This window comes from Sinohyriopsis cumingii, unplaced genomic scaffold (genome assembly GCF_028554795.1).
Source record: "Sinohyriopsis cumingii isolate HCF-2022 unplaced genomic scaffold, ASM2855479v2 utg000198l, whole genome shotgun sequence".
NCBI lineage: Eukaryota > Metazoa > Mollusca > Bivalvia > Unionida > Unionidae > Sinohyriopsis > Sinohyriopsis cumingii.
The window spans coordinates 75,059-147,147 of NW_028315875.1; the positions used below are offsets into that span (position 1 = coordinate 75,059).

General features: G+C 38.3%; 1 protein-coding gene and 1 long non-coding RNA gene across 2 annotated transcripts; one reads left to right on the plus strand and one right to left on the minus strand.

Annotated features, from left to right (window-relative positions):
- The first annotated feature begins 20,159 nt into the window (after window positions 1-20,159).
- LOC149774546 (kappa-type opioid receptor-like) lies at window positions 20,160-26,357 on the plus strand. The gene has a single exon (XM_089945058.1). The coding sequence runs from the start codon at window positions 20,487-20,489 to the stop codon at window positions 21,498-21,500; it is 1,014 nt and encodes a 337-aa protein (XP_089801184.1). The 5' UTR covers window positions 20,160-20,486; the 3' UTR covers window positions 21,501-26,357.
- Window positions 26,358-27,470: 1,113 nt separating this feature from the next.
- Window positions 27,471-56,354, minus strand: LOC149774547 (uncharacterized). Its single transcript, XR_016416786.1, has 3 exons — window positions 56,189-56,354; window positions 29,425-29,550; window positions 27,471-28,447 (listed from the first exon to the last, which is right to left on the minus strand). It is a non-coding gene; the product is annotated as an uncharacterized LOC149774547 (long non-coding RNA).
- Between the last annotated feature and the right edge of the window lie 15,735 nt (window positions 56,355-72,089).

Here is a 72,089-nt window from a genome sequence, read left to right on the forward strand (position 1 = left end):
ATTCCTTCACAATATGACTGCAAATTTCAATTTTAACTAGACACGCCATTTTCTTTCGAAAGTTATGTCGACCGCGCGACTAAGTTCAAATTTATCTGGGCGGAGCTATGTGCGCATTAATAATGATGTCATTTTGTAATGTCAAATCTGCGCTTGTGTATTTAGTTTGGAATACGGCATTCATTAATTTACGTTGTCTCTTGTAGTGTAATATATAATTAAACCTTAGGTAGAATAAAAAATATAAGCATATAATAAAAAGGTTACTGCATTTGTATGTGAAAATATGAACTCGTTTTGTCGGAAGGAGAAACTGCACTCACAAGTTCGTGCAGTATTCATTCCGAAAACTCGTTCATATTTTCCTATACAAATGCAGTAACCTATAAATACCACTCGTTGTATACCTCGTTTCCTTTAAATAACAAATTTAGACATGTCCTGGCATATCACTGATACAGCGTGTGTGTGTGTGTGTGTGTGTGTGTATATATATATATATATATTCATTCCGACACACACCACCTATACTGTGTCTGCATATTTTCAAGATCATAATTTTGCGATTGGACTAATTATTTCGGGAAAAAAAAGGCAATACAAATGGTAAATAACTAAGATAAAAGATTACAAAAAAAAAAAAAAAAAAAGAAATTTGAAAGAGTTAAGCAAAAGTGAATATTAATTGACTAAGTATTAAACATATAAACGCCATGTCGACCAATTCTGCGCGTCGGGTAATTCAGCGCGACGATACGACATTCCTGTAAACATTAGAACACGTGTAGGTTTGGTCGAAAATTCAATTTGTATCAAGTAAAAACGGTCTTTCTTTAATTAAGGAAAGTGATATTCATAAAGTGTGCAAAAATGTACCACATTTCCACCCTAACTGCTCATGAAAATGTGATTTCTAAATGTCAAGATGAAGACCCACTCAATGACCTTCTTGAGCATTAAACCCAGAAAATCCTATTTACTATGTATCTTTTAGAATAATACAAATAAATACATTATATAAAAGATGGAAATGAAAACCTTTAAAAAATGCTGAATTGTAATCCAAGTTTCCAATTTTGCAAGAAGCTTTCCCATACGTACAAAATCGTCTGCTGTCCAAAACGTGAACTTGTCGCAAGAACGGGATTCTCAAAAAATTATCCGGCGTATATATCGCTTGTCACAAAAACACATGGATGGTGTCTGGTGTGTCCAGAATTAATATTATTTTGAACAAGATATTCTGGTGACAATTGCCTCTTTCAAATGGTAAGCATTACAATATTTTCTTTTCGTCAATCGGTTGAATTCGGTATGCGTTTTGCTTTAATATTGGTGACGGAAACCTCAGGTGCGCAAAAATGCCTGAGCATTGTATTTGTGGCTTTTTCTTTCTTTCCAGCAGCAGAGAGGGTGAACAGACCACTTAAGGGAATGGTCACCCTTGTGTTTAGACCCAAAAAAATAGTGACCCTTCATAGAGGTCAATACCACGTCTACGATTATTGTTTGCCCCAAACAGAATTGTAGACGAACCCTCTCTGCTGCTATCAATCTTGGGAATCATCATCTGAATCATGGGAATCATCATCTGAATCATGGGAATCTTTTGTTTTGTTCTTCAAGTAATATTCAAGTTCTGATGGTGGTTTTTCTATTTTTGGATTTATGTTCTTTCTTTTTCTGTAATAGTTCATCAAACTTCTGTATCGATCTCCACCGCAATTTTTACAAATTTGATATAATCCTCTAACGCCGTTGTTACATCCAACACATCTTCGTGAACCAGCATGAGGATTTTTCTTTAAAATATAATTATGTTTCTTACAATATTCTCCACGACACCTTTTGTTGCATTTATTTGTTGTTCCTTGAATTAACCACGCACAGTTGTTCATTATATTAATGAGATCTGTTTAATTAAATTTATTAATTTATCCAAATATTTTATCAAGACCCACACGATATCTTGTTCTAGGATCATGTAAATTTATTGTTATAAATCCATGCGGAGTAGCTTGCGCTCGTGAAAAGAAATTTTTGAATTTAATTATATCCATGTCACCGCTGCACCAAGTTTGATGAATATTTCGCAGCGTGTGTGTGTCTACGCCATTAAACACAACTAAAATATTACAATTGTCGCTGATCACTTTTGGTATTTGTGTATATCGCTGAGTAACATAGATCACATCTGTATTTTTATGTCTGCCGCGAGAAAATATTCTGGCTGGATTTGATTGTTTATCTAGCATCACATCATCATACACAACTAAATTATTAATAAATCCGTCTAAAAAATCAACGGACGGTGCTTCATCAATATCTGTTATAAACTCTAAAACATCATTATCTTCGTCCAGTAATCTTGCATTTTCGTTAAAATCTTTTAATACTTCATAACATCGTTGATCATCAGCGGATGGTGCTACCAAATATAATTTATCCCATTTCAACCATCTCATTATCAGATTAAGTAATAACTGCGTCTTACCCGATCCAGATGGTCCTATGATAATCATTCTGATGGAATTAGGTAGCGCAGGATGATGCTTAACAGGTTCTAGCTGCCGAGCTGCTGAGAAAGCAATTATATCCATATATATTATAACATGAATTTATATTGTTTACGCTGTAGAGTTAAAACTCCGACTACTGATTTAGCTACAGTTATAACAAAAAATAAAAAAAAAAAGCGTATGGTGGAAAATGTTCTGTGTGCGGTAGAAAGAAATTTTCGCTTTTACCTAATAAGCGCGGTGGTGATATTGCTGATTTGATGTCAAAGTTTCCGGGTACTCCATGGGCTAAATACCCAGGAGAAAAACATCTACCAGGATATAGTTAATGCGGTCCTGGTACTTGACTCGATATCAGGCTCGATAATCAGGATCAACCAAAACCAGGCGAGGAACCAGTAAACGCTACTGATCGAGCTTGTCATGAGCATGATGTGGCTTATAAAAATAAAGATCTACAAGACAGACATATTGCAGATGTGAAATTAATTCACGCGTTAAATTCCATAAAAAATAAAAATATCAGAGAATCATTAGCTAATTGGTTAGTAAGATCTGCGATGAAAAGTAAATTAGCGTTTGGGGCTGGTAATTAATAATGGAATTAATTTCTTATTCACCAAGAGGATATTGGAGAGGCAAAGCAGCAATTGGTAAACTTGCTCATGCAGCAGCGGTTAAACATTCTACTGCTAGCGTGTGGTTATCCAAACAGGCAATATGGCAAATTTATCTACCACCACCGAAACGAATGCAGTATGCGTATTTCGATGTTGATGTTCCTAATGAAGTTCATCAAGCTGATATTATGTTTTTACCACATGATACTGTGCGTGGAAAAACGTACAAGTACGCGTTAACTGTAGTTGATGTTGCAAGTAGATATAAAGAGGCAGAGCCGCTATCAACGAAAACATCATCTGAAGTAGCCGATGCGTTTGAACGAATTTATCAACGAGGTGGTGGACCATAAAGTGGTCTGCGATGGCCACAATTATTACAGGTTGATCCTGGTAAGGAATTTCTTGGTCCAGTATCATCGTTGATGAAACGACATAATACCAAAATACGACGAGGTCATACTGCAATTCACCGTGATCAGGCAATTGTTGGGCGATTTAATCGCACACTTGCTGAGCGGTTATTTGGATATCAATACGCTAAGGAATTTATTCAAGATAAAAGATCTCGCGAATGGGTTGCAAGATTACCAAGCGTGATAGCTGCATTAAATAGCGAGATTACACGAACAACCAACATCAAACCCATTAGCGCAGTCACAAAAAAAAAATATACCAATACAACGAAAAGGTACTGAAAAACAAAAAATATTGGGTGATGTTACAGTTAGATATTTATATGAACCGGGTGAACTTGAAGGTGGTAGCGCGAGAGCGACTGATCCTGTTTGGAGTGTTACCACACACAAAATATCCACCGTGACAAGATCGCCAGGTAGACCTGCAATCTACAGATTAGATTCGGCTGCTCCTCAACGTGGATTTGTACGTGAGCAACTACAAATAATTCCCACCGATACACAACTACCACCGCGATCACTTAACTAGCACTAGCGCCAAGGGTGCCTGCACCCCGACGTCGATTACACTCAAGACAGGTCAACATGGTATTTTCTCGTGTATGACCGCGACTATTATCTTTTCTGTCTATGGTAAATTGTCTTGAATCATTACTCGAATACCTCCACAGCATTATACAATTGCAACTTGCGCAATGATTATTCTGCTGATGTTTTAACTCAATAATAAATTCAGCATCAAGATCAAAGTTCCGTTTATTCTTTTTTATCAGATTGTTTGCATCCGATCAATTTTTTTTCTTATTATATCATCATCAATGACGTTGAATTTATTAACGATTTCAGGAATCATAATTCTACGTAATTGAGATATTTTTCTCACCCTCGATACCGCTAAATAGACTAAATTTGACCACTCGATGTGATCGTCTACAATCCAGACTCGTGTGTCAGAAATAGTTAATCCCTGAGACGAGTGGATCGTCATAGCGTATCCCAACACCCATGGAGATGTGTCAGCGCGTAATGCATCTTCGACCACACTGATATCAACGGCGACAATATCATTTAATACGAGATTTTGATTCTCAGTCTGTCCTGGAATATCAACATTAATATTCTGTTTTCGTGTATCTGATGGTCTGTAACGTAACGGTACGGGTAATTCTGAATATTTTTCTTTATGCAGCTGAAATAACTGCTGTTGTAAATCGTCTCTGATTATTTTTCTGCTTGCTACGATCAAATCGTTGGGTCTCCATAAATTCAAAAAATCACTCATTGAGGTCTCTGAGATTACTCCGCGTATTATTTCACACTGAATTTTGTTTGATTGTAATCTGATTAATTTTTTAAATTCCTTTAAATTTGCATCAAGAGCTCTATGATCATCGTCTATTTCTTCGTAATAATCAACGAAATTTTTTAACCAATCATGTGGAGATGGTCCAACAAAAGGCGGCGGTTGACCATGATCGCCACACACCACCACAGCGGTATTTTTCGTCAGCAACCAATCAAGAAACATTTTTAATGTATTCAATGACACAGTGCATATCTCGTCCCAAATAATTATTTTAGGTATATACTTTTCTCCCATTCGTTCAGGAGTCCATGTATCCCCGCGCCACCGAAAGAAACTATGATACGTGCACGATTGTACTTGCCGTTGTTTCTCCCGTGCAAGTCTATGTGTGGGTGTCAGCACGATCATATCTGAATTTCTAAAAACATTAATCGCTCGAGTCGTTTTGCCGCATCCACCAGGTCCATTGAGATATACTGTCTTATATCTAGTTATTGGATCACTCAACGATGGTGCTTTCGACATTTCTGATATTTTATTACACTTACGATAAAAATGTCTCATCGGAACATCTGCTGATTCTGTATAATTGTGTAATATTTCCTTTTTTATTCTCCACGAACTCCATCGTTCATCATTACTTGTAAATTTCATAACAGGCTCTAAATATTTACTCGAAATATAAAACGAATCTGTTGCGACTCTGACTGCGGTCTCAGGAAATCTATTAATCATCGATAATAAATTTATAGAAACATAAGCCAACATGGAAGATCTTAGATGTGTATACTGTGGGGAGATATCATTTATGTAACTAACGATCGTACCCAATTTTGTTCCGTCGGATAAATAAACACTTTCTCGATTTACAAATATATTTCTCGCTGTTGTATCAGCACTTATAAAATCGTACTCGGCATCATCTAAAATTAATCGTGTGTGATGTCTTTTATGATCATATGCACCACCCTGAGTAAATTTACCTATAATTTTTCTACCGAGATCTTTTGCTGTTTGAAGTTTCATCTCGAGAATTTTAGGAGCTTCTTTGATAATATCATCTTCGGAAACATCAGGACATTTTTCCTTAAACTCGCTAATAACTTCATCAACACTGATAGAATCTGGCATGGGCAACCAAACTTCGGTCTGCGCGTGGTATGATATAATTGCCTCACTAACCACCAACGATGTCAGTGCCGCACAATCTAGCATATATCGTAATAAAACTATAGGCGCCGAACTTTTTTCACAAAAATGTCTGCCAAGCCAAACGTAACAAATCTTGTGAAGATTTTCCTTAAGCTCGAATGATTCAACACAAGCGAATCCAGTCAGATCAAAGTCAGGTAATGGTCCATTAATTGCCACTCGCGTCATCTCGTTTGTAGGGTGACCGAATCTTTTAAAGTATACAGAGCAATCTCCTTATCCGAGAAAACTTCTTGGATAACATGCAACCATATCAACCGAAATAACATCGTTGTAATTATACTTGGTATTCCACAATCCGCCCTGTCCGTATTCGACGCAACTTGCGTGTACATCTTCAAGTAAATCAAATCGTGTTGGTTTCCATGAATTTCTTTCTCTAGCGAAATGAGCCGCAACAGATGGAACGGTGAAGCAATTAGTTAGTAATTTGTCAGTATTTTCCGCGGAGTGCTTGCACTCTAAAAACTTCTCCGCAAGATTTTTCATCTCGTCGTGGAGATATTCTGTGCGATATATTTCACCGTTTGATCTAACAAACTGATCAAATTCACCTTCCTCATTACTTTTAAATAACCATACTGATACAGGATCGTTTTTACTTATTTCGTTGATAAAATCAAACATATCTGCCCCCATATCTGGGGGGTAAAATCTAATAGTTCGATCACGTGGAAATAGTGTTACTGCGCTGGTCCATGCGTGCGCGTTATGATCAATAATATTTATTGGAGCTCCTTTTGATTTATATTTTGATTCGTACAGTACTTCTCCCGTTATTGTCGCTACGGTTATTGGAAATTTTAATATTTTTCCTAACTCAGCAACACCTTTTATTGTAGCACCGGTATCCTTAACTGAATCAGCCCACGAGTTTATTTTTTTACGTCTTAAATCAGTCAATCCATTTCCACGCATCGCGTTTGTAAAGTGTTCTATTACTCGCTCGGCTACACAATTTAACCTTGAAAATTTCATGGGTGTCAGTTTATCAACGTTGGGTTTTTTATTTATCTCATAGATTCCATAAATAACCGCTGTTACAGGATACGCTCGCTCATAATACGGTTTGTCAATACCCGTCAATAGACCCGGTCTGGAATTTTTACTTAATATGGCAATTTTATTATTGCCAAGGACAGGATCATATTTGTCACGGATAATCCAACTACCTGTTTCTGTTAATACAATAAATTTTACTCTGAAGAAATATTTTTGATTGCCCTCATACTCAGCGATGTAGTTAATGATAGTTGCCGCTCGCTTGTCATTCATTGTGGCGTCCTTGACAGTATTGCGTATAATCTTGAACGTTGACCATGTATGAGATGCACCATCTGTGTAAAATTCTTTCTTGGCGTCGTGAATTTTATTGATCAAACTTTTATTTTTCGGATCAATCAGATCTCGTACTGGCAAGTCTGGAGATAATCTGTCGAGGTTGAATTTATATTTAACAGGCCTAGTTTGGGATAATCTCTCAAACTCATTCATATAATTAAAACAAATATTTAAATAAAGAAAATTATATATAAATACAATGTCTCAATGCAGATGGTTGATGATCGGCTCAGTAAATCGATGCAACAAATCCTGCAGAAAGGAATTTTGTTGGATGCACTTACAAAGTATACGACGAGGAAGTCTAGGACCAATACCGTGTCTGCGATGTGGTATTGGAGTGCGAGGAAAAACAGGATTATGTGGAAAGTGCGGTAGAAAACGGTTCAGAGAACTTAAAAGATATTATGACAAAAAAATTAAAAATTGTGAAAACGCTATAAAATCCGTGGAGGATTATATATCAAGATTTCAGACAAACAATGATTTAAACAAATGATATTATTATAATGGAGCAAAATATATTTGTCCCACATCCCACAATAACAAACTACGAATCAGATAGCAATGGCATGATCAGACACTGCAGGTTGAAGAGACAGGTTGGCGTTGTTTCTAATACTGGCTATCTTAGATTTACAGTTGGGAAGAAAAGATATCTGTGTCATCGATTCACGTATGAGTGTTTCTTCGGAGTGATCAATGATGATCTTGTTATTGATCATGTTGACGGGGATCCTCAGAACAACTCCTTATCCAACCTTCGTGTTGTCACACAAGGCGTGAACTCTGCATGTGGTAATACTGGAAGATGTAAAACAATCGGAAAGAGGGCGGTAAATTCCACAAACACAGAAACTGGCGAAGTAATTATATTTCGTTCGATATGTTCTGCTGCGAAATACTTTGATATTCACTCATATTCAGTGCAAAAAGTAGCAGAAAATATAACCAGATCTGCTTTCTCCAAAAAATATAAGCAGAAAATCACCTTTCAGTACTGTTAACTATCATCACCACCTCGAATTATATTTATTTTTGGGGGGTCAGAAATTGTCATTATTATACTACTTATTTTTTGACTCACGAAAGGGAGGTAATTTATGGTCATAATCATACACAACATCCAAGGTCTGTGATGTCTCGTGGATACAGTATGCATTACAGATTTCTAACTCACAGTTCGTGTATTTTTCTGCCCTATTAGAACAGCGCAACACATAGACACAGACAGGTTATTCTCCCTACTGACCATAATGGTTTGTTTTGTTTTGTTGGTTTTGACAGCATCTTTAACACATAACTGGCTATATTATGCTGAGGAAATGGAAGCTATCTGCCTTTCTCAAGGTCATCATTACATCTAACCTACAGAAAACTGACATGTATAGTCTGTATCGTGTGGCAATGTACTGACACATAGGTCCACGATAGTATTTAGAGTTAAAAATCAGTGCATTTTCCTTGTTCAGTGCAGAAATATAATGCGAGATTGTGTATGTAAGTGTGATTATTTATTTATCGAGTAAACTCCCTTTGACCAGTCTAGCAATTAGATGATCTAGACCGGATGTTCTATCATACATGGCGTGGTATAGTAAATAGGAAATTCCTTAATTTAGCTTTGTTTGGTGAAAATATATCATATAAACGTATTTCTTGAATTCAGAATTGTATTATTCGAAGTTAGTTCCTTTTCAATGATTATTAGCTATTTATTAACTTCCGAAGCATATGTTTGTAACAAGATTTGATAGCTCAATCGGTATCGTATTGGACTGTGACGCTCGCGGTCCAGGATCGAATCCCCATGGCTGACATGTCGGTGGTTTGCGCATAATTGCGATTTTTATAATAATTGGGGGCTCCGCCAGATCCCCCCGCTCAGCAAAACTCAACCACGTATCAACCGGTGGTTGATACATATTTTCGTATCACCCACGGGCTTGATTATTGTGGGTGGGTTTTTTCTGAGCGTATATGTTTGTGTCGTCCTTATTCAATTATTCATTGTATATATTTCATTTCATACTTAATGAACTTGCTAAAAAAACTCGTTTCATAATATATATTTGTAATGTCCTTCATTCATTGTACATACCCATTTCATTGTACATACCCATTTCATTGATACTTAATGAACTTTAAAAAACTCTTCATAATATATGTTTGTGCCGTCATTCATTCATTGTATATACACATTTCATTGTACATACCCATTTCATTGTATATATCCATTTCATTGTACATATCCATTTCATTGTACATACCCATTTCATTGTATATCTTCACCAAACACACCCTCTTGGGCCTCTAGACCGTTGTTTGACGGGTTAGGGGCTCTCATAGCGGGGGTAGTGTTTCGTGTACCTGTACCTTGAACTCGCTAAAGACTCGATATCAGGTATATTTTTTTTATTTTAAAGATTTACATATTATATAATGAACCATGAAAATATCAAAGACATTATTTCTGCTATTAAAAAACTAGAAGAAAACGGAATTAATATATCTGATGAACTAAATCCTGAAAAAATAATATCTGATTTTGAAACGTTAAAAGAACTTAAAAATGAAAATAAGTATGTTCTATCATCTCAATATAAGTTCATAAAGCGGATTCAGGCAGCTATGTTTCAGTCACTGGCTATGGTGAACGATGATCAAGTAAATGAATTTATTCCTCTTTCTGTTGCAATAGAAAAGATCAGGTCGGAATTATCCAGCGAATATGAAACAAAAAAAACAAACAATCAGTACCCGCATAAGATACTTAAGAAAAATTATGTCAGCGGGTAACGACTGAGTAGTAATATAATTTCCCTCACTGTATATCACATCAGAATTAATTTACAATTATTTTTTGGAAAACTGATTAATTTGCATACTTTTCAGGACCAATTACCCCATCAGATTGATTCACAAAAAAATAAAATATTTCAGAATAATAATAAAAATATTTCAGAATAATAATACAATATTTTTTTTGTAGTATTTTTTGGAAAACTGATTGATTTGTGTAATTTTCAGTACCAACCACCCCATCAGAATTAGCAAACTGATTGACATGTGTAATTTTCAGTACCATCCACCCCATCAGATTGTACAAAATTGATTAATTTATCCCATCAGTGATTATATTTATTTATTTTTTTAAGTTGATAGACTTTAATACAGGAGTGTGTATAATTTAGAATCTGATCTCTCTACAGATGATCTCGGCGGAGCTCATCTAACTGTTCTCGCTTCCGTATTCATCAATAACTAAATTAACGCTAAATTGCTCTGTGTTTTGAAAACACTGTTCTGATGGCGTTTTTCAAGTGTATAAAAAACAATCACGTGCTGGTACATTATATAACATTTACTGGATTAATTAAGATTTCACATACAGATTTATCACAAGCTCTTCTCCACGCATGTCAATTAAGCGATTAAGGTGGTCTGTGAGCTTAAAATTTATTCGTGTTAACATATTATTGTGACACCGCAGATACACAGGATTAGTTGGTTCTTGCATGATTAAACTTCCTGGGGGAACTTGTGGTGTAAAGGTATATAGGATGTATATCCCATCAGTGATTATTGTTGAGCCTGATTTGATTTTCCGAGGTCTATTTGATAGCTGCCATCGACTACATCACAAACCAGATTGACCACAATCGTGCTGGTTATATTAACGATTCCCAGAGAAACGTGCCTGCCGCCGCCATGTGGATCATTATTATGTCTTTGAACAGTTGGAGGTGGGGTTAGTTTTCTCCATGCATCGAGTATTTTAGGAAAATGTTCATCGATAACATCATTGACAGATTTTCTTAATCTATCTGGATTATAATCAGGGAACTTAAATATTGCAATATCAGCTTCGGATATTTTGTACTTGGTTGCGAAGGATTTTTTATGATCACTTGATGACTTAAGAACTACATCTATAATTCTATTATAAATAATTTCAGAAGAATCAACTATAAAATTTAAAACCTCTATGTACCTGATGATATTATCACGCGCAGATGTCAAATCAGATAAATACTCCCGAAAACTATCACGTAAACTATTTAACTGTATTGTATGGTCTGAGTTTATTGAAGAAAATATAGAATCAATATTCGAAGCAATAATACGTCTATTAAGATTATAAGAAATAAGTACAGGATCAAAATAAAATCCCCCCCCCCCATCACCTCTGGTTTCAATTATATATAATCTAACCAATTTGAATTCATTTCAATATCGTGACGAGATCTATTTGTTGACGTAAAATCAGCTCGTTTTGGTTCTGGTGGTCCTTCATACACCGGGGGAATTTCAGGCCAACCTAGTACGGATCTTATCGTGGATTGATAAATATCAACGGCATAATCAGGAGAATGTATCTCAACCGTCGAGGACAGCGTCGGTTCATGAACGTTAATTGATATTTTTGCTTCTTTTCCGGTTATTGATTTTATTCTACGTTGAAATTCTTCATTGATTTGTTCGATCTCATAACTACCAGTGGGTATTCCAACATCTATCCAGTCAGGAGTACCATCTGGTTTGTTCTTGTTAGCAAATACAAGCAAATTATTTGCTGGTGTACCATTAAATGATTTTGATCTGATATTTGGCCAGCTGTAATATACTCGTAATTGAGCTAATGCTATTTCTTTTACTGGAATTGCAGTAGGAAAGTTAATACTAAATTCAGGATTAGTTGAACTTACCGAGATCATCGTTATCTTTGGCGGAGTTGTGTTAGTCACGATCTGCTGGAGTAATTCTGTCATTATTAGTACTTGTATCTTTAATACCGATACCTTCGTGATATATTTTAGTCATCATTGAAAATTCGACATCAGATATAATACTATCACTGAGACTCGCTGATAACAACGAAGATAACTTCGAGTATGCGACCGTCGCTATATGCAATCTTATCATGTAATCGGATAATTTTTCATTCATGCAGGTGCATATTTTTTTTTGTGATGATATTAAGCACACCTGCAATCGTTGTTGCTGCTGAAATACAAATAGTTACAGCTGCTGGTGCCATCATTGTCACCAGTGATAATAAAACACCGGTTCCAGCAACAACAGCGGATACTGAATAAACAATCACATCAACGATAACTAATCGTCGTCGATATTTTTGTGCTTTTACTGTATATTGTTCGACTCGATCTTTTAGCGCCGCCTGCCATTCACGCGCTTGATTGTATCTGTATTGTGCACCATCCATATATTTTTATGCAGTAAACAATTGAGGTGTTTCAGCTACAAATTCCAAACACCACCAGTAAGATGTTGAGTCTAATGTCTTATCATCTGCTTCCAGAATAAATATTTCTTCGGTTCAGCTATTTAATATAACAGATACAACTCCGGAAACCCTATCCGTTGAATGACGCCATAGATACGTTGTAAATATTTCAAATTTTGCACCACTGAACACAGACAACTTGTATACGCCAGTGACTGTTGCGGTACATTTGATGGTTTTATTTTGCTGCGACCATGTTGCGAATCCCGATGATACAGTGCATACGATGTTTGTGATATGCCCAGGAGTTATTCCGGCTGGAATTTTAATCAAATTGGTTTTATTAACGATATCAGGAATCCCCGCTACGACGTTTTGCTGTGTTTGTTTGATCGTGTGGATCTTCGTCTTGATATCAGAAAGTTTCATGTCAATGGAGTGCGGAATGCCGAAGAATTCTTCTGCGGTTCTTTGATGGTTTCTGCGAAATCTTCCAAAAGCGCCCACGTGAACGTCATACTCGACCCGCAACGTGGATAATTTACTATCTACGTTGTCGACGTATTTTTTGTTGCTGCATCTTCGTCGGATGTTGGATCTCTTAAAACTACTATTTTATTTCTGCTCATGCTGAGTTCACCCGTCATTGTGTCACCGGTATTTTTCACGCGATTAGCGACGCTTCTTGTTATTTCATCTCTGATGGTTGTAAATGATACACTTGAATCTCTGATTCTACCACCGTCAGTAAACACAGGAATATTATTTGTAGCTGCACCAAGTACTCGTCGAACTATATCATACCATCTGATGTTGCTCGTTTTTAGTTTACCATATCGATCTTGAAAAATAACGACCTCATCTGGGTCAACTCCAGCCAGGCTCATGATATCAGCGAGTTCATCTTTAGTCGCATACTTCGACAGATCAACATCGTCGGATTTTCTCTTAACGCGGGAAGATCTTCCGTAAATATCAACCATTATATATGACCCAGGATCTATTTAAAACGCTTTACGCGCAACGAATCGGTTGCTTGTATAATCATGCACAACTTTATGTGTCGGTTTGGATGATTTTGATATAGCGTCGAGTACATTAATTACTTCACGGCCGCATATTGGCGGATCTGTCATTGTTTGTGTGGGTAGCGTTGAATACCAAACTTCGGAACCTCTGGTTCTTGCGTGGAGTGGTGCGACATACTTGATAAATTCAGCAGGTGGAGCTAACCCGTATGAATCAAAATAAACGATTCCACGTGGATCAACCGCGTATGACACCCAATGAGTACCGGGTCCTGAAGTCGAGTCTAGATTAATAATACCCTATTCGAGTTTGTTTGGTTGTTTTGGTAATTGATCTCGCATAAGAACACCTCTAAAGGCTTTTATTTTTAATCGTTTAGCAGCATCAAGTAAATCAAAATTTGATGCTGGAACATCTAACGTGGGAGCCTCAGACCGCTTCCCAAGCGAGATCCCGGTAATCTTAGACCGCGTCCCTTTTTTTTGCTATATCGTCCACCAGTTGCTTTCTTTAGAGCCATTTCAGCAGCTGTTCCAACAGCACCTAACGCGGCTGCTTTTGCTACGGCTGGAGCGGCAGCAGCTATTAACGCTGTAATAGCCGCAAGAAGTGAAAATATACCACCCGTTTTAACCACGTCTTTGATGGCGCTCGGAGAAAGACGTAATTGAACTCCAGTTTTTGATTCTAGGGCTTTATTGAAATGTTTAATCTGATTATTTGTCAACGATAATTTGTTTGGACCACCACCCATCTGATCTCGTTTTAGTGATATTTTAGTTCCGCATTTGCTGGGGGTTTTTGTTTGAAGCTTTTAAACCTGACCGGGAGTCAGAGTAACATTAACATGACTATACGACATTTTTATATAAATAATATTTTTCTGAATAATTATAGAGATTTTCCACTGGTGCATCAACGACTCATTCGACCACTACCACCTTCAAGTAACATGGCTTCATCGCTGAGTATGACCGCGATTGCTCTATAATTAGCACCACCTGTATTCAATGTTGCTTTAAGATGTACATAACGACAGATTGTTTTGATAGCTCAAGATGTTCCAGTGAAAAATAATAAATCGGATACAAAGTTCTGAAATCATATTGTGATATTTGGAAACCGGTATCTGTAACAAGATAACCGGGTGGGATATTTCGGATTGACAACAGAACACGTTTTGACGACACAGATATGGTTTAATGTGGCGATTTATATGAGTAGTGGATTATGACGATGTGTGCGTATTTATAATCCAAATATTGGATCTATTTAACATAAAAACGCACAGTTTCAAAGATAGAAAAATATACAAATAAATTGTTAAGTAACCCTAAAACACAGGATAAATGATTTCACAAATGATTCAATAATGGAAAGATGAATATAGTTCACTCAAATAGTAAACGATGTAAGTCTTTACACATAGTAAAAAATGTATTCGCTCAGGTAGCGAAATTATGTCACTAAACACAAGGACGGATATACAATCTATCCTTCCAGTCCTGAATAATACACTGGGTCTTACTAACCCAAAATTAGCATACAGCTAATAAAATACATGTGTGGAAATGCACTCCGTCACCCGTGCACCACATCCGCTCCACAGCTCCTCCGAATCAATTTCACAACTGCTATAGACTCCGGACCCTCGGAATACTATGATCACTCGGAACATTAGACCCTCCGGACACTTGAAATATTAGACCCTCCGGACCCCCTGGTCCTTTGACGGTTCTACAGCTGGGTCACCTTAGTCACTCTGGACGCTCCGGCACCTTAAACGCTCGGGACACTCGGACGTTTCTACACTCTAACACCGGACACCCCGGATATTCCTACCATCAAAAACAGCTGAAATTATACCCGATACAGTGTACTAAACTTGATACAGACATAACGTAAGGACGTTATACATGGTAAGTTATAAAGATTATATTATTATGGCAATTGCAAAAACAGAGGTTCAATTGTAAACCTAACCCTGCTCGATAAGACAATAGTAAAGAATTCTTTTATATAAAAAAAATGTAGCTTTACATTACCAACATAAATCATGTACTACGTCGCAACAAGAATAAAAGAAATGCACGCATTATGCTGTATAAAGGAAACTATATAACAAACATGCAAAGGTAAATATGGTAATACACTAGTTATCACTTAAGACCGAAAAATTACCTACCCCTACAGCTGGAGTTGTGCGAATCCTTTCAGCAGGCCGCTTGCTGACAAAACCATTAGCATTGTAAAGGTCCTTTACATGCAGTAACGTATTTATACCTTTAGAATTTTCATTTTGCCTTATCGAAGGCACCTTGCACGTGTGGCATAGGACGAATCGTACTCACGATTTCGAAATACAACAGTCCCTAATATAATCACCCTCGGGTATCGTTGTACAGCGAAAAGAAACGAAACCCGAGTACATGTATTTAATTAACAACATTTACACCATTCCGTGACAGTATCAACATTTTGATCACGTCCCATGAATGCCATTAAACGATGATATGCACGTCCTATACGATTCTGATCATAATTTAGTTGTATATTTGCTGTTGGTTCTTGTTGTCCGTTTATCCGTAAAGAAATATCTGTGATACCTAGTTTAACAAATATCATATGAGAGTTAACTTGTGAGCCTAATCGATTAGTTTCCTGAAACGCAACAAAAATATGTCGCGGTGCAGAAACATCCTGTTGTGATGCTATATGCCATGTGAACTGACTGTTAACGTTAGTTTGCATACTATCTGTGCTTATTGTTAACCATGACAATAAGGATTTACCACCAGTGTCCATGAAAGAAATTAATTTTTGTTCTACTGCGATCGTTGGAGTCATTACCGGCAACCACAGTGAAAGTTTAGACAATATTACTTTACCAGCATCATCAACATGTCTCCACAGAGCATCGTTATCATCACCTTTTCGCACAAGAACAACCGTGTGTCTAGCTCCAAAAATAACTTTTCTAAAATTTCTACAAAATCCAAAAATATGCGATAGTGGAATTGCACATGAAAATCTTCTATTGTCTCCTATCAACATACTTCTACGTACTGCAGATCCCAAGTTGAAATTTTCGCTAGAACCATGAACCACTGGGGCCACATCAGCATCAGCGTTATTGGCAAAATTTCTTGGTCGTCTTATATTATACGGATCGCTTTCAGGGTTATTGGAGTTATCTTTCACAAACATCATTGTAGGACCTGCTGATCTTGTATAATCATCAGAATATCTTGCTAATCCTATTATTGTTGTAGCAACGTCTACATCTTTCTGAATCGATTCAATATTTGTTCCATCGATCATATAAGTGGCGCTATCAAACAACGCCATAATCCCATTGTTGACAAAACCAACTTTTACCGCACCTCCGTAATTAGTGTCATCCGTTTTTATAATTGTACCTTCTACCTCAAGAAAAGCCTCAGCGGGTAAAAAGTATCTACTTGTATCATGAACTTGTAGTTCAATTCTTCCACGTTGATCTGGTATTCGTGCCTCATAAGAATAAAACTGATAATCACGTATCGATTCATCTTTAAGGACAGATGCCTCCATATCAAATGCTTCATCGGATTCACGTTTAAACATTTTATTATAATTATTTTCGTCTAACACGAAAACCGTGTTTGGAAACTCCACTTCCTGATATCATGCTTGAAATATTATTTCCTGATTCACTGAGTCTTTGATCTATCAAATTTGTTGTTATATTTCTTTCTGCCTCTTCAGATAATTCCGCTAGTTTTTGATTTGCAGCCTGATTTATTATTTTACTTACGTCTGCGGACATAATTTCAGTACTTGCCAGTTTCACTGGTGGTTGTTGTTTTCGTCGCAATAATCGTGCTAGTCTTTCTTTGATTGCCGAGAACGCCTTACCAGCAACATTGACAATTGCTCCAGGAGCTTTTTCACGAACAATATCGATAGCTTTCATCGATATTTGTTTTGCAACGGGTGCTGCTTTTGGAGCTATCCTTGTGAATAATCCCCGCACAACATCACCAAGTCCATCTCCGTAAGTAGCTCTGCAGATTGGTAATCGTGAGTTCACCGCTCTGACCTGTACAGGTTTACGATGATTATTATGTATGATCATCTTTTTTAATTTACCATTTATTTAACAACTAGTCATCAACAAGTTCATCGATAAGTTCTCGGTAAACTCCGATATCCATGATACCACCTTGAAATAATCGCCGACAAATATCAGCTGCTTCATTAATTATTTCTGGTGAATTATTTCCGGCACGTTTTCCTCCTATGAGAACTTCTAACCGTGACACATCATTAATGATATTATCAGGACATAAACCAGATCCTGTTTTAGGTTCATCTTGAGGTGTTTTAAATACTGGTGGTTGCATCACCGGATAAAGTACTTCAGTGGTGACCGGGGATATGTCAGGTGAGTCACTTCGAAATCCAAGTGGTGAATCTATCGGTGTAAATGTCATTGCCGGCGCAGAAATTTTTTTATGTTGTAAAGGTGGAGGAAGCTGATACTGGGAGAGTTGTTCTTGTTCTTGTCCTAGTCTCTCTCTGCGAAGTATTTCTACTTGTTTATAAAGATTTTTATATTTCGAATCATCACTTTTAACCTGTCTTTTGTTTGCATGTATGCGATATATCCATTTAATAAGATCTTCATTTTTTACTTTTTCATGAAGGGGTTTTAAAATCCCAGATTTGTCAGATACATAATCTAATATTTTTTCGGGTAATTTTTCTATTTCAGTATTCCTAATTTTTTCAACAACCCCTTCCTTAAATTTTGCAATTAATTTTATATTTTCTTTTACTGGCTTGAATTTAGGTGCATGTTCTTTTTGCACGTCGGCGACTTCAGTACGAAGTTTTCCAATACTTTCAAGTATTTCCTCACCAACAGGTGGAGGTTGAGCCGCAGCTATTTCCCTGGCTATGCCAGGTGGAAGATCTCGTAAAATCTTTTTTGTCTGTTTAGTTCTTCTTGCTATTTTTTCAAATTGTTCTGCTGTTTGTTTTGATACCGGAAGAAGATCTTCTTTGATGACAGTTGTAACTTTTTCAGTAGCTACAGTGACGGGTTTAAACAGTTTTTTAGTTTCTTCTTCGTACTCAACTTGTGCTTCTTGCTGCGCTTGTAGATTTTTTCTAAATGAGTCTCTGACAGGAAGAAATTTTTTAATTGCTTCTAATCGTTCTCGTGCTATTCTTGCAGTATGAGATTCTGGATGTACCATTTTTTTAAATATAACAATTTTTTAATTGATATCAGCAGAGAGGGTGTAAATTTAATTAAACAGATATCATTCATATAATGAACAATTGTGCGTGGTTAATTCAAGGAACAACAAATAAATGCAACAAAAGGTGTCGTGGAGAATATTGTAAAAAACATAATTATATTTTAAAGAAAAATCCTCATGCTGGTTCACGAAGATGTGTTGGATGTAACAACGGCGTTAGAGGATTATATCAGATTTGTAACAATTGCGGTGGAGATCGATACAGAAGTTTGATGAACTATTACAGAAAAAGAAAGAACATAAATCCAAAAATAGAAAAACCACCATCAGAACTTGAATATTACTTGAAGAACAAAACAAAAGATTCTCATGATTCAGATGATGGTTCCCATGATTCAGATGATGATTCCCAAGATTGATAGCAGCAGAGAGGGTTCGTCTACAATTCTGTTTGGGACAAACAATAATCGTAGACGTGGTATTGACCTCTATGAAGGGTCACTATTTTTTGGGTCTAAACACAAGGGTGACCATTCCCTTAAGTGGTCTGTTCACCCTCTCTGCTGCTTTTCCTCTCCAATTTTTGAAATTGCATTGAAAAACTTGTTGTTCAGTAATGGTTCAGGCTGTATGACACCATGTCATTCCGTTAAAAAAAAAAAAAAAAAACAACCTTGTCATTTGGATTTTTAACGTAGATTTTTTTAAATTATTTTTTTTAGCCACATGCAGTGTGGTAGTTTATAGTGATATCCAGCGATGGAGCTTCCAGGCCGATAAATTAGCCCCTCACCCGTGATGATATTGATTGGCATTTTTTGGTCCATCAGTATCAACACAAATTTTTTTGCGGGGGTGGGGGGTGGGGGCTAATTTATAAGATTATTGGTCATCATGCCGCACACATGTAGCATCATTTCCCACCTAGTCACAGTATCCTAACTCCAGGCTGACCAGTCCTAACACTAATCTCTGAATGCTGAGCGCCAAACGAGGCAGCTGTTAGTGTCATTTTTTAAAATAAGTCTTTGGTATGTGTCGGCTGGGGTTCGAACCTGCGACCTCCTGCACCTGAGGAGTTTTATATTTAAAATGCATTCGTTTCGATTTATTATTCCGAATATTTTTTCTGTTAAATATATATTCCGTTTTTTCGAAGACCGACATACAAAAAATAGTAAATTGAAATTAAGCATATGCTGCTTCGCCCCCTTTTTCCGGTCTACCTGGGAACATCGAGACTGCTGGTGGACGTTTGACGCTACCAACCCTATTTTGCTTCCTGCACATCCAGCCAAATTATATTCCGGTGCATGTGTTCAAATTAGTTATAATTTATTTATTTTATAATATCATACCTCTACGGGCAGGACAATTGATGCAGATTTTACTTCCTGGTTTTGGTGGTTGCTATAAACATTTATCGACAATATAATTACATGGTAACACACAAGCAAGAATAATCATAACTGACTTCAGAAAGTGTTGATATAATATATTGATCTGCAGACAGGGTTAAATAACCACATATTCCGTTTCAAAGATGGGACACCTTTCACACAACAGCGATCTTGCTGAAGAACTTAACAGTGACTTTGTAAAAACTGTTTTACCTGTTACGGTCATTGTTGGTATAGAAGCTTGTGTTGGTTTCTTTGGGAATGTACTGGTACTGTACGTGTTTTCATTCAAGTATCACAGATGTAACTTTAAATATTTCGTGTTGTGTTTAGCTTTAATTGACCTGACAAGTTGTCTAACCACCATTCCAGGAGAGATGGTTACACAGACTTTCTGGTACATCTATCCTGTACCTGAGATCTGCAAGGCGAAGTCATTCTTTAACGTATTCACAGTCTGTGCCTCTGCCCTTTGCCTGTTGCTGATAGCAATTGACAGATATAGGAAAGTTTGTAAACCTTTTGGCTGGCAAATTAGACCCAGGCTGGCAATATTCTTGTGCATTTGTGCTTTGGTCATTGCTGGGATAGTCGCAACGCCTGTAGCAATTTATTGGGGAGTACAAGATTACAGTGTCTCATACAAAAACGTTACTGTGAATGTGATGTCATGTGAAACAGATGACAGGTTCAAAAACACAGAATCTCCACTCATTTACTCGAGTACGACATCAGGAATAATAGCTATACCCATGATTGTGATGGCAGTCTTGTATTTTCTAATTGCCCGTGAAATCCGAAGAAGTTGGCAGAGAGCAAGTACCACCATATCTTTTGCAACTGATACTGTAGAGGAGAATGTGCAGCTTCTCTCTCCGTTAGCCGGACACAAACATAGGAAGATTGAACGAAAGACATTAATAATGTTTATTTTTTCAGCCATCTTCATAATTACCACCATTATTTACCTTATTCTGCTGTCACTGATTGCCAGTGAGGCCAACATTCTGATGAATCTCTCATCAGGACAACGGACGGTTTATTTCTTCTTTTTTCGATTATATTTCATACATCATGCAGTCAATCCTTTTGTGTATGCCTTTTTGGATGTGCACTTTCAAGAGGCATTACGAGAAACATGCAGAATAAGAAGATGAGTATTTCTGTACGTCATTACAAATGAAGTATGAAGTTATCAAAGTGATGAAATTATTTTCTTCTACCATTTTCTTATTACAAATGGATATTCCATTGGAGTACCTTGTTATCTGCTGCTATTAAAACAGGAATTTATGCAAGTGACCAAATTATGTTTTTTGAATGTTTTATCATTTGCTAGGAGTGAGGTGTAAATTCTTCAGAGGCAATTTTCAAATGCTTTTTTATATCTTAAAGATGAGGCATGACTTTCTCACAGTGATCAAATTATGCTCTTTAAACGAACTGTTATATTTTACTGATGACTCACAGTGATACAAATAAGCTCTTTTAAATTTTTTTTATATCTTACAAATGACTTTCTCACAGAGAAAAAATTATGCTTTTTAAACTCTTTGTTATATCTTACAGATGGCTCTCTCGCAGGGATCAAACTATGCTTCTTAAACTCTGTCGTTACATTTTAAGATGACTTTCTTTTAATGATCAAATTATGCCTTCTAATGATTATTTCTTAGATCAGTCTGGAAAACTAATCCTATTACAGCTGAAATAAAGAAATGAGGACATGATGGAAACTTAATTCTGCTTGATATTTTAAATTTTTGTGACCAATTAAAATGTTTAGTAGTGTTTTTGTTACACAATTCTTTCAGCTAGAAAAATAATTCATTGTCTAAAGATGCAACATGACCTTTCACAAGATTTAGTATACCAAATTATACTTTGAAGCGTGTTATTTGCAATACTATTTATGTAATAATTTCTGATCATTGGACAATTACAAAGCATATAGATAACATATCTTTGAAAACTACATGCATATTTACTGTATCCGATAGACCTTAAACCTTGCATCCATACTAGGTATGGTACAGTATCCAGGTAAATAAGCGGACAGTTTAAACCTTGCTTCCATGTTAGGTATGGTACAGTATCCAGGTAAATAAGTAGACAGTTTAAACCTTGCTTCCATGTTAGGTATGGTACAGTATCCAGGTAAATAAGTAGACAGTTTAAACCTTGCTTCCATGTTAGGTATGGTACAATATCCAGGTAAATAAGCAGACAGTTTAAACCTTTCTTCCATGTTAGGTATGGTACAGTATCCAGGTAAATAATTAGATAAATAAGTCAACAGGTTTGTAGATTGATCATTAGCCTTGATAGATAGAGTCTTGACTTGGTTATTAGGAGGAAGGAAACTAATATTACAACCATTAGATTTGATATTTAAATATTCTGTTGCTTATTCTTTTTGTCCATGAGTATTGATTTTATTTTAAAGATGTTGAGCTATAAATAGGCATGTACAAGTTAAATTCAACCTTCATATTGAACCTGTTGACATGTTTGGAGTATTTCTAATTGGTTAGTGAGGTCATGTGGGTTCTTAAAGTGAAGTTGTTTTCCATTGAATGGGTTCATCAGGTAGATTCTTTTATGTCATGGGGCCTTGTGAAATGTCACCTAATGAGTAGAAAAAGCTTGCGTTTGGGGGCTATATGGGTGTATAGAAGTAGAGAGAGCTGAACAGGTATTTTATTCTTATTTCCTATGTTCTTGTTTTAACATCAGCCTGCAGATGTGTTGAATGTTATATTTACAAATAAGTAGAGAGGAAGCATTTGGATTGTTCAGTGAAATTACAAAGTGCACATTGGACTAAAATACTCTTCTGTAATTATTGTGAATTCGAAGGAGTTCTGAAGAATACCATTGCAGTATATGAAGACTTTTGGCACAAAAGAATATTCGAGGTCCTGAAATTCATTCATAATAATGACTTTATTTTAATTAATTCATACTACTACTAAATTTTCAGTTTTTAATTTGAGAATTACATTATTTGTTACGTTCTTCAAAACTTGTTGGTTTTGCTTCTTTCTGTTACTTTGTTTATGACCATAGGGTTATAACAATTTTGATTCTAAACATCTGCATCTGTAAACTAAAGTTAGTTGGTGTCCTTTCTTTTTCTTATTTAACATGAAAACTCCCTCTACTCACAACACCATTCCAACCCACTGACCATCAGGGGTATTATTAGGTTCAAATGCATGTGAAAGCACTAACTTGAACGGGGGTAGGGTGTGGGGTCCAAAAGCATACACCCCAGAAAAGAAATTCTGGAAACCATTTGATGAGTTATGCATTTTTTGATAATTCTTTTGAAGATCAGAAGAAGCAATATTCTGCTAAAACTTGTATTCTGTTTTTCCTTTTCCTTATTGCAATTTATATGGCTAGTAATATACTGAAATAATCTAACAACTCAGATGCAGTGTCTTGTATATTCATGTTCTTGGTTGTTAGGAAAATTCACTCTTGTTTTCATGTTAAGGAGCATCTTTGCAATACTGGTATAGATCTAGACTGGTGACATCCAGTGTATTGCAGAGCTTGTCAAGTTTCTCTCTAATGATATCTAACCAAGCTTTCGATCAGTTAGCTAACACGTTGAACACTTGCTGTCCCTTTCGTGTATCTGATGATCTATGGTGTACATATTGTAATGGATTGCTAACAGATTTTTATTTTGTAATATTAAATGTTATTCCTAAAATGTAAATATTGCATGTTATTCTTTATTTTTATTTACCGGGAATAAACAGAGTAATGCAACTATGTTTCATGTATGGTTACATTCCCACTTCCATCATTGAATCAATGTGTTTTAACTTTGCTATTCATTTTTTATAATTATTATGTACATATGGTATTTCAAATGTAACTTACAAATTCACTTCTAGTGATGTCCATGCATATTTGATTGTAAATCTTTATTATTCATTATATTTTTTATGTTGGCAGTGTTCTCAGCAGCTATGATTGTTTTCAAATAGGTATGTTAGCCACCTTTTCATTGGTTGCTTTACATATGTCTTCAGCAGTGACTGGCTCTTGGCGGTTGTTGAAATTCCAGAGTCATGTGCCTTAATAAAATAAATACCTTTGCATCTGGTCAGTTGGGAGAGCGAAGCCTGTAGAGTTTGTCTTGTAAGCTATGTATTTTCAAATATAACCTCAACACCTAGGTAAAATATGGTGAACTTGACCCTTTGCTTGTTAACTTCCTCTTTGGAAACCTGAGTGTTACCAAACTCACAGAGAACTCAGCGTTGTTTTGCTAAGCTCTCTCAACTTTATTCACACATGTTGGTCTGCCTTTGTTATATGTTTTGAGTGTGTGTTTCTTGCAATATAATTACTTTTGGTAGCTTTAACCCATTTGGGTTTCAATGTATTTGAGCGATATGGGAAGTTTTGACCTGACCTAATTTTACCAAGCTTCATGATACATGTATATGATGCCTGACCAGTGTGTTAACCTAATGTCATAATCTCCATTCTATTACTTGCATGTACTTTGCATAGATTGAAGTGGATTCGTGCAGTGTTTTCCATGTACAAACTTGTGTTTTGCTTTGTGCTTTTTCACACATTGATAATTTAGATAAAAGCAACATAATACATGAATACAAAAGTCATTTGAGCTCATTTCAGAAATAAATGCTTGTAATTATGAAACCAAATCTTTGTACTAAGCTGAGTGAGTTATGAAGTGAACAGAAGCATGACTTTAATTGTTTGATATGTGCCCTATACAATAGAGTTGATTCAGAGAATAAAACAGATCTGTATAGAGCTTGTCTTCAAACTAGGATTAAGTAAAATGAAGATAGTCTAACAGAGTTATCCCAGTCAGTGCATAAATTGATATACAAACATACCCTAATGCTCTACCTTTGGTTGCTAATTGATATTTTATATCTTGATTGGTTTATTAATGCTATCTACAATATGGACATATGTTTGACATCATGAGAGGAAAGGCCAAGAGATATCAATAATGCAGAGTCTATTGTGATCAGATTAGAATACTACAAGCCGGCAATGTGCCAGAATGGACAGATATGAAAAACCAGTTGCAGTCTGTGAAAATGTTAATCTTGACAGTTAAGGGACAAAAACTAAACAGTTCAATTCAGGCTCTAATGTATACTGATCCAGGTCAAGGTTACTTTTCAAGGTCACACTGTAACTGAAGAAGTTATTGCTAACTGACCCTTAAAGGTGGCAATAGTCAAAGAGTGTCTATTGCCTAAGGATGTAAAAGAACTTTAAGATGTCAGCTGTTTTCTTGAATTATGTTCAAATTACAGAAGATTTGTGAAGAACTTCTCCCATCATTACTAAACATTTGCATTGACTGACAGAAAAAGTATGACCATTTAATTGCATAGATAAATGTAATTCTGCATTTCAAAAGTTAAAATATACCCAGTTAACATCTATTTTAGTATTCCATTTGAGATTAGAAATGCCCACTCTATTTCCTTCTTCCAAACCCAATATATACAGTAGCTCCAGACATGTAGTTAAAATCAGAATGTAATCAATTATATTTGTATTAATAAATGCCTCTGGGCATCATTAAATATACTACTCATCTGTTTTGTCACTAATTTCATATTGCATGTATATTCACTGGGGGGAGGTTCAATATCTATGGTCAAGTATCCATCTGGTGAAAAGAAAGAAAGTAAATATACTGTGTCTATACATGTACATGCTACTATATTAAAAGTTATTTGTATGAGGGCCTCAAGGTAGATTAGTTCTTCAGCTAATTGTGTTAACCTCTCTAAATAAAGTCATCATCATTATTACTATATTATTATTATTATTATTACTATTATTATTATTATTATTATTAACCCTATTACTAATGATCATTTCTTTGTTGATGCTGATGCTAGTAACTGTATTGCAGGTACAATGTTGTCTCGTTTGCAGAATGGGAAAGAAAAATTGAGAGCATATGACAATAAAACTTTCAGTAAATCAGGAAAGCGTTATTTTGTTACTTGCAATGAGTTTTTGCTGTTGTTTCTACACTGTCACCATTATTTGTATGGCATACATTTCACAGTGTGCACTGATCATTGGGCACTTTGCAGGCTCTTGAATTAAAAAAATTATGAAGGACAAATGGCTAGGTGGCTTGACATGAAAAAAGAACATTGTGCTGGTAACATTCATTCAGATGCTGATATCTTTACTGTTTGCATGAAAAACAAGTGCGTGTGTGTGATTAGGATTTTTAACGTAGCTTTAACAGTTTTTCAGTCATATCGCTACAATGTCTGCATTGTGGCAGTTTATAGTGATGTCTAGCACTGGGGCATCATGCGGCAGACATGTAGCATGATGTCCCACCCAGTCACATTATCCTGACACCAGGCCGACCAGTCCTAACACTAACCTCTTAATGCCAAGCGCCAAGCGAGGCAGCTGTTAGTACCATTTTTGTAAGTCTTTGGTATGACTTGGCCAGGGTTCGAACCCACGACTGCCTGCTTCTGAGGAGGATGCCCTAACCACTAGGCCACAGGAGTGGTCGAAAAACAAGTCATTAGTTAGTGACCAAAGTTTTGATGTGATGACTGGGTCATGGTTTTAAGCAAGTTAGGGTTGGATCAGAAAGTGCATGAGAACCCATTCAAGGTCACACTGATGATCAGTGTTTGCCAGATTTGTCTTCAAGTTAGACTGGGCTTCAGTTCTGAAAAGTGAGAGTGACTCCTTTCTAGTTACACTATTTCGATATGCTGTTAGCCAGAGAAACACCAGAGGTTTATAACACAGTATGGAGAGATAAAATCACTAAAGTGCATGAAGTACCAATTGGAATGTGTACCATAAATATTGCTGACTTCTTTGATACACCATTTAACATGAAGTTAGCAAAATAAAACCTCACAGGAAATGGGGATTTAATTTTCCCAGCAGGCTGATGTCACGGTTGACAGATATACATGTAATAAGCATTGCTCACTAGGTGCACTTGTCAAAAATATTTTGTATTTTGTTGATTCAACAACAGTCAATGAATGAATTTATATCCACACACACACACACACACACACACACACACACACACGTTTGGTAAAAATTACTGAAGATGTCACTGTAAAATTTAATTTGGATGTAAGATGCATCAAACATACAAAAAACTCCCAGGTAAGGGAATCTGAAAAGCATTTAAAAAAGGTAAGAATAACAAACTAGAACATGACAGAATTACAAAAGACAGATCCTGAAATTGGTGAGATTCTAACTTGGACTGATTTGGGATCTAATCTGCAATGGTCAAAAGTAGCTCCTTGTAATGCTGCTAAATGGTCAAAAGTAGTTCCCTGTATTGCTGCAATGGTCAAAAGTAGTTCCCTGTAATGCTGCTAAATGGTCAAAAGTAGCTCCCTGTAATGCTGCAATGGTCAAAAGTAGTTCCCTGTAATGCTGCTAAATGGTCAAAAGTAGCTCTCTGTAATGCTGCAATGGTCAAAAGTAGTTTCCTGTAATGCTGCTAAATGGTCAGAAGTAGCTCCCTGTAATGCTGCTAAATGGTCAAAAGTAGCTCCCTGTAATGCTGCAATGGTCAAAAATATCTCCCTGTAATGCTGCTAAATGGTCAAAAGTAGTTCCCTGTAATGCTGCTTAATGGTCGAAAGTAGCTCCCTGTAATGCTGCTAAATGTTCAAAAGTAGCTCCCTGTAATGCTGCTTAATGGTCGAAAGTAGCTCCCTGTAATGCTGCTAAATGGTCAAAAGTAGTTCCCTGTAATGCTGCAATGGCCAAAAGTAGTTCCCTGAAATGCTGCAGTGGTCAAAAGTAGTTCCCTGTAATGTTGCAATGGTCAAAAGTATCTCCCTGTAATGCTGCTAAATGGTCAAAAGTATCTCCCTGTAATGATGCAATGGTCAAAAGTATCTCCCTGTAATGCTGCTAAATGGTCAAAAGTAGTTCCCTGTAATGCTGCTAAATGGTCAAAAGTATCTCCCTGTAATGCTGCTAAATGGTCAAAAGTAGCTCCATGTAATGCTGCTAAATGGTCAAAAGTAGTTCCCTGTAATGCTGCTAAATGGTCAAAAGTAGCTCCCTGTAATGTGATATGAAATACTATTGGCATAGATGGGAAAATAAACAGTGTACCTAAGATGGGAAAAGTGATGTAGAGAAGACAGTGGATTGGAAAATAGTTTTGCCAAACTGTGTGAGGCCATTAATCCTGCATGGATTGCATGATATTCCCACTGTAGTGCATTTAGGCATAAAGAAAAGTGGGAATAAAGGTATATGTAGATTCTTTTGGTATGGTCTTTCTGAAGCTGTTTGTCACTGGTATAAGGTCTGTGATAACTGCACATGAAGAAAAGGTTCATTTAAAAAGTTGATATCTACTCTTAAACTGTACCAAGAAAGAGAGTTGCAGTAATGTTCTGGGTTTGTTACCAGAACTCAACCTGGTAATGTGATGTGATGTGATGTGATTTTGGATTTTTAACATAGCTTTAACAATTTTTCAGTCATATCGCTACAATGTCTGCAATGTGGCAGTTTATAGTGATGTCTAGCATTGGGGCATCATGCCGCAGACATGTAGCATGGTATCCCACCCAGTCACATTATCCTGACACTGGGCCGACCAGTCCTAACACTAACCTCTTAATGCTGAGCGCCAAGCGAGGCAGCTGTTAGTACCATTTTTGTAAGGCGGATGCTTTAACCACTAGGCCAGCGGAGTGATCTGAACCTGGTAATAACTAATTGTTATTAGTCTGTGATTATTTTACAAAGTGGACAGATGCTTACCCATTTAAGAATATGGAAGCAACTACTGTGGTGAATAAACTGGTGGTTAGTTACTGTTTTGGGAGTGCCAAAACAACAACATTCAGATCAGGGGTCAAACTTTGAATTACATGTTTTCAAAGAAATGAGCAATCTTATGGGCATTGAGAAAACTTGAACATCTCCAATAAGACCACAGTCTGATGGTTTAATGGAAAGAGTAAACATAACTATATAATTTATGCTTTCAACTTTTGTTTTTACAAACCAAAGGGGCTGGGATACCTTCATTCCCTTTTTGATGATGGCTTTTAGAACTTCTGTGCACGAGTCCACGGGTGTTACACCATCTACTATAATGCTGGATCGAGACACTGCTTTACCCGTTGATGTTATTTTTGTCTGGTAAACCTGAAAACGAATCAGACAGCATTAATTCTGGTTATGCCTATGATGTCAAAGAGGATATTTCACAAATTCATGGATTTGCAAGAAAACATTTATAGAATGCTGCTGTAGGAGTCAAGATTGCCTTTAATTTTGGGGAGAAGTGACTTGCTGATCTGGACAGAACAGGTAGAAGTGAGAGCTGAACAGGGAGAAGTGAGAACTGAACAGGGAGAAGTGAGAACTGAACAGGTAGAAGTGAGAACTGAACGGGTAGAAATGAGAACTGAACAGGTAGAAGTGAGAGCTGAACAGGTAGAAGTGAGAACTGAACAGGTAGAAGTGAGAACTGAACAGGTAGAAGTGAGAACTGAACAGGTAGAAGTGAGAGCTGAACAGGGAGAAGTGAGAGCTGAACAGGTAGAAGTGAGAACTGAACAGGTAGAAGTGAGAACTGAACAGGTAGAAGTGAGAGATGAACAGGTAGAAGTGAGAACTGAACAGGTAGAAGTGAGAGCTGAACAGGTAGAAGGGAGAGCTGAACAGGTAGAAGTGAGAACTGAACAGGTAGAAGTGAGAGCTGAACAGGTAGAAGTGAGAACTGAACAGGTAGAAGTGAGAGCTGAACAGGGAGAAGTGGAAGCAAAGCAAGACACATTATAAAGATGTGTGAATTCTGCCTTCTATTGCTCAGTATGCTTATCTGCATTTAACATTGGCTTTAAGCAATACCTTATTTTCAAGTAGAAAATTGTATCAATTTTATGTTTAGTATTTTTATGTATATTTAATTTGCATTTGTTTGTTTTTCTCCATGATTATGTGATTATATTTTGGTCTTGATCATGTCCAAAATCAAGTTCATGTTGTTGCTGACTAGAGGCACTAATGTTTTTTTTTATTTTGTAAATATATAGTTAATATTTCCCCAGAAGTGTGGGTTTCATATTGGGATCATTATCAATAGAAGTAAACATATTTGAATTTGGGTCTAGGACATTGGTAATCTACATAAAAATACCAAGCCTACCTGATGTTTAGCACATCCTTATATTACGAATCTATGCTCTTAAAATAAGTAACGGAAAAGTGTGAAAAGCAACAAGCTTTGTAATATTCAACAAATAATTTATTTCTCTAGAATACAAAGTGAAATTGAGAAAAAAGAACTTATAGTATTGTGAATTATATACCAAAATAATCCACGAATTAAAGACACAAGTCTAGTAATTTAAAGTCCAGAATAAAATTCAGTAGAAGTCCAGAAAAAGTCCGAAAGCTGAAGGTAATGATGTGCCTGTGGTAACTTATAGAGTGTTGATGTGTCAATAGCCTTTTGCTAAATCACAGTAATATAATTCCAAGTTTGAATTCAGTATAAATTTCAGCAAATGTCTCTATCCAATAATTTTATCATAGCATATTTTTATTTCCAGAGAACGTATTCGCTTGAATTCAGTAATTTTAATAAATAAAATTCCATCCCAAAAATGAAATACTGAACACAACATATAATACAACTTGAAGGTGCTATGTCTTAAAGCATGACTGAAAAATCCTCTCATTTAAATTATTATATATTTCTCTACTTATGGCAACAATTAGCATTTTCCAAAACAAATAATTACGTGATGGAAAGTGGGGGCCCAGAGTGGCCGAGTGGTCTAAAGCTCTCAATGTTACGGATCACTGCCATCTCACCTCTGTCTGCATCGGTTCGAGTCTAGAATTCGGCCAATATGGGTATGTGAGAAAGCTTGCCAGTAGCATCTCGTGGGTCGGTGGTTCTTCCAGGGGTTTTCCCGGGTTCTTCCTCCACCAATAATAATGGCCGCATATCGTGTGCTGAAAAATGACGTTAAACCCCACAACAACAACAATGTGATGGAAAGTAACCTTCTAGAATGATCCTGATGTTTGCAGAATAAAAATGAGATCCTGGAATATGTAAAAGACACTAGGGAAATTCCAAAACCTAGACCTAGACCCAAATAAACATATTTTCTTCTATTAATAATAATACTGATTTTAAACCCATACACAGAGAGAATAATTTAGCTATGTATTAGTTGTTTACAGAATAAAATCAATTCAGGTCAAACAGAAATGAACTCAATTTTGGACAAGGTCAAGTCCAACATACAATGTTACGTTGCAATAGCCTGCAATGAAATGAAGAAGAAAAAAACTAACAAACAAATAATGCAAATTAAATATACATAGCACCTAACATTATTGTAGTAACAGATTTGATCTTGTAAACAACTTGGAATGTTCAAGAAAATTTCATAAATCGTGACTTTGGTCAGGTAGAGGGGCTGATAATCTTGATGTCTTGAGAAATTACATATTTATGCAATAACATCTGAAGCAGGAATCAGTCTTATTGTTGTGTTTAGTATTTGATTTTGATTGATTGATTTATTTAAATTATTTAGTCACTGGAAATACAAAGTGCTCTCAAATAACATTCTTGGACAGAATCATTAATTTGGAATTATAGTGAACTCAGACAAGGGCATCTTTGATTATATTATTAGTAGTAAATGGGGCCACCCTAGTGACAATGGGACTTAGCATTAAAAACACCCCTGGGCCACTCTAGGGACAATGGAAATTTAACATGGAGAAAAATCGTGGGTCACTCTAGGGACAATGGGAATTTAACATAGCGTTTGGGCTTGTCTAGGGACAAGGGGAATTGAACATGGGAATAGAGTTTGGGTTTGTCTAGGGACAAGGGGAATTGAATATGGGATTTTTTTTTTTTTTAAAAAGTTTTTTTAAATTTAAATTTAAATTTAAATTTAAAAAAGGGTAGGCAATGGAAAGGCTATCTCTTTTCGAGAAATATGGCTGGCCCTGAAAAGGGCCTTTGGGTTTTCTTCTTCTTCTGCTTCTAATTTCTTCTTTTTCTCCACCAACTTCTTATTTTATCTCCAACACTCTTTCTCTTCTTTTCTTTCTTTTTTTTCTCCTCCTCTTCTTTCTTCTTCTCTTCCTCCTCTTCTTTCTTCCTCTTTTCATTTTCTTCTTTTTCAATTTTTTCATTCCATGCTCTCATCCTTATCCTTTCCTCTTCATCCTCCTTCTCCTCCTTTATCTCTTTCATGACACCACTTATCTTGTCCTTTACCTTTCTCAAGTTATTAATTTCCATCTTTACACGATGGGGACTATAGGAATAGTGGTCTTCAACGAGTCTTATTAACATCTGCTCCATCATTCCTAAATTGTCTAAAACGTCTTGCAATGTTTGCATCTTGTCAATTTGGTTCGATGCCATCTTCTTTGTAGAATGGTTTGAACGACGAATACTGTGGGTTCTTATAGTGAAAGCGCGGACGTGATGGAAAACATCCCCCTTAAAACATAAAATTGATATTACCTAGATCATGACCTAACATCGTGCAGACGTGAAAGAAAACATCCCTACTTTTCTCATTTCATATAATATACTATCCACATAAGTGAAGCAACAATAAACAAACCCCAAATCTACTATTTACACACGCAAATCATTAAAATAAAATCCATAATCTACTATCCACACAATCGTACGTGAGCGCTTACAAAACCCAAACTATACTCTCCACATACGCTAAGAAACAATAAAGAAAATCCATAATCTACTATCCACACAATCGTACGTGAGCGCTTACAAAACCCAAACTATACTCTCCACATACGCTAAGAAACAATAAAGAAAATCCATAATCTACTATCCACACAATCGTACGTGAGCGCTTACAAAACCCAAACTATACTCTCCACATACGCTAAGAAACAATAAACAAAATCCATAATCTACTATCCACACAATCGTACGTGAGCGCTTACAAAACCCAAACTATGCTCTCCACATACGCTAAGAAACAATAAAGAAAATCCATAATCTACTATCCACACAATCGTACGTGAGCGCTTACAAAACCCAAACTATACTCTCCACATACGCTAAGAAACAATAAACAAAATCCATAATCTGCTATCCACACAATCGTACGTGAGCGCTTACAAAACCCAAACTATACTCTCCACATACGCTAAGAAACAATAAACAAAATCCATAATCTACTATCCACACAATCGTACGTGAGCGCTTACAAAACCCAAACTATACTCTTCACATACGCTAAGAAACAATAAAGAAAATCCATAATCTACTATCCACACAATCGTACGTGAGCGCTTACAAAACCCAAACTATACTCTCCACATACGCTAAGAAACAATAAACAAAATCCATAATCTACTATCCACACAATCGTACGTGAGCGCTTACAAAACCCAAACTATACTCTCCACATACGCTAAGAAACAATAAACAAAATCCATAATCTACTATCCACACAATCGTACGTGAGCGCTTACAAAACCCAAACTATACTCTTCACATACGCTAAGAAACAATAAAGAAACCCATAATCTACCATTCACACAAACTTACGTGAGCAGTTACAAACACAAACACACAAACACATACCCTCGCACTATGAAAAAAGAGTTAGTGTTTATAATCACACTACTCTACCTACACACACACATATTGGCAAATCGATAGTTATTTCTTTTCTAGAGTATTGGGTAGCCCTTAAAAGGGCTGTTTTTTTTTGAACTCCAGATGCACCTATCTAATGGTTGCACCTTCCTGGCCTGGCGCCACACACGCATCTTCTTCCCCAGTCTCCTTTCACCTTTCTTCTGGGGAGCGCAGAGGGAGGATGATTCGCTTCAACACCCCAATCCTCTGTCTCGGGAATATTGTACGACATCCTCTCTTCTAGTTTCTTTTCCTCCTCTTCCCTCTGTCTTCTCTCCTCCTCTTCGTTCTTCATTCTTTCCTCGTCTACTATAGCCTCCGCGGCCAGTTCATTTAACAGGCGCCTGACATATTCCAGATGTATCTGGAGTTCAAGAAGTTTGCTTATTCTGCTATTCATTCTTGTGTTGATCAATCAACAAGGGTAGCTAGACTGCCCAGCGAGTTTCAATTTATAGTGAAAGCGCGGACGTGATGGAAAACATCCCCTAAAAACATAAAATTGATCTTACCTAGATCATAACCAAAAAAAACAACAACGCGCGGACCTAAAAGAAACACTCACTCACTTTTTTATGCTACCCATCACTATTTTAAATTTTTTTATAAATCACTTCAATAGACTATCCACATACGCAAAGCAATCCAATCTAACCCCAAATTTACACCTCAAACACCAAAAAAAAGACATCATTTTAATCTACTATCCATACCAACTTACTTAACCACTTACAAACACAAACACACAAACACATACCCTCACATTTTTTTAAAAAAGAGTTAGTGTTTATTTTCACACTACTCTACCTACACACATTGGCAAATGGATTGTTATTTCTTTTCTAGAGTATTGGGTAGCCCTGAAAAGGGCTGTTTTTTTGTTTGCTATGGCATTCTTTTTTAGTTTCTAAGAATGCGATGTCCTCTGAGGATAGACTTTCTGGCGATAGGTCTGCTTCTTCGAAAAGAGAAGAAGAACTCTTTGGTGTCGATACGACAATCGACAAAGCCTCTGTCAGCTTCAGGTTGCTGCTGTTGTTGTTGTTGCTGCTGTTGCTGCTGTCTCTGAAGTCTGTACTTCTCTGTCCATTCTTCTTTTTCCCTGTTCATTTCTTCTCTGAAGAGCTCTTCTATCAGGTCTTCAGTGATTTTTAACATTCTCACATTCTCTATTTCTTCTGGCTTCGGTATCAGACTGTGTCTGACCCTATGCAAATTCACGTAGACTTCGTTGAGCTTAGCTAGTTTGGAGCACATCTTCGTAGGAGGATGAGTCGACAATGGATGGTTAGACTGGAAACAACCCGGTTCTTAAAGTCAAAGCGCGGACGTGAAGGAAAACATCCCCCACACGGTTTTTGAGTCGCAACGTTTAGTGAGTGTCATGAGAGGGATAGTAAGAAATGAAAGAGCATCAATCCAACATTCTTATAGCTAAACAAAAGACAAAGGCATTTTTTTCAAAACACAACATTTTTTATTCAAAAATCACTTAACACTAAACAACAACTCTAACATTTTTAACAATAATCCAACAATATAACATCAAACAATTTTTTCAAAACACAACATTTTTTATTCAAAAATCACTTAACACTAAACAACAACAACTCTAACATTTTTTAACAATAATCCAACACTAAAAGTTTCTCCACTAGGTAAAGAGGGATAACAGTCTTCCATGGTTTCTAGTAATCTAGGATGACTTCTCTCAAACTGTTGATTTCTATGGTATTATCGAATTCTGCATACAGGATGACGTTCACCGTTTCATCAGGGTCTCGGTCTTTAAACTGAATTTCCACACGAATCTGGCCGGATTTTATAGGGTGGAAATGTCCCTCGTCGCTGCCTTGGTCTGGAGTGAAATCGAAAGCCCACAAAGCGTAGCCTCCTGCATAATCCTCGTACGTAATACCGTGACTGGTATTGGTTCCTAACTGTCCGGTGGCTTCGTACAGGGACAAGTACGATCTCAAGTAATTCTTCTTGGTAAAGTCAGGTTCGAAAGGTCGGGTACACAAGGTCTTGCCATCGCGACTGACTTCGATTTTGGACACGCCAAAGTGTTGAAAGTAGAAAGGATTTTTTTCGGCAGCTCCGTTGAAGGCTGTATTCTCGACGATACCAACGATCAAACGTTTGGGTAACTGTCCTTGGAACAGATGATCTTCGATCATGGATCGCTGTCCCTTGGGAATGGTGAAGGTTTTCACTTCCACGCGTCGTATGGGATACTTGGCAGTCGTTCTGCTCAACGTCTGACTGATGTCGTTTCCCACTTTAGGTAACACTTCCACACGGCGTACGTAGAGTCTGGCTTCTAGGATTTTGGTTTTGTAACCGTCGCTATCAGCCATCAAATGGAAAGCGGCACTGCTACGATTCAGTCTCAGGCGGACATCCACCCGGTTCAGCAAATACTTTTCTTGCAACCACATGTCCAAATGCAAACGATCCATCAGTTCTAAACTTGTGTCGGCTCCCGTGATTCTCTTTCTTCGTTCTAGAAATCCATCATTGTTGTCTTTCTTTTCATCAGTTTCCAATATTTCAAACTTGGTAGGTTCGTCAGCTTCCCATACCACACAGGCATTGAGATGAGTGTTCTTGGCATCTATTCCGTACGTCAAGAGATTTTCCAGGTAGGCACGATAAGGGTAAGTATCCATGCTGCTACTGACCAGTTTGTTATTCAAGTACAAGTCCACTCCACTGAACAAGGAATGCATGAAATTGTTGACGGGAGCTACTGCTTCATCGTCTATAGCACCTCCAGTCTTATCTAGAATTTTGACTTTCAGGTACAAGTAACTGCTATTCAGATCGATGTAATCTTAAGGCTGTCCTTTGATTTCAAACTCGATGGGAGCGGAATCGGTCAGTGAGGAGACGGGGTGAAATTCCACCCACTGGGATTCTTGCATCGTCATCATCGTGGGGGGGGCATGGCAAACAGATCCAGTTCCGTCTTGGAACAAGCGCAAGATTCTCGGTGCATCATTTTTTTGTCTCTTTTCTCAATAATCGAAAACGTCTAAGTCTCGAACGGTTCTTCTTTTCTTGGCCTTTCTAGCTTGAAGTCTGGTGAAAGGGTGTTTTCTTCGTCGTCTCTTTCTGCCTTGTCCTTGCTGAATGCCTGACTCGGTAGCGTGCAGGGCATTTATAGGTGTTTCTCGGTGACCCAAAATGTCTTTGCCCGTTTGCAGCAAGACATTTTTGCCTGCCCCCATGAAGGCTTCTTTAGGGTTTTGTTTGTCGATGATGACATTTTGGAGAAATTCTTTGCCTTGCGTCAGTGCCGCATCTTTCAAGGCGTGCAATCCGCGTGACACCATCGGTTTCAACACCGGGGCCACCGAACGAAAGGCCGATTTTAACATATCTCCTAAACCGTGTCCTCGCTGTCGAGCAACCCCTCGGTACACTGGATACATGACTTACGAATCGTGAGAAAACCGTTTTCGAAAATGGAGTTTCAACGTGACTTTTCCTTTGGTGAATGGAATATTTTGTCCCAAATCTCCTTTTATAGTAATGTTGACCGTGTCCAAATACGACTTACTGACAGGCAAATAGTGAGGATGTACAAATTCGCGGTGGACGTGGTAAGTGTTTCCACCTTCCTCGTCAGTGTTCGTGGCAGAATCCACTTTGAAAGGAATGACACGCAGTAACGGTACGGAGGTGTGTCCCACCACGTTATACTCCACCACATAGGAGTACACAAACATCAAATTCAGTCCTTGGTTCAGTTCTACCGGGGCACGAAATAACTTGCTAAAAGACTCGTTGTCGTAAACGATGGGTAATTCGATTTTCTTCATCATGCTCATTCTCAGGTTCATGTCTCCGCCTAACATGTCATACAATTCAGGACAAAATAAAATGGACAGGATTTTACTCCGTTCAAATTTCATCAAGAAGCGACGAGCTGTTTTGTGGTACTCCATGGTGACACTTTTGTTAACATGCTCCAAAGCTTTCAGAAACACGGCATTAAACCTGGAGGCTATGGTGCTGACCAAATGTTGACCACTAAAATAATAGCCTGGGGAAATGAACAAGTGATAGGTGGTGTACTTTTGTGTACGGGTTTTCTTGTCATATTTGACATTGCTATCCATCCACTGTTGCAATTGTTCGTCATGAACTTCCACATCAAAAAAATTTTGATTGGGAAGGACATTGAGGACTTGGGTTGGGTGAATCATTTCTACTAAAGCCATTTCCCAATGGGCTTCGTGATCTAAGGGGATGGCTTGAGGTAATTTGGCCGTGTTCTGGGGAATCACCTCCATGGAACTGTCACTGGATAAGGTTAAGTAAAATTGGTTTTGGTGACTCATAATTCCAGAGTTCTGTGGCTGTCCGAGGGGTTAGTGGACGTCAGAGGCGTGTCTCCGCCCAAAATGGGGTTCTGGTTGTGGTTGGAGTGGTGACTGGCACTGGCACTGGACACAAGGTTCCCGTGGTTCCCGTTCGAGGTGAATTTCAGGGAGGGATTAGGAAGCAGGTAACCGATGCAACTGCTCAATAAAATGGTCCACAATTGTTTGTCACCTTGTTGCAAACTCAAATTGGCGATGGCTGCCACGATGACACAATACACCACGAAGATTTGGCAGAAAAAGACGATTTGCGTTTTAGGCACACGTTCTCCACACCACACCCACAAGGGTTGTTTTTGTAAATCTTGCACAGAAGAACTGGGTGAAGGAGGAGTGGTCGACGTAGCTGCGTCTGTGTGAAAAGGCATGATGGTCACTTCTTTTTATAGTCGATGACTTGCGAAGCGTCGATCCAAGAATCAAAACTGGGCGGATATCCTTTCCAACGTACTTTGACTTCTTTGACACGTCGTTTGCCCACTTTACGGGTTCTGCATTCGAGAATGCTTTCGATGTCGTACACGTCGTCTTCTTTGTTGGTGACACGTTGTAACTCGGGCAAATAAAACGTTCCTTTGAGCACTTCTCCGTTCATGTCTTCCAATTTATAGACGGCAGGATGACGGCCATGCACTCGTCCAGTGACGCGAAACAGTTCGGTCGTCCAGTTAGGTAAGTAACCTTTGTCAAAAGTGCGTTTGGTTTTGCCAATGCGCACCCAATCTCCTACGGCCAACTCTCCACTTTTGTTGGGGGCAGCCCTCGTCGGGGACGTACCAAACAGACGCTCAAACACCAGCACATCGTTGTCGGGAGTCACCTCTTGCGGGGCACGTCCGATGCTTCAATGGTAAGATTGGTTGTACGCTTGCACCAGGTGCGGTAAGATGTCGATGTACTTCAGAGTGTGGTGATGCGTAAAATATTTCCACATGCGTTCTTTCAAAGTGCGTTGAAAACGTTCCACGATGCTGGCTTTGGTTTCGGGATTCTCGGTGGTAAAAAAATGAATGTCACGTTTCTTTAATTCTTTTTGGAAAGCTTGGTTCAGAAATTCGGTACCTTTGTCCGTTTGCCATCGAAGAGGGTGACGACCGCTTTGTTTCAACACCCGTTGCAGGGCTCGCACTAACTCGCTGCTCGATTTGGAAGTCAAGGGTACGACCCAAGCAAATTTGGAAAAGACGTCGATGACACAAAACAAATATTTGTAGCCACGATTGTAGCTGGCCAAATGAGAGACATCGGCTAAATCGGCTTGCCATTGATGATCGATGCCTTCCACTCGGGTGCGACTTCTGGCAAACTTGCGTCGAATGGGTTTGTGTAAACTGTAGGTAGCTTGTTCTTGTAACCATCGTTGCACTTGAGGTAAACGGAGACTTTTCAGTTGCGTTTTGGCAGCACGATACAATTTTTGAACTCCTGCGTAACCTGCAGGATGGGAGGGATCGTAGTAAATGCTGGCTAAGACTTTTTCCATTTTTTTGTGTTGGTTGGTGTGTTAATAAGGCACCCACTCTTGGAGGATGCTACTCTTTTTCTCTTGGGGTATTTTCTTGGATTGCAATGCTTTGCGTGTGCGACCGGCAATAGGTGTTGAAGAGGAGGAGGATGTCTGAGCGGGGGATATCGGTTCTTGTTTCACTTCTGTCTTCACTTTCTTTTACTCTTGTGATGAAGAAGAGTGGCCATCATCTTTTTAATCCATCCAATTCTGGAGGTAGGTGGTGTTGTTAACTTGCGTACTTTTTCTGGTGGAGTTTGAAACCCTTCTTCTTCTTCTTCTTTTCCTTTTTCTGTCTTGGTCACTGGTACTGGTGGTACTGGTACTGGTACTGGTGATGGTGCTGGACTTTTCATCAAGGTCTTAAAATCTTTCAGAGTGGGTAGAGCTGTTTCGTCCAAAGCTTTCTGGTGAAAGAGTTGCAGTCGTTGCAAGAGTTGACCGTACTTTTGCGATTTTTCTGTTTCGGACAAATCTTGGCGATCCATCAAGGACTGCAATTCGTGTTGTAACTGGGACATCTCGCTCAAATGGGGATTGGGAGGTAAATGCGGGGTGTGTTGTTCTTGCCACCGATGGTATTCCATCCATCGTTTGTAAGGCACTAAAGCTAGTTTTCGTCCTTCCATGGGGTTGTCAGGGGTCGATTCTGAGATCTTGGAACTTCCGAGGCCTTTTTATCTTGCTCCCACCAGTCCTCCCAACATGGTTCCCAAGACTCCTTTCAGTATGGGGCCTAACAAGAGAGGTAAAATACTTCCACGTTGCACTAACATCTTCTTTTTTTGACGAATGGGAATTTTCTTTTGAACCATTTGGCGAAGAACGTGACGATGTTTGCCTAAGCATTGTTTCTGGTGTTTGGACAAAGGGATCGTGCCTTTCAAAACGTTCAAACAACATTCGCACACGGTATCGATGACCTCTTTGGAGGCCGTTTGAATGAGTTTTTTTCGTAGGGGTGGAGAAGCTTTGGACAGGACAGATAACATGTCTCCATGTTTGGCTAAACGTGGTGGCAGTCCTTTCCTTTTCTTTCCTTGGGGTTTTCTGGAGGGTGACATCTTTGAGTCTTCAGGAGCACCAAAAAACACTGATACCCGACTTGGTCACAGGCCTTTTTTATACTGGAACGCGTCGCCACTGATTGTCTTGACGTCGTATTAGTTTGAGGACAGGCATGACACGTCGTGCAGGGGTACGTAACGGACTAAATCGAGCCAGTTCTTGCTTGGACAAATCCAGTAAACCTTGTAACATGCCCGATCTTTCTTGAACTTTGATTTTGGGAGAAGGTACTTTGTGAGCAGCAGCCACTGCCACTAAATTGGAAGGTCCTGCCACTGGGGAAGTTCTTTTGGGGGTCATTAACGGAGAAGTTCTTGGTGTGATCAACGTCTCCAAGTACTCTTCAGTTCCTGGTGTCATCAACGGAGAAGTGGATAAACGTGAGGATGCCGGAGACGCAGTCACTGCCGTGGCAGATTGTGGTTTGCGAGTGTAAGGTTGCGTCCTGGCCGAAGTGCCTCTCTTGCGACTAGTTTTCTTCTGTGGACTTTTCTTTTTCTGGGGACTTTTTCTCTGTTTCTTTTTCTGGGGGCTTCTTTTCTTTTTCCGGGGTGGTGGTGTCTGGTCAGAGGAGGGTCCTGCCACTGGAGAAGTTCTCCTTGGGGACCTGGTCTTTTTCTTCTTGGGGCTTCGTTGGACTTTTGTCTTGGGTATAACTTTGGGGGCATTAGGATCCCATCTTAAGAGTGAGCGAATGATGACCCCTCCTAGAGTACCGCTCCCTCCAGGTTTCAAAATGATTTGTTTTTTGGTTTGAGTGTCGATGCGGGGATCGGCCAGTTGGACCAAAGCGACTTTGTTTCGATCAAAAAAGCGTTTGGTTTGATGAGGAATCTGAATGATTCCTTGGAGTAATTGACGTGCCGTCACCGTGAACCATCGTAAGACTTCTTTGAGACTAGCTTCTAAGACACGAGCTCGTGTTTGTGGATCTTTTTCTCGACTGATGCCATACAAGGCACGAATCAATTTGACGGGAAGATGCGACTGAAGGGACGTCATGTTCACACTGTGTGAGACAGACGAAAAGTGTCTGAGGTTTCTTATAGATTTTTTTATGGGGAGTGAAATGAAGTCGAGGACGGAGACGTGTACAGGACAGGCCCTCCGTCTTGGCACCAGTGGTGAAACAAGTGGGTACGAAATCGAAAATCCTCGGGAGTCGTAGGTTTCAAATCGACGAGTAAATAGGCGTATGGCGTTTGAGTGGCATCATCGTACGCCTGAGTCAGCCAAGGCGTTCCTAACTGTTTGGCTAAGACTTGCACTTGCGATTTATCTCGAGGGCTTTTAAACAAGACCACATAATGCGCATTGAGACTGATGGTGCGATGGGCTTTACTTTGTTGAAACAAATTTTGGGTGATGTAAACGACACTGGCATTACGGTGATGCCCTTTGCGCGTGAACCACAGTTTAATTTCTTCTTCGTCTTCTCCTAACATGTCGTCGAAAATGACCAAATGGGTTTGACGGGAGTCAGAGACGATGCCGTCGTCTTCTTTAGGAATGCCTTCCACAAACACGATGGAATCGCCTTGACTTTCTCGCAAGAGGTTGTACGCCGATTGCCACTCTTTGTAACACCACACGATCCGTTGAGGTGGCCGATCGATCAAATGATGTTAATGTTCGATCAAACGTTTGACGAATTCGGTTTTGCCTGAACCGCTAGGTCCAGCAATGAGCATGTTAAAGGGATGGCGAAGATACAAAGCCTCCCAACTGGCACGATCTAAGTGTTCGTCGATGACTTTGACAGTAGAGGAAGAGGGAGCAGAGACAGCAGAGGTAGCCATTGTGTGAGAAATGTCACTTGTGACACGAAAAACAAACAAGACAAGAGTTTATATACTTTTTCAGAACACGTTTATTGAATGTTTTTTTCAAACATGAATACGAAAGACAAAAATACATAAAAGCCAAAGGCTTAAGTACAAGAATAAAAGGCACATGATAACCATGAACGTGGAATAAAAACAAGTGTCTGTACAACAACCACATGTTTTGGGTAAAGTTGTAACCAGTTCTATAGTAGGGGGTAAGGTCACACAAGTGTCCTCCCGAAAGGGTCTTTCAGGGCTGTCCACGACAGTCCTGTCCTGGGTGACGGGTTCTTCTGGCACCGTCACTAACACGGGTTGAAAAGTAACTTTTTTCTTGAATAACTCTCGTGCATACTGGGCCACCTCTTGTGTCCAAGCCTCAAAACCCTGGTCTCGGTGATGTCCAACATTTGACTCCTAACCAATCTGGTTTCTTCTTCGTCAACGACATGGTAAGTTACTTCAATGAACAATGAACTATCGATCTTGCCTAGGGTTCCTTTTTATATACAGACCAATACCGACCTGACCGTACGGCAACGTAAAGTGATTGGGAAGTCGCACTCGCTTCTGGTATACAATTTGATAGACTTTTTCCAAGGGTCGACTGACGATGTGGTGAGTGGGTAAACGTACAATCTTGTTCGGTTGATAGGTGGTCACTTTAAAGTTTCCATCCTCTCCCGATTGCAAGGCTTCTTTCAATACCCCAAAGTTGACCACTCGACTGGTACGATGATTCAGAGTCAGTCCTTTCACTTTGCACGTCGTGTGCTCTTCTCCTTGTTTGTCCCGGTATTCGTAGCCGTAATTTTTGGGGCCGCCACTGACGAAACTTAGAATCTTGTCGTCGGGATGCTCGTCTGTCCAGGCTCCTAAACGGTCTCCTTCGATGTCAGGGTGCTGTTGAATCGGGTGATGGATGTAAATGCAACTGTCCGTGTCAAAGTACAGGACGCGATCCCCTAACAGTTCTAAAGCTTCGTACAATTTTAAGCGAGCATGAGCTGTCACGTAAGCCGCAATGATGACATTTCCAAAAGGGTCGTCTTGTACAAAGTCCAGATCTTCTTCGTAATTGACCAAGATCAAACCCTCGCGAACGACGTCCACGTGTTTCATGTATTTGGTTTTGTCGTGAATCATCTGGAAGTAGCGGGAAGGTTCTGTCAAATATTCCGTCTTGGGTAAACACGGTCGTTGTGCCATTTTAGCCCACAAGCAATTTAACATCACTTTGGCAAACGATCGCCTGCCTTCGTTTTTTTCGATGTAGTCTAAAGAGATGCCTTCTTGTTCGTAGTATTTCTCTTTGAATTGTATTTGGTCTTCGGGAGTGTGACACCAGGAAGGATAGCCGCTGGCTTCTTGTTTCAATTTCAAAAAGGCATCCACGTAGTCGGCGAAAATGCCTTTCTGAGTAGGGTCACCCTTATGGTACTGTTGTGTCTTGGGAAAGTGGCAAATTTCGTACACTTCTAACAGTTGGTATCCCATGTCCAGAGCTTTGAACAATTCCACGCTGACCCAGGTTCCCGTCAAGGCACGTTCTTCCTGGCTGTGATGGCAAGGTTGGTCCTGGTTGCACGTTTCGGCACAAGTACGGCACAAGGGAAACATCAGTTTGCCTTGACAATGGTGAGGTAAGACGGGATGGTATAGGTTCGTGGGAGGCAAAACTTTACACTTGATCAAGCCTTCGTATTGTCGAATGTTTTTCAGGTCGATGTGTTCCGTCAGCAATCGCGGGTGCCCTACAGGAAAGCGACAATATTTGCACACGTAGGGATACAGCGAACACACATCCAAGTATTTGATTTCTTCTCCTTTCTCTTCGTCGGCTTGGTACAGCAAACAGGTGGCATTGGTCCTTCCTCCGTACAAACTATCCCTCGGGTTCAACGGGTCCATGAACTGGTAACTTTCCACGAGGCGTTTAAACTCGGGATCGGTTTTCATACGGTGATCGTATTCGTGTTCCCACATTTCCACCACTTGGTATCCTTGCTGTTCTAACTTTAGGCGCCGCTGACAAGTGTCCTGGTACAAGTCTTCCATGGTTCGTTGTAAAAACTGATTTTTAGTGCTACGGTCAGGGTAACAGACGGGACATCCGTGAAATAAGCAGCCGTTAAAGTCATACACGATCTTGGGGTTTTCTAAGTCCCAGCCATCGACCGAATACGTTCCGATGGTCTTTTCGCCCCCTCCGTTGCGGGCATGCTGAATCCACTTGTCTTCCTTGTCGCACAAGTAATGTAACCAACGTAGGGCTTTGACCGAGTATTGACGTTTGACAAAGTGGGTCGTTTGAGGACTGATGACAGCTACGGTGTTTTCAGGCATGAATCGTTGCCGATACACTAAGGAACACGCTTTGGCAATGGTGCAAGCTTCTTTCAAAGGATCGACCCCTCCGTGTTCCATGAACAGTTCTCGAAATTTTCCACAGCAACGCCGTAAAATGTCCACGTCGGAACGACAATACTTTAGCATTTCTTCCTGAAAGTCGAAAGGGTCCGAGGCGTGAGCTTGGTACCAAGCGTAGAAAGCTTCTCGTTGTTCGGTACGCATGTTGTCGGGGTCGTAATAGTGAGCCTCAGGTAAATGGGGTAGAACGGCATGTTGATTAACCTCCGTATTGAAAAAGTGAGGAAAGTACCCTTTAGCCATTTCTGTCATTCCAAACGTTTTAGGCATTCGACTCAAAGGCATGGCCAAGTAACTCATCGAATCTTTAAACTGCACTTGTCCCACTCGCATGAAATGGATTTTGGCTCCGTTCAAAGTCACTTTAGGACGCTCGGTGCCTTGTTCCGTATAGTATCTGAGAAGAAACTGTCCATCGTATCCGGAGAAATTGTGAGCCATCACTGTGGCATGACGATGACAATCTCCGTAACGTTCGATGTCCTCTTGGCTCCACGTCTTGTCGATGGGGTCTAAGACCCATTGGGCAAAATCGGCTAACGTATTCGGTCCTCGAAAGATTTTTTCACGCCCTCCAGGAATCTTGCTGCAATGAGGGCAATGACTGAAGATAGGTTCTTGAATGCACTTCTCGCACGCTCGATGAGCCACGCAGAAATTAGGAATGTGAATGCCGGTCTCTTGCATGCATTCGAAATCGAAAAAGATGAAATTGCCTTTCTTCTTGTGACCGTCCTCTTTCTCTGGTGGGGGTTGGTATTTTTGCACGTAGCATTGGTGTTCCAAGTCCACGATGTGGTGACAAATGTGACATTTTTTCTTTCCTCGACATACGTGTGCCTTGGTACTGTTGGTACGTATGCCTTGTCTACACGTAGGGCACAATCTCAGGAGTTGACAAGCACATTTCTTCTGTGAACCTTGTGTTTTCAAATGTTGTTGGTAACAGGTAGGGCTGACAAACGTGCGCAGACAAGTCGAACAAGGCACTGGTTCTTCGCTCAGACAGGGTGGAGAGGCCAAACATCCTGGGCATTTCCATCCACAATGCTTGTGTTGTTCTCGATTATTATAACCATAGTCACATTTCTCACAGTAATATCTGTATCCCAGGAATCCGGTGATACTGGTAATGGTATCGAAATGGTCATCGTGATGATAAACATGAATGTATTTTCCGTCCTTAAAGTCTTGGCCTCGAAACAACAGAGGTCCGCGCATTTCTTGAGGGTGCACTTTCAAGGTGTAGCGTGGAGCTAGGGCATCTTGCAATTTTTGCATCTCAGGAATGCCACAGGGTGTGTCTTTGGACAGGCCAGCTTGTTGCAACAGAAGTTCTGCTTCGTTTCGTTGTTTGGTTCGGTTCGATTTTCGAATGTTCTCCCAGGTTCTTTTCCATTCTACCGTGTCGTTCTTGTTGGCATAGGTTCGTCCCACCACGATGGCACGGGCTAAGCACATCTGGTCTTGAGGGTTGTTAATTCGGACGAGACTTGTTTGGTGTTGCGAAGGTCGTCCACCAATAACATCTTTTTGCGTCCTGTCCCTTGAGGAAGAGAGACGTGAGCCATTTTCAGTGTGGCTTTACCATCGGTGATGTCAAACTGGTCATTAGATTGTTGTAGGTGTTGAATCTTGTCCATGACTTTGGAAGGGGTTAGTTCTGCGGGTCTGCTAAACTCGATCCAAACAGGGGATTTCAAACCGTCGTGATCTATGGATAGTGTCAAGCGATCGTCTTCTTTGGGTTGACATTGTCGCTTGAGTGAGGTGAGCAAAGAATCCCACATCTCGGTGATAAACCCTTCTGCTTTCTCCAAGGGTACGTCGGCCTTGAAATCTTTAAACTTCACCGTGCAGGTGTAAGCCGTGGTTCTAAATTTTCTAGAGGAGCGCTTTTCCGTCTCTCGAATGGAATAGTACTTTTCGGGGTTGACTAATGGTGGTGAACTTGGTTTAGAGGGTTCGGATTCTGGTTCACTCATGTCCTCTTCAAAATCACTGGCATGAATTTGTGCCAAGATTTCAGCCCTGGTACGAGGCGATAGATCACGTTTCTGCCTCTTCCTTTCTTCTTCTTCTTCTTTCTTCTCGAATGAATGGGATCGTTTCATCTTGAGTGCAAAACGTCAAATGACTCAAGTTTAAACACCATAGACTAATTTATAGTCATGACAAACCAGCGTATATAAAAGGGTGTGTGTCTTGTCCTTTCACTATTCATTTCACTCTCAAACCGAGCACAACGATGGAAGAGACTACCCAGATGGAACGTTTCGTCAGAGCTTTGCGAGGGGTCGTTAGAAAATTCTCTTCAGACCAGCCTACGGACTACTCTCCTTCCTTTCGAGATAAAAGTCAGGATACTTGCTATATCTGTCAGAAGAAAGGGCATTGGTCTTCAGAGTGTCCAGACCGTCAAAAAAGAGAAAAAAACAGGGGCTAAAAAAGACAAAAGTCAAGATACCTGTTATTATTGTAAAGAAAAAGGACATTGGTCTCTAGATTGCCCAAAACAGAAACAAGAGAAGCCAGAAGAAAAGAAGGATTCTTCAGAAGAAGAGAGGGATTCTTCGGAAGAAGAGAGGGATTCTTCGAAAGAAGAGAGGGATTCTTCGAAAGAAGAGAGGGATTCTTCAGAGGAAGAAGAGGAAGAAAGAAGACAATTCTATTTAAAAGAGGCAAAGAAACAGGAGAAGAAAAGAAGAAGGGAAGAAAATGAGGAAAAAACGGTGAAGATTTTCAAAAAACAGAGAGACTAAATAATGAGAAAGAAGAAGTGTACGAACTTTTTAAAGTGTTCTGTGGTGAATTGTGAATTGGATTGTAAAAAATGGATAAAAGAATACATGAATGATATAAGGTAAGTGTCTTTGAGTTTTGATTTTAAAATAAGAAGCTACACTCACCCACTCATACACAGACACGTACTATAAGGGTAAAATGGGTGGGTTTTTTTTTTTTTTTTTTTTTTTTTTTTGAGTTATTGGCAAATTGAAATTGTATTTCTTTTCGAGAAATGTGGGTGGCCATGAAAAGGGCCTTTTTTCTTTATGGTGTAGGAGTGAGTTTAACCAATCAACTTTAACTGCCTTAAGCCTTTGCCACGGCCAAGGCCTACTTCTGATGATTGGGTTGAAATCACTAAGGGTGGTACGACAGGCTTAGTCACAGGGTTGGCGTGTTTAGCTCGGGAAGGTCGTATTCTCTTCGGTCGTGATAAAGAAGTCTGATACATTTGTTTCAGACTTCTTAACTCCGCTAAAATGTCCAACAGTACCGTAGCCGTTTGATTTTCACCCTCTTGTTTCTTTGCTGCTACTTCTTCTTGCTGTTGTTGCTGTTGTTTTTTTCTTACCTCTTCTTGTTGCTGTTGCTGTTGCTGTAGGAGAAAAGCTTGTTCCGCTTCCTTTTGTCGTTGCATAAATTTCTCCAATTCTTCTTTCTGTCTCTGGCTAAAATTCTCCACTTGCGGTAATGACGAAGGTTCCGGAACAAATTCTTGCGAGGTAAGAAAATCCACAAAATCCCAATGTACCTCTTCTGAAAGTAAGTCCGGGTTCCCTTGGGCGGTCTCCCCTGCTGGTGCACCCCAATGGATCGTTTTCTGAATTTCCGTCATGTTGAATCACTGTCGCATAGATTGACTGCACACAAGCGCTAGCGAATCTATATAGACCAACTGACGTCACAGACTAATCTCTTCGGATTGGATGCGGGCTGACTGAATTTTGTAACGCGTGTTTGGATTGGAGAATGAACTCAATCCGTTTCAATCCTACCTCTACCTATAAATAAGCGCAGTTCAGTGCATTGATTCACCTGTTCTCGTCGCTTCAAGATGTGGACCGATGTGCAATCTTCTACGCTTGTGTCTTCCATGATGTTCCGGACGGACATACCCATGTATGTCCGATCCAAGTGGACCGTTGTCCACAGGACAAACACCAGTCTGTGGATACGTAGGATCTACGTAGAAAGACAAGGATGCCTGAAAAGAGTCCTGATTTACGGTCCTACAGTGAAACGTAGCCTAAGGACAAGAAGAAGACCAATGCGGTACCCTTTATGTTAATGGATACATTAACATAAACCCAAAGGCCCTTTTCAGGGCCAGCCATATTTCTCGAAAAGAGATAGCCTTTCCATTGCCTACCCTTTTTTAAATTTAAATTTAAATTTAAATTTAAAAAAACTTTAAAAAAAAAAAAATCCCATATTCAATTCCCCTTGTCCCTAGACAAACCCAAACTCTATTCCCATGTTCAATTCCCCTTGTCCCTAGACAAGCCCAAACGCTATGTTAAATTTCCATTGTCCCTAGAGTGGCCCAGGGGTGTTTTTAATGCTAAGTCCCATTGTCCCTAGGGTGGCCCCATTTACTACTATTATTTGGAAGACTGCTAGTAAAACACACTTCAGGATACTGGCACATTAGTACACTTAGACTACAGGCACGCATACACAGGCAGTGCTTGATATCATTTCAAATACCAATGGATTTTAATTAGAACTATATTCATGAGGACTGGTGATATAACTTTGTGGTCTATATGGGATTCAGTTCGTAATACTGTAAGTTCTTTTTAACTTTTAACTTCGTATTCCTAGGGAAATGAATTATTTGTTGAATTTTGCAAAAACATGTAGATTTTTGTTCTTTTCTATTATTTAGTTTATGACCATAAATTCATATTAATTATAAACACATTTTGTACGTGTATAAAAAATTATCATAATAATATGCAGCATATTTTGGCCTAGTCCGATAAATCAGCCCCCAAAATCTTTGCTGCTACTGATGGACGATATGTAGGTCTGATGTCATCTGTTTATTTAATTTTTTATTTTATCCGCATGCATATCTTTCCGGAACACACCTGCATACAGTTTAGACACTTAATTGTATTTGATAACATCCATATCTAGCGTAAAATTCAAACTGACCACAAAATAGAGGGTTGTACTGTTACACGCGGTTTTACGAGTCTCGAGATATAGCATTTGATCCGGAAATAGTATCAACATTTCGTCAAAAGAACCCTTTGCCGACGGTAGCTCAACAGTCGCGAGAAATACCGGTAAGTGTATCAAGCATACACCGATACGTGCAGACAAGAGAAGAAGCAGATTTTTGCAGTTTTAATATGAGATATCAGCCCCTAAACAACCAGTAAATATATTTATATGTGTGGGGCTTATTCATCGGCATAATTTTGGCTATATGTTTAACCCAGTAGAAGCTATACATTGTAATACATTTTAACTGATAAGAGTAGTTATATTACAGCATTGGAATGGAAAGTCAGTAAAGAAGCTTAATAAACTACCCATTATCCGGCAGGGCCGTAGAGAGCCAACACGGGCCCTAGGGTAAGAAACACCCAAGCCTCTCCTAGTTCTTGTTCAAGCACACTTTTTCTTTTATCACATTAATATATATCCCCGGTTGCCTCCCCCCTCTTGTCCTCCCTGTTAACAGGATTTAAAATAAAAACTTAAAGTTCACTATAAAATGACATTTCGAAATATTTCTAAACGTGCTTGAAACAACCCCTGTACCATGCATATGAGAACAAATGCGCACGTGCTCAGATCGTACTGTTTGTTAGTCCTAATGTCTTTGTTGTCGATAAAACATTTTCGTAACTATTCATAGGCAATACTGAAGCAATAACGTACCGGTAATATCAGAAAAAAGCGAAGATCTACTTGTTGATCTAGGTCGACATATGAATGAATTAAAGTGTATTAAACCGTTCTTTACAACCGATTCGACACAGTCAACATGTGAATGCAACTAGTTTTAGAACGATGGATTTTTTTAAATGTAACCACTCACTTTCTAGCTTCGTTACAACAGTACATTGATAGGATTGCAATTTTATGGTTTTATTATTTGTCTACGTACATGAAGTAGAATCAAGCAATGGTTAAATAGTATTTACTTTGCTGGTTGTTTTTTTTATTTTGTATGTAGTTTCACAAAAAATGTATAAAGGAAGAAAACTGCGATGTCAGAGCTTCACAAATTCCACAACATAGCATTATCCGATGTTTCTGATCTACATCGTGTGCGATCTTAGCCAACTATTTTCCCCATAGGTGGAGTCACAGAAGAACGCTTCCCATATTTGGTTACCCTTGGATTTTATCGTCAGGTTGAACAATCTCTTATTAATCAGTCGGCGATAAACATGTCAAAAACTACAATAATACATATTTCAATGAATACATTCTCTTATTTTTTTCTTCTGTAAATCAAAACAGATAATGTTGATTAGCACCAGAAGATACTAAAATTGCCATTTGTCTTTTTTCAAGTTAATTAAGCTAGTATATCTTAATTTTGACTCCTGTTCTAACTTTAGAGCCAATCTTATATGAAGTCGCTAACATGTTGCAGTTCAGTACATCGAAGAATGAACTCGAGCTTAGTATCAAATTAATAAATCCATTTTAAATAAGTGTGTGATTTAGATTTGTAACGTAGCTTTGACAATTTTTCAGTCATATCGCTATGATGTCTGCAGTGTGGCAGTTTCTAGTGATGTCTAGCACTGGGTCATCATGCCGCAGACATGTAGCACGATGTCCCACCCAGTCACATTATCCTGACACCAGACCGACCAGTCCTAACACTAACTTCTTAATGCTGAGCGCCAAGCGAGGCAGCTGTAAGTACCATTTCTATAAGTCTTTGGTATGATTCGGCCACGGATCGAAATCACGACCTCACGCATCCACGGCGGACGCTCTAACCACGGGGCTACCGGAGCGGTAATTTCAAATAAGAAGACAGTCATATTTTATAAAGACAATGTTCTGACAGTCTTAACCTATAATTATTTTCTGGAGATAACCGGTAACATAGCACACAAAAAATTCTTTAAAAATGACTTATCAAGTTTTTATTTTCATAGGCCTTTGATCTGAGAACAAACGTAATATTTATAGTTGACTATGATTCACTCTCAGCGCCGGAGTAAAAACAATCACCAACCTTCGCTCCGCAATTGATGTTGATGGTTTAGAAGCAGATGAACAAGAATTGGCCGACTAGGTTGAGCGCCTCGACATAACATCCACAGCATACAGTATGGAGATTAGCGCCGAAAAACAAACAAACTGATGACAAACAACACCAATGGCATCAGTGCATAAATAAAGATCAGTGGACAGAAGCTGGAACCAATCTCAAGTTTCAAGTACTTGGGATCAATTAAAACAGACGATGGCTCAAAACCAGAACTACTTTGCAGGATTTCCCAGATAACAGCAGCAATAACAAGGTTGAGACCAACATGGCAAGACATCAACACTGCTCTTGGTTCCAAAATAAAGCTGATGCGCTCAATTGTCATATCCATTTTTCTGTAAACTTATGCAACATGGACGCTCACATCATAACTTAAACAACAATAAACATTACACTCCTTTCATCCATGTACCATTTCAGTACATTACCGATTTTAATGGGCCATTTTTACGCATAGTTTACCCGTTGCAGCGTGTCTTGCATACGCTGGCATACAGGTCCACCAATAAAAAAAAAAAACTATAATTAATTGTCCCAAGGACTGTAAGATCCTACAAGAAGATCTGAACCGACTGGCCGTCTGGGATAGAACTTGGAGTATGTCGTTCCACCCAGAATGCAGCATCCCTTACAGGAAAAACCAACCAATCTTGTCCGAATATACTCTTAAGTGGCACAAGCTGACTACTGAGCAGGCAACACTATATACTGGGGCGGAATTCTTTAGAGACATCTCTTGAAAATGGTACATAGACAATATAGTTATAAAAAAAGGAACAGTAACCTTAGTTTCCTGCACCGCAATCCCCAAATCCAAAAACGGGGGAAGTAAAAAGTGCAGCATATTTCTCGCTTGCATGACCTGTCCTTGAGAATTGCCCAACCATGTGGAGCTCACATAATAAAGACCTGACAAATAGGATAGAGATGGTTCAGAAGATAGCTGCCAGATTCACCACAAACAGATACCGTAATGCTAGTAGCGTCAGTGCAATGTTGAAAAGATCTCCAGTTCGAATAAATTTGAATCCGGACGAACCAAGGCCCAGCTGACCATGATGTATAAGATAGTAAATAATCTAGTGGACATACCCGCGGACTAATAATTGATGCTAGCATATATAAAATTGGGGCAAACCACAGGAAGAAGTTCCAATTAAAGTCAGCATCAACAAACTGTTTAAAGTTCAGTTTCTTTCCACGCACACTACGGACTTGAAATAGTCTAACATCAATATTTGCAGAAGCACCTGACTTGGTGTCTGACAAGCAGGAGCTTTCGAAAATCACATTCTAACGAGCTAGTCAATTACAAGTAAGACCTAATGATTCTCAGGGCTGTGCAGGTTTAAGTCCATTATCTCATCGCCGGATTTGTCTGAGTATGAAGGGTCAACAATGTACACTGACACTCTTCTACTTACTTCTGCCTTTCCTTTCATTACTCTTCTATCTCTCCTTCAATACCTTCTTACCTATATTTTTGACCACGCGACACCCGTTGCTTAATAGTCAAGCGTGACTTTGTCAAGATATTTATAGATAGATGTGTCAAGTGTAGTTACGGTCCACTTCAAGTGATGCTCATGCGTATTTGTTCGTAAGTAATTATTATTCGTGGCATTGTTTACGTTAGAGGTGTTTCCCGTGGTTCTCATCGCTTCCGAGGAGCTATGTTAGCCGTCTTTTTATTGGTCGATTGACATGCGTCATTCGGTAAAGTTACAGTAAGCATATTCTTTCCGCTGATAATGACATTACTTTTGCGATGACTCGTCGCATTGAAATGCATAGAGAATTATTAACTAAATACCGAATTATACTAAATTAAAATCAAGAATAAGAACATCGAATGATGAGTGATATATCCAATTATTTCGAGTTTCGTTTGACCCTTGCCACCTCATTTTTGTTATTTGGACATGTATGTTCAGAGGAAACTCGGATTAATATCAAGTCAAGGATAAAAAACATAATAACTTTTTTTTTGCCGAGCGAATACAAGTTGTCGGCTGATATGACTACCTCGGCAAGATGTCTATGCACAATATAGATTATATTATGACATGACTACATCGGTATGATGTCTATGTACGACCAGGGCCGGCGCTACCATATATGCAAACTAGGCAGCCGCTTAAGGTGCTGATTTCAAGGGGGGGCATTTTTTTAAAAAAATGTATTGTTTATAAATTTTGAAATTGATGGGGGGGGGGGGCCAGAATCTAACCTTGCCTAGGGCGCCTGATAGTCTGGCCGGGTCTGGCGCCGGCCCTGTGTACGACATATATTATACTATGATTTGACTACCCCGGCAAGATGTCTAAGTACGACAAAGATTATACTTTGATATGGCTACATCTGCACTATGTCTATGTACGACATAGATTATACTATGATATGACTACCTCGGTAAAATGTCTATGTCTGACAGATTATGCTATGATATGACTACCTGGGCATGATGTCTATATACGACATAGATGATAATATGATATGACTACCTGGGGAAGATGTCAATGTACAACATAGATAATACTATGATATAACTACCTCGAAATGATATAGATATACGACGTAGATTATGTCATGATATGACTAACTGGGCAAGATGTCTATGTACGAGATAGATGATGCTCTGACATGACTACCTAGGCAAGATGTCTGTGTACGACATAGAATATACTATGATTTGACTAGCTGGGTATGATGTCTATGTACGAGAGAGATGATACAATGATATGACTACCTCGGGATGATGTATATGTACGACGTAGATTATGCTGTGATATGATTACTTCGGCAAGATTTCTATGTATGACAGATTATACTATGATAAAACTACTTCGGCAAGATGTCCATGTACGACATAGATTGAATTATGATATGACTACCACGGGAACATGTCTATGTATGATGTAGATTATGCTATGATATGACTACCGCGGCAAGATGTCTTTGTACAACGTAGATTATACTATGATATGACTACCTTGGCATGATGTCTATGTATGACATAGATTATACCATGATATGACTACCTTGGCATGATGTCTATGTATGACATAGATTATACCATGATATGACTACCTAGGCATGATGTCTATGTATGACATAGATTATACCATGATATGACTACCTTGGCATGATGTCTATGTATGACATAGATTATACCATGATATGACTACCTTGGCATGATGTCTATGTATGACATAGATTATACCATGATATGACTACTTGGGCAACATGCCCATGTACGACATAGATTATACTATGATATGTACCATAAGTTTTTCTTTGAAATATATTAAAATATAATATCATATCGATACTGATATATATGATTTGTGGTGATATGACATTACTTTTATCAATATAGCTCGCCTCATTGAAACGTATAATAAATTATAACTTAAACACTGAATTTGACTAAATAAACCATAAGCATCTTATACGACTGCAGTAAAAGTCGTGTCCGCCTAATATCGGTTGATATGCTCAAGGCGAATTTGGTACGCATTGCAATCGCTGTGCAAAATACCATTTTGCTCTCTTGTCTTTGAAATTATTGACTCAGCAAGTTTAACAGATTAAGCTTATGATTTTTGACGTTGTAATTAACAATTGGACATACTCAGTCATATACACAACTCCTGGTCAAATGCGTAAAAGGAAAGTTGGATATGATTACAATAATAATGACATGACCCCCCCCCCACGATATAGTTTCGTAATCATTGTCTATCCAATTTCTGAAAAAATGGAACAAATTACCAATGCAATTCTGAGAAATAACAGAAAGAAATGGCATATACGAAAATTTGACATCATATCTGCGGGTATTGGTCATATACGTACCTGTGTGTGACACTCTCAAACAAATCCCACAAGCCCAAAGGAACAAGCAGCCCGAAAATACTACTGGTCCTGTCCATGACGAAATGGTCATATATTGCATTACACAACAAGACAATGTAGTCAACGTTCCAACGGTAAATTTAGATAGACATTATATCAGTCCTTAGTAAGGTTATATATATATATATATATATATATATATATATATATATATATATATATATATATATATATATATATATATATATATATTACTACCCACTTATCTCGACACTCTCAAGCCCGAGATAATATTGTAGACATAAGCGAGTGCAGGGTTACGTGTGTTTCTAGGGGGTTGGATAGGGTTTGCATAAAAATAACATTTTTAAGTGGTGAGCTGTCGTCAGTGAGTAGGGTTTGCACGGAGAGAAAAAGAACATTGGAAATTGATTAAACGAAGACAAAAGTAGTTTGAAATACAGCAGTATGTTGACAACTTACATTTGGGTTACCTTCATAATGCGTTAATTACTGTACATGTACACAAAAAAATCAATAAATTAGAGCTTTTTCATATGCTGTAACATTCATATTTGGTCACATCCCGTTAGAAACCACGTACACACACGTGCATCATGGTAGTCATCGTATCTTTTCACATGTTACATGCACTTTAATTGGCTTCGATGAAGATGAAGACAATAGCAATCTTTTCATACCAGATCGGTCTCAGCCCGTGTCAACAATGTCCCTTCCTTCCGCTGCACACCAGGACGGAGGTGACAAGTATATTACTGGTGCACCCACTTCCTAGATCTTTGGGAGAGACAACATCGTCATCGGTACATGGAACGTTATAATGCTGAAGGCTATGGGAAAGTTGAAAACAACTCACACATGAGTTGGAGAGTTACAACTTGAACATTCTTTGGTGCTGAAAACATTTTGGCGAAATATCAACAGATGAAGGGCGTAAGCTCTAAGGTCAACATCTGAGTAATTCAGGACTACTCATTAACATCTGACTACGATGAATAAGAACTGGAAAATGTCTACGATCAACTGCAATAAGTCATAGACAACTCACCCAAGAAGAACATTCTGTTTGTAAAGGAGAATGGAATGCAAAGGTGAGAGTTGACTCAAACAAACTGGCAAAACACTCGCGGACTCTTTTACAATGCATAAGCAAATGAAAAAGGACACGGGGTCTTGGAATTTACCACTTTCAACGGCCTTGTGTTAGCAAATACATTCGGCCTTCACAAACCATCTAGAAGATATACCCGGTACAATCCAGATGGGAAACATCACACACATATTGACTTCGTCTGGGAGAAAAGACGATTTGGTACAGAATTGAACATATCCAGAACACAAAGGTTCACAGGAACATATATTGGAGGTGATCATGATTAATTAAAGACAATGTTTCGCTTGCACCTGAAAACGAGAAGAAAGCATAACCAACCAAGATTCAGATTTGACCTTGAAGAACGTAAAGATCCTAAAGTCGCGAAACCTTCCAAGCAAGAAGATGTAAATTCACATCTTGGCATCCAAAAACATTGAACTATTGTCCCTAACCACCTCATTTAACACAGCTGTGACTGGCATATACATGGATCTCATTGGTAAATATCATTGGACAAATAAGCCTTGGGTCATATGGGTCATAACATATGTCCTTGAACTATGTAACACAAATATAAAGGAAAAGGAAAAAAATGATAATGAAGGAGCTAGCAAATACAGAGAGATAAACAGTATGATCAGGAAAAGAATAAGAAAGGCAAAGTAGTCCTGGATAGACAGACAATGCTGCGAAATCGAAGAGTCTGAGCAGAAACAATAGAAAGAGAGCATATCAAATTGTGAAAGATCTCACAACTATGAAGCCTATTACCATCCAAGACATATCAGGGAAATGCCTTACGGAAGATTAAGAAATCGTTAGGCGATGGACAGAATATTATCCAAACTGTATAATGGCAAGATTCAAGGAGATCCAGCAGTACTAAACTGCCATAAGTCAGAAGAAATCCATGACAAACCAATTTTTCGCCAGGAAGTAGATATTGCAGTTAGGTCACTGAGAAAAAAATGAAAGTCGATGGAATTGACAACATACAGGAAGGGAAAAGATAATCAGCCTAACAACAATCTGCAACACGAATGGCAGCCAGGAGAATGACCCACCACATGGACTAAATCTTTGTTGATCGTGCTCCCCACGAAAGATAACAAACATCAATGCCAAAATTACAGAACATTCAGTCTAATCAGACACCCAAGCAAAGTAATGCTGAAGATAATTCTCAACAGACTAAAGCCTCAAGCAGAGAAAATTATTGCTGAAGAGCAGACAGGCTCTCGGGCTAGAATGAGCGCCACAAAATAAATCTTAAATCTCAGACTCTTTTGCGAGAAATATCTTCAGCATGATCATAATCTATACCACGTCTTCATAGACTTCAATAAGGCTTTTGACAGGTTATGGCACACAGCCTTATGGGCAACTAGCAGGAAGTACAACATTAGCTCAAACCTAGTGCGGGTCATATAACACCTCTTTAACAAATTCACAAATTCTGTCCTTATCAATGGAACCAAATGAGATTGGATACGAGAGATGATTGTCTACTATAACCAACACTCTTAAAATTTCCATGAAAGGATCCTTCAAGATGCCTTGGAAGACCATTATTGTCAGCAATGGAGGAAGAAAAAACATTCCTCAGTTGATACTGATGGTTTGGCAGGAGATATACAAGAACTGGCTGACTTGCTTGAGCGCTTCGACGCATCCTCCACATCCTACTGTTTGGAGATTAGTGCCGAAAAGACCAAACTGATCACAAACAATACCAATCGCATCAGTGCAGAGATAAAGATCAGTTGACAGAAGCTGGAAACAGTCACGAGCTTCAAATGCTTGGAATCAATTATCACAGACGAGGGCTCCAAACCAAAGCTACTTTCTGCTATTGCCCAGAAGGACAGCAGGATTGCTCTTGGTTTCAAATTAAAGCTTTTGCAATAATTTTACTTAAGTTCGTGGCAACAAACTAGCACACGCGCGCACACCCACGCACATTAGCACACAATATCAGCCTTTGATCAATTCAAAATTAAGTTAAGTTTTGTTGATGTATTTTGTCCTCCTTATCCGAAAGTTACATATCTTCCGTTTTAGTTTTAAAGTGGGTATCGTGAAAACACATATTTATCGATTTCATAAGACGTGCTTTCTTGTTCGCAAAGCAGTATTGTCCAGTACTGACGATCTATTTGTACCGCAGATCGTTTCTACCCTTTAAACGGTGCTCCCACAAAATAATAAGAAAGAAATAAAGACACTACCTTAAATATTGTTTGTATTTTTAATTTCGAATTCATAGAGTCACAATAATTTATAAGTTGTATATTGTATCTAAAAATCCTTCTTTAGTGGAACAGTCTGACATTCCCCATATGAGCGTATACAACTAAAGGAGAAAATAGAACATAGTATATGGCTCGGCCGTGATTTAGTTTCAGATCCAGCGTTGAAATGAATTATTATCGATTTTTTTTATTAACAGGTTCGGAATAAAGGGGACTAGCCATAGGTGCATCACCGTGGTCCGTATCTTATCAGAAGAACAAACCATTTTGATTTAGGTTTAACGTAGAATATTGCAATGAATCCGAGTCTTATTAAAAGCATAAAATAAACAAGCACTAGTATCCCATTACATGTAGTTTTATCAAACCCTAGTTCATATACTGACCATGCGACAACGTCATGTTACTTTTCATAGTCTATAGCATTTTTGTTCTTCAAACCCGATGTACATAGTAATAGTATATAAAATATGGGTTCTGGACCACTTTTTTAATTCATAAAGATGGCTAACGCAGAGAAAAAATGGGTGTTTTGGATGCAGAGATGGGGGTTTCAGGCCAGGGGTGGTCACTCCAACGTAGAAAATGTGTGTTTCTGGACCACTGAAAGGGGTTCTGGGCCTGTGCGTAGTCATTTCAGCGCTGGGTCTGGACGACTAGTGGTTGCATCGGTGTTCGTTTGTTATCAAATGGGCATAGTTCTTTTTTGTTAATGAGCGTTGTCGATATTTTGTGCTGCTGTGATCGCAAATTTCGCATGTAAGAAGGCCGTGTAATGATGGTTGGTAGCGATATGGACGATGACGTTTTTTTTGTATCTTTAGCTTTTTCATGATGGTTCCATCGTCGAGTTTTTGATGCAATATATTTTGGATCGAAGTCGGATGAATTCAGAAATGGGTACGCCATGAGTTTCATCTTTAAACTCTCCTAGCACCTTTTATTATCGTCGCAGTGGAAAGTGTGATCCTGTGGATAATCGCTGAGATCGAACAGTTCTCGGTGTTGATACATGGCCGCGTAGACGTCGTCGGTGTGAATTTTTTACACGAGCGAGTGTGTATCGGTCATGAGCAGCGTTACTTTGTCTCCGTATTTGTGTTTGATGACGTCTTAATGTTACTCGAGCATTAGCAGCTTGGAAAGATCGAGAACTGCTGCACCAACGTGTTTGTCCAGCTTGAGATTGGTTTTTCTGGATTCGATCACAACTAGATTTTCATCGAATATTTTCGTGCTTACAAAGACATCGTTGGCCACGTGCTGATCTCGTCGTCGTAGGTTATGGACGATTTCGATTTTCTTTCGATGCCTAAAGGTTTCAGTGGTTTCTCCGAACACGCTATTGTTCATGAGTTTGAAGAAGTCTTTGTCGAACACCGTGGTGGCGCTGGCTCGTTGTGTCGTATTGAAGTCGATGTAGGGTTTCATCCACGGTGACCGACTAAATTCGAGTACGCCTCTGTCTGAGGAGGTTCGAATCTTGGGTCCGGCGAATATGGATACATCAGAAAGCTTGCCAGTAGCTTCTCGTGGGTCGGTGGTTCTTTCCGGGTGTTTTCCGGGCTCTTCCTCCACCAGTGATACTGGCCACCATGTTTAGCCTATCTTGTGCAGGAAAATATCGTTAAGCCCAACAACAACAACGAAAACAACCATTTAGCTCCCTTATTGATGAGTAAAATATCAGCCATGACGTATGAGCAAAATGTCATGGTGACAAATCTACACATGTATGTATTACTATAGAAAGGAGATATAAAAATGTAACAAACTGCCTGAAATTCCCCCTAAAACACATACTTCAAAACGTATGTAAGGTAGGCATATGTTATGTATATTTGATTTAATTTATATCTGATTTAATTGTTCGTAAGTTTTAAACTATTTTATTTTTTAATTTCATTATATGTCAAAATAACATAGTTCTGTTTATTAGGAACTCGATACATTTCCAGAAAATAGTTTGACCCTGACTGTTCATGCTAGTAAACATATAAGGCTGATCTTGTTACCGACCTTAATTAAACATTAGTAACAGCCACATTAGCAATTTATTTTTATTAGTGAATAATAAGGTTGAGATTGAGACTGTATTGAATACGTGACCACAGGCATGTAAATAGATTTAGTGAAGTAAACAACTTTTTCTCGGAGTAAAATGATCGGTTTTTATCAAGGTCTACGTGATTTTTTTACATGCAAACATGATCACGTGATCCTCTATTTCGCAACTAGGCATTTCCAAACTTGCGCAAGACTTAGTTTTAATAGTGATGCTTAGAGAGAGATCTCACAATCTGAGCTCATAACATTTGATGTCAAGGTGTTCTTTTGTTGTGTCAATTTGAAGCTATTTCGAATTATTTGGATTAAAAAAGACAAATTCTTTTTTCCTTTTAAATATACGTGTGCTCATACGAAATTCTTGAACAACGACATTTCTTATTTTAAAAAATCGGATTTCTAACACCAGTGTTATTTTCTGTGTGTTTCTACAAGGAACCGTAGACAACAACACTGCACCGGATACAACACACGTCATCACCATCCATCTTGGATTCCTCATCGGAAAGCAAACTTGAAATCATTATTAGGACTTCTAAAATTGTATTCGTGGATTATTCTTCGATTGTTTTTGGATTTGAATCTTAAAACCAAAAATTCTATTTTTTTCATTTTTACAGTACTTTCCAGGGAAATAAATTATTTGTTAAATTTGTCAAAGCTTGCTGTTTTCACTCTTTCTTGTGTTGCTGTTTATTCGAACCTAAACACGTAACATATGAATTGAGGGCTCGTCCAGGACAATTTTGAAATTTGGCTAGAATATTTCAGATTTTAAAATATTTTGTGAAATCGGCAAGCTTTTTCTAAACTATCATCAAAAGTGAGAACTTGTTTTGAATTTTACTCAGAAGTGGTTGGTAATTTTGAAAATGGAGCTACAGCTAAAAAAGTTGGAATTAGAGATAAGACAGGTTCGGTTTCAGATAGAAAAGATACAAATGGAAAGAGAGATGGAAGAGAGATGAATGCAGTTTCAGAAAGAGATGGAAGTAAGATTGATGGAGTTGCAAAAAGAGTGAGAAGAGAAAAACAAATGCAGTAACAATATGAGAAGGAGGAGAGAGAGAGACAGGAAAGACAGAAAGAACAATGCAACTACAAGAAAAACAAATGCAATTAGATAACGAAGATGGCGAGAACGAGAGGCAATTTAAAATTCGAATAAAAGAATTAGAGCTGGCAAAGCGAAAACACTCCACTACTTTTGATGTTTTAAGAATCATACAGTTAGTGCCTCCTTTTCTCGAAGAAGTAGACATATATGTTTTCGTTTGGAAATAATTGCTGAGAGTTTAAAGTGGCCAAGAGAGTACTGGACTCTATTATTGCAGTGTGTACTCACTCGTGACCTCGTGATATTTCCATTTCACTGTCACTAGAGCAGAGCGCTGTCTATGATATAGTTAAGCATTATATCTTTATGGGTTATGAGTTAGTCCCTGAGGCTATCGGCAAAGATTCAGAAACTATAAAAAAGAAGCTGATCAAACCTATGTCGAATTGGCATGGGAAAAAGCACGACCTTTTGATAGGTGGTGCTCTTCTAGAATGGTTAATAAAGATTACGAAAGTCTCAGACAACTCGTATTGGTTGTAGAGTTTAAGAACTGTATCCAAAGTGATATCAGGGTTTATTTTGACGAGCATAAGATAGAAACTTTGCAAAATGTTGCATGTGCCGCTGACGAGTATGCTCTAGCTCATAAAGTTTCTTTTGTAGGCGTGACATGCTTTTGCTGCTCATGAATATTAGTTAACTCAGAAAAATCCTTTCGTAAATAAGACTTCCACTAAACATACTTTTGGCAGAAACGTATTTCAGCCTAATACAAGCCCTTCTAAATCTCAGACTAGGGCAATTTCTAAAAATCAAGCTTAAGATAAGCTTGATTCAAGATCCTTGTCTCTTCCTACGAGTACCTATCGCAAGAAGAAAGGACACGTTATTTCTGACTGCTACGATTTAAAAATAGGGTTCAGAATCATGACAGACCTATTCCAAATGCTCTTATTTCTAAGAGATCAAGGTTACAGTCATGTATTGAAATTAATAAATTTGTTGATTCTAATAAACCCCGGTCTGATTTGATTATGGAGAATTATTAACCATTTATATCGAAGGGTTCTATATCACTCTTGAGTGATTCGGCCAATCCTATCACTATTAAAATTTTAAGGGACACAGGAGCTTCTCAGAGCCTTTTACTGTCAGGTATTTTGCCTTTTTTAAGAAGTCTTCTTATAACGAGAGTGTTCTTATTTAGGGAATAGAGTGCGGCTTTGTTAGTTTTCCTCTCCATTGTGTAAATTTGTCATCAGACTTAGTCTCATGACCCGTGACATTCGGCACAGTGTATGTTTACCCGTTGTGGGCATTCATTTATTACTAGGCAACAATCTAAGCGGAACAAGGTTGTGGTTAATCCACTTATATCTGACAAGCCTTCCCTGATTTATTCCCAGCTCGTGCAGTTACCAGAGCTATGGCAAAGAAAGCTCTTGAGAATGATGCTGATAAGGAAATTATTTTTTTTTAGCTGATACATGTACTGGTCAAGCATTTGATGAGGTCACATTCCCTCCTTGTTTGAATCAATCGGAAGGTATTGATCACATTTATCATTTTAAAAACTACTAATTCCCTTTATTCTAATCAGGGTGATAAACGACAAAATACTTGTCGTCGAACAGGAAAAAGATCCTGAGATCTCCTGTTTGTTTGGAAGGGTCATTAGTGAAACTGAACCTACTGATATTCCTGTCTGTTATTTCACTAAACTTGGAATTCTTATCAGAATAAGGAGACCTCCCGAGGTACCTGTTGATGATGAGTGGACAGTGAACTATCAAATTGGAGTTCCAAAACCTTACAGACAGGAAATACCTAGTCAGGTTCATGAAACTCCTTTGGCTGTTCATTTAGGGATTAATAAAACTTATCACAAGATCTTGACTCACTTGTATTGGCCAAAAATCAAAAGTGACGCTAGTAAATGCTGTAGATTTGTCAAATGGTAGGAAAACCAAATCAGAAAATGCCTAAGGCTCATCTACAACCTATTCCTGCCGTTGACGAACCATTTTAGGAAGGTGAATAGTGTGACAAAAGCAGATTCATTCCCATTACCAAGAATGAATGACTGTATTGATAAGATTGGGAATGGCAAGTATGTTACCAAATTTGACCTTCTGAAATGATTTTGGCAAATTCCACTAACGTAAACTGCATATGAAATTTCTGCATTCGTGGCTCCACATGGACTTTACCAACATAAAGTAATACCGTTTGGGAGGAAAGTATCGCCAAGTACATTTCAACGTCTCATTACTTTCGGTCTAGACAATTGTGATGCTTGCATCGATGATGTCATCATTTACAAAATGTTGCCGTTTATTCGAGCCTAAACACGAAACATAAGAAATAAGCCAATTAAAATCCTAAATACGATGTTGAAAAACACTCACTGAATGAAAGTGGTGGGACACAAATCATGGGGTGCCATCACCATTAAGGATGGTGGTGGAGACCTAACTGAGACTTTCTAAGGCGTAATGTTTCAAAATACAAGTCAACAATAAATATCCCATTGCTGACCATAACTACTATGTTAATGGTAATTTATATAGACAATGTATCTGACTGCATAGACATTAACCAATGTTCTAAACACTCCCCTGGAATGTACGCATTCTTCACTCAGCCCCACCCCATTCATATCAACAGTTGCCACGTCTGAAAGCTTGTTTTAAAATATTAATCTATAGAAATAGTAGAGAAAATAGTACACGCTATATGGCTCTACCGTTATTTACTTTCAGATATAGCAATTAAATGAATTATTTGGTTTGTTATTTTACTTACAGCTACCGATTTGGTGCGATCAGTGTTTGTCAAACGTAGTTACATGACTTGAATCGGAATAATAAGCCAGCCTGATTAACACACTGTAATTCAGTTGCGTAACCTTCTGAACTAGAGATAATGGAAATTACTGCCGGATACTACCTTGTTAAAAGATGATTGCTGTATTATTTATGTATGTTCATATCCCCATATGTCTGAGTTATTTTCAGCAAAACTCAACCTCAAGCTCAAAATCAGAAACCTAAGATGTATTATAACTTTGATTAAAATTAATTGATGTTAGCAGAACTTTTAGAATTTTCTTGACTTCAATTTTTCTATTAGACTGCGAAATGTCCATCACGATAATTTCATCCATGTATGTATTTTTTTGAGCGCATTCTCGAGTGTCGTGCTTGAACAAGTTCAGCAAACACGGGGACAAGTCTTTGTTGTTTCGCTGTGATCAATCGTATCAGAAAAAACAAGCCATTTTGGTTTAGGTTTAATGTGGGACATTTGAAGGAGATTGATTTGTTTTCATCAGCCCCATGTTGACAAACTTGCTACGTGACAAAGTAATGCGATAGCTCATAAATTTTATATTTGAAAACCGAAATGTAGAATCGATATCAGTTGAGAGTTAAATACCATACATGAAGCATCCACTTGTAATCTTTCAGGTGCAAGTACTGTTGGTTTCAAGGAGCAAGGTACACATGACGTCCGATCATAACTAAACTAATTCAACACTCATGTTAATGCGCATACTGTACAATACTACCGATATGCACCCCACACCCATTATTTTCTACAGCTTGATTACAAATTTAAACTTAAGACCTTAACCAAATCAAATATTAAATAGTACATGTCACCTTCGTTGTATTACTACTGAGAGAGATGCAGAGACAATCATTCAATAGACATAAAAAAATGTGCGTCTATAATTAGATGTGCATGAAATTCACTTATGGTTTTATATTGTAGCGGGCATCATATATTTTCCACCACTGTTGGAAAGCTGAAACGCCGAATTTTATTTTGAAAGAATTGTACTTCAACCAAACGGAGTTCCATATTTTTATTCATGCGCCTGCACGCAAATTATGTCAGATACTGCGGGTTCAATTTGTTTATCAAATATATATACATTTATTCCCTACCAGATATAGGGGCTTCATGCTAGATAAAGGATTGGCGTTGTAATAAAGAAGATATGGTTCGTGCTGTTTTTGCTTTTAACGATTCCTTTAACAAAGTATTGGCTATATCACGACGGGAAAACGTGAGCTAAATGTCGTTCCCAAGGATACAGAGAGGCTGATTTTGGGCAGGTATAGCGAGGTTCCAGCAACATCCTAAACAGTGCCTTTAACCACCTGCCCAATATCATTAGAACTATTATCTTCTATTTGTCACAAAGACAGTACAATAAACAAGTTTTAAAAAATACCCAAACGAAATTCGAAACCTGGTTTTACCGTGTGACTGCCGGACTATTTTCCAAAGTTTAGGTTCAACATACTGTCGCCCTTATACTGTCTAGCTTGAAGCTGAAGTGAATTTGTTTTCTTCTCACTTTACCGTTTTTTGAAAACTGACCTCTGTAATACATTTCTCTAAATTCTGAATTTTGATTTCATAGGTTGGGTGAAAATGATATGCCGCATACACTTTACCAATGTACACTCTGTTATACATTTCAAAACAATTCTTTTACTCAACACAAGTACTTTTCAGCGCAGGCACATTCATTTCAACATTGAAACCTGAAGAAGAAAGATCGACTAAATTCAATTTTCTTAAATGTTAGACCTTTCTCTACGGGTGTAAGCAGGCTGTATTTTCGGATGTGTGTGGATGTGTGGAAAAATAAAATGCATCATAGGAAATGCTGTGTAAACTGCAGAAGTATTTATATACCCGTAGTAGAGACGAAGGTAGCAACATTGTTTGTATAAGTATTTATATACACGTAGTAGAGACGAAGGTAGCAACATTGTTTGCAGAAGTATTTATATACCCGTAGTAGAAACGAAGGTAGCAACATTATATACCCATAGTAGAGACGAAGGTAGTAACATTGTTTGCAGTAGTATTTATATGCCCGTAGTAGAGAAGAATGTAGCAACATTATATAACCGTAGTAGAGACGAAGGTAGCAACATTGTTTGCAGAAGTATTTATATACCCGTAGTTGAGACGAATGTAGCAACATTATATACCGGTAGTAGAGAAGAATTTACATATGTTAATAGCCCCATATGTCTGAATTATTTTAAGCAAAACTCAAACTGAAGCTCAAAATCAGAAACCTTAGGTGTATTGTAACTTTGATTAAAATTAATGGATGTTAGTAGAACTTTTTTCTAGACTTCAATTTTTCTATTATATTGCGAAATTTCCATCGCGATAATTTCATCCATGTATGTCATATGAGTTATTTTTTTGAGCGCATTCTCGAGTGTCGTGCTTGAACAAGTTCGGCAAACATGGGGACTAGTCTTTGTTGTTTCGCTGTGATCAATCTTATCAGAAAAACAAGCCATTTTGGTTTAGGTTTAATGTGGGACATTTGAAGGAGATTGATTTGTTTTCAACAGCCCCATGTTGACAAACTTGCCACATGACAAAGTAATGCGATAGCTCATAAATTTTGTATTTGAAAACCGAAATGTAGAATCGATATCAGTTGAGAGTTAAATACCGTACATGAAACATCCACTTGTAATCTTTCAGGTGCAGGTAGTGTTGGTTTCAAGGAGCAAGGTACACATGACGTCAGATCATAACTAAACTAATTCAACACTCATGTTAATGTGCATACTGTACAATACTACCGATATGCACCCCACACCCATTATTTTCTACAGCTTGATTACAAATTTAAACTTAAGACCTTAACCAAATCAGATGTTAAATAGTACATGTCACCTTCGTTGTATTACTACTGGGAGAGATGCAGAGACAATCATTCAATAGACATAAAAAAATGTGCGTCTATGCGCATGAAATTCACTTATGGTTTTATTTTGTGGCAGGTATCATATATTTTCCACCACTGTTGGAAAGCTGAAACGCCGAATTTTGTTTTGAAAGAATTGTACTTCAACCAAACGGAGTTACATATTTTTATTCGTGCGCCTGCAGGCAAATATTATGACAGATACTGCGGGTTCAATTTGTTTATCAAAGACATATACACGTATTCCCTATCAGATATAGGGGCTTCGTGCTAGGTAAAGGATTGGCGTTGTAATAAAGAATACCTTTAACAAAGTATTGGCTATATCACGACCGGAAAACGTGAGCTAAATGTCGTTCCCAAGGACACAGAGAGGCTGATTTGGGGCAGGTATAGCGGGGTTAATATAGCCATCAATATCCTAAACAGTGCCTTTAACCACCTCCCCAATATCTTTAGGACTATTATCTTGTATTTGTCACAAAGACAGTACAATAAACAAGTTTTAAAAAAGGCCCAAACGAAATTCGAAACCTGGTTTTACCGTGTGACTGGCGGACTCATTTCCAAAGTATAGGTTTAAAACACTGTCGCCCTTACACTGTTTTTCTCACTATACCCTTTTTTGAAAACTGACCATTGTAATACATTTCTCTAAATTTTGAATTTTGTTTTCATAGGTTGGGAGAAAATGATACGCCGCATATACTTTACCAATGTACACTCTGTAGTACATTTCAAAACAATTCTTTTACTCAACACAAGTAGCCTATTTTTCAGCACAGACCCATTCATTTCAACGTTAAAACCTGAAGAAGAAAGATCTACTAAATTAAATTTTCCTAAATGTATTTTGGCTTTGACCTTCTCTATGGATGTAAGCAGGCTGTATTTTCGGATGTGTGTGGATGTGTGGAAAAATAAAATGCATCATAGGAAATGCTGTGTAAACTGCAGAAGTATTTATATACCCGTAGTAGAGACGAAGGTAGCAACATTGTTTGTATAAGTATTTATATACCCGTAGTAGAGACGAAGGTAGCAACATTGTTCGCAGAAGTATTTACATACCCGTAGTAGAGACGAATGTAGCAACATTATATACCCGTAGTAGAGACGAAGGTAGCAACATTGTTTGGAGAAGTATTTATATACCCGTAGTAGAGACGACGGTACCAACATTGTTTGTATAAGTATTTATATACCCGTAGTAGAGACGAAGGTAGCAACATTGTTTGGAGAAGTATTTATATACCCGTAGTAGAGACGACGGTACCAACATTGTTTGGAGAAGTATTTATATACCCGTAGTAGAGACGACGATACCAACATTGTTTGCAGAAGTATTTATATACCCGTAGCATCATTATAATCATTTGCCTGTAATCTTAATTTCATTCGTAAATAGCAACTGTAGGTATAGGTAGCCTAACCTTACACGAAAATATGTTTCAAGAAACGAAAATTGATTAAAGACCTGGCTGGACATTAACGAATCCTTGAAGTCATAGTGATCTCATTAAAGTATCATATCCAAGAGTCATTTGTATGTCAAACAAAACAACACATCATTTGCTTTGAATTGTGAACTTTTAATGAGAACACATATGCCAATTTCGATAAAATATTAATATCGTATTTGTTCTAATGTTCAAAGCCTTAGATCGCTTTCCACTGAAATTGTTAACTTTATGTTGACGTTGCTATTTTATTAAACAATGATAATCACCTGTTCTATAAATAACTACGTAGCTAACGCCCTCAAAAAGAATTCATACGCTAAAATTGGGCTCTAAAACTGCTAGGAAATATCTTTAGCAAAAAGTAAAATTAAAAAAAATAATAAAATTAAAAGGAATTGCAGTTATAGGAGTTTAATGTTGTATTTTTCTGAGTTTATAGTGGTATAAACTGTCAGCTGCTGACTCACAGCTTACATAATGGGTGTTATTTGATGTGTGATACAGCAATTGACACTTTATACCGCGATAAGAACAGAAAAAATTAAACCCTTAAATAATTGAACTTGCATTAGCTGGTACATGTTTTGAAACTTTCCATTGTTCACAACATAACCATGCGATGAGGCTAAGCTGCGATTACTTCGGCATAAATTGTACGGAGAACTACTTAGTACACATTTTATAAATAAAGTCACGTGAAATGTGTGTGTGTGTGTGTGTGCGTGTGCGCGTGCGTGCGTGCGTGCATGTGTGTGTGTGTGATTAGGATTTTTATCGTAGCTTTAACAATTTTTCGGTCATATCGCTACGATGTCTGCAGTGTGGCAGTTTATAGTGATGTCTAACACTGGAGCATCATGCCACAGACATATAACATGATGTCCCAAGTCCTAACACTAACCTCTAAATGCTTTGCGCCAAGCGAGGCAGCTGTTAGTACTATTTTTATAGGTCTTCGGTATGACTCGGCGAGGAATCGAACCCGCGACCTCGCGCATCCGAGGCGGACGCTTTAACCAAAAGGCCACCAGAGCGTGAAATATAACTAATGTAAACACTTAATGGAGGGCTTACAAGCTGCATCCCTTAAAAATGAAATAAATATGTTGTTGGGTTTATATCGTATTCTGAAAAGTAAATAAACTGATGTTGACAGAATCAAATAATATGTATTTTTCTGAAAATAAATCATTCTTTCTTTGACTAGATTTTATCTTTATCGGGAGAAATATAATGTTGCATGTATGCTAGATATTGGTCTTTTACTGCGGCTGGTTACAAATGAAACTAAAGATAAATGGATCAATTGATGTGCTGGAGGGGGTTCAAAGGCTAACATTATAATAATTTGACCCATAGTTCTACAATTTAAGATGCCAACCCTGATAGTTACTATATGGGGGTTGGTGTGGGTCTGAGATATATCCCACCCATCCTCATCGTAAGTGTCAGTGTTGACTTTGTTTAACTATAGGACCCCCATTAATTTAGCCATTTACCGATAGCATTAATTTCAGTTTGTAAGTAGTACCTTCATGTAGACTAACCTGTTAATGAACACGAAAATGGATCTATATAAACGAAAATGGGTTGCTAACAAGTCCATTTAATAGTGAAATGGCCAGATCACATTGAACTCGTCTATGAAAGCATCAAATCCAAGAGTCATTTGTATGTCCAACAAAATAATACATATTTCCTTGCTTTGAATATTGAGCTTATACTCAGAACATGTGCCAGTTTTAATGTGGAATGTTCATAAACTTATATCGATCGTCAACCATTGGTGGATTGTCTAGTTGATATTGACGTAGCTATTACGTTAGTTATAGTGTGTGTGTGTGTGTGTGTGTGTGTGTGTGATTTAGATTTTTAAGTAGCTTTAACAATTTGTCTCACCTCTGTCTGCGTGGGTTCGAGTCTCGGATTCGGCCGATGTGGGTATGTGAGAAAGCTTGTCATTATCTTCTCGTGGGTGGGTGGTTCTTTCCGGGGCTTTCCCGGGTTCTTCCTCCAGCATTAATACTGGCCGCCATGTATATGTGTGTTGACAACAACAACAACAACAATTTGTCAGTCATATCGCTACGATGTCTGCAGTGTGACAGTTTATAGTGATGTCTAGCACTGAGGCATCATGCCGCAGACATGTAGCATGATGTCCCACCCAGACACTATATCCTGCAC

Excerpts from the sequence above, each read along its gene's own strand:
- LOC149774546 (XM_089945058.1), top strand. The coding sequence starts at position 20,487 with ATGGGACACCTTTCACACAACAGCGATCTTGCTGAAGAACTTAACAGT.